At 43.9% G+C, this 71,347-nt stretch overlaps 1 protein-coding gene across 2 annotated transcripts; it reads left to right on the forward strand.

The window, feature by feature from the left end:
- The first annotated feature begins 14,827 nt into the window (after window positions 1-14,827).
- Window positions 14,828-45,029, forward strand: CAND1 (cullin associated and neddylation dissociated 1). 2 transcript variants are annotated; one of them, XM_054399965.1, is made up of 15 exons: window positions 14,828-14,895; window positions 19,064-19,207; window positions 29,907-30,061; window positions 31,716-31,839; window positions 32,271-32,527; window positions 32,630-32,735; window positions 33,221-33,366; window positions 34,866-35,158; window positions 36,186-36,327; window positions 37,013-38,506; window positions 40,351-40,446; window positions 41,907-42,076; window positions 42,176-42,340; window positions 43,029-43,136; window positions 44,462-45,029. In XM_054399965.1, exons 1-15 carry the CDS (start codon window positions 14,828-14,830, stop codon window positions 44,684-44,686), a joined length of 3,693 nt encoding a protein of 1,230 aa, XP_054255940.1. In that variant the 3' UTR covers window positions 44,687-45,029. The 2 variants fall into 2 exon arrangements, with proteins under 2 accessions (XP_054255940.1, XP_054255941.1); XM_054399966.1 differs by lacking the exons at window positions 29,907-30,061; window positions 31,716-31,839 and having other exon boundaries at window positions 41,979-42,076.
- Window positions 45,030-71,347: the final 26,318 nt, after the last annotated feature.

Genomic DNA, 71,347 nt, shown 5'->3' on the forward strand with positions numbered 1-71,347 from the left:
CCCTGTTCAAATCACTGCTTATTAAATAATCTTGCAGCACTTCCTTTCTAAAAATACCTTGCTGCATCAGTTGAGCACAGCTAAATTAAAGACTAGATCTGCTGCCTGATAGTATTCATTGATGGCAAGCAATGAAAAACCAATGACAGCTGAAACAGTAACTGTTTATAAAAATCTGATTTCAGCTGTTGAACTTGTTGAAGTGTAGCAAAAAAAATGAACTTTAATGGAGTATTTCTCACACTGCATCTTCCATCACTGCATTATATGTTATGATTGCTATATTCTTCTCCTTCTACTTTAAAAGATAACTCTTTGGAAAAAGAAGAGCTGATTACTCCCTTAGTTCTTGATATCATTCAGCACTTAGGGCAACATTAATTTATTTTATACTTTGTTTGCATTCCCTAATCATTAGAAATACCCTGGAAAATCTGATACCACTTGATGATCCAACCAGAGAATTTTTTTTTGTTGAAGTCATATTTTGCTCCCATTCCTAGAAGTACAGTCTTATTCTGCAGGCATTTATATTGAGCATAAATTATGAAGGTTTTTAAGATGAGACTTTCAAACTTCTTGCAACAGATTTTCATGAAAACCACTGGCAAACAAAACACACAGGAGACAGACAGCAAGTTTGGTGGATTTCAGTTGGAAGCAACTCTTAATGTATAACAAAACTGCAAGGTCTAACAACATATAAAATCAAATTATTAGTTCCATTTTGAGTCATCACCTGAATCTCTTTATATAGAAATTTTGCTCCCTGATGGAAAAAAGGATGAAAAGCTGGGGCTTGCTTGACTCTCTATGCCACCAATTGTTATGTGCCAAAAGACAGACAGCTTGAGTAAATGATCATCTCTAACCACATGGAAGACAAGAGGATTATCAGGAGTAGCCAATGTGGATTTACCAAGGGGAAATCTTGTGTAACTAACCTGACAGCCTTCTATGAAGTTATGACCAAGTGGGTAGATAAGGGCAGAGCAGTGGATGTCATGTATCTTGACTTCAGTAAAGCTGTTGATACAGTCTCCCATAACATCCTCACAGAAAAGCTCAAGAGATGTGGCATAGATGGTTGTTCAGTGAGGTGGATTGCAAACTGGCTCCACACAGAGTTCAGAGGGTCGTCAGCAATGGCACAGAGTCAGCTTGGAGGCCTGTGGCCAGAGGTGTCCCCCAGGGATCAGTACTGGGTCCAGTTTTGTTCAGTATCTTTATCAATGACCTGGATGAGGGCATTGAGAGTACCCTCAGCAAGTTCCTGAGGATAGCAAACAGGGGGGATTGGCTGACACCCCTCAGGCTGTGCACCATCCAGCAATGTGACCTGGACAGGCTGAGAGCTGGCTGCAGGCAAACCTCATGGAGTTCAATAAGGACAAGGGCAGGGTCCTGCATCTGGGGAGGAATAACAGCAGGCACCAGGACAGGTTAGAGGCTGCCCTGCTGGAAAGTAGCTCCACAGAGACAGACCTTGGAGTGCTGGTGGACAGCAAGTTCTGCATGGGACAGCAATGTGAGAGCCAATGGGATCCTGGGATGTATCCAGAAAGGTGTGTCCAGCAGGTCTAGGGAAGTTCTTCTACCTCTCTACTCCGCCCTGCTGAGACCACAGCTGCAATCCTGTGTCCAGTTTGGGGCTCCCCAGTTGAAGAGAGACAGAGACCTGCTGGAGAGAGTCCAAGGGAGAGCCAGGAGGATGCTTAGGGGACTTGAGCATCTCCCCTGGGAAGAGAGACTGAGAGCCCTGGGGCTGTTTAGCCTGGAGAAGAGAAGGCTGAGAGGGGATCTGATCAATGTCTCTCAATAGCTGAGGGGTGGGGGTCAAGTGGAGGGGGCCAGGCTCTTTTGGGTGGTGCACAGTGATAAGCCAAGGAACAATGGAGACAAACTAGAACATAGAAGATTTCAGCTCAACATGAGGAGAAACTTCTTTGCAGTGAAGGTGACAGAGCCCTGGAACAGGCTGCCCAGGGAGGTTGTGGAGTCTCCTTCTCTGGAGACTTTCCAATCCCACCTGGATGCATTCCTGTGCAGACTACCCTAAGTGATGCTGCTTTGGTAGGGGGGTTGGACCTGATGATCTCTGCAGGTCCCTTCCAACCTCTGATATACTGTGAGACTGTGATCTTGGCAAAACAACAACTATCACTAAGGAGGCAACAATGCTGGTTGGATGACTCGGCACAGAGAGTGGTTGTGAATGGTGCCACATCCGCTTGGTGCCTGCTGACCAGTGGTGTCCCCCAGGGATGAGTACTGGGCCCAGTTCTATTCAACATCTTTATTGATGACTCAGATGAGGGGATGGAGTCTACCCTTAGTAAACTGGCAGATGACACCAAACTGGGCAGAGAGTTGATCTGCTGGAAGGTAGGAAGACACTTCAGAGAGACCTGGCCAGGCTGGGTTGAAGGGCTGAGGCCAACAGGATGAGGTATGACAAGGGCAAGGGCAAGCTCCTACACCTTGGCCACGATGAGCCCATGCAGGCTACAGACTGGGGGTGAGTGGCTGGAGAGCAGCCTGGCACAGAGGCACCTGGCAGTGCTGGGGGACAACAGCTGAACAGGAGCCAGCAGTGTGCCCAGGGGCCATGGAAGGGCAAAGGCATCTTGGCTTGGATCAGGAATAGTGTGTCCAGCAGCACCAGGGATGGAATTCTGCCCCAGTGCTTTCTGCAAATATTCTAAAAGATGTATGTTGGGGAACACCTCCATGTATAAACCTTATTTCTGAGAAGTGGCCACTGTTCTTACTGTCTTATTGCTCTTGTGCTAGATTCTGCACTCACCAAAAGGATGCTGAATTTGTGCTTCATGTAAACATTACTTAACAATGACATTAAAAGGGGTGAGGGTCGCAGGGAGTAAAGTAACAATGACAGTGAAAGGATCAAGTATTTAACAGTGAGAATCTCTAACTACTTGGGGTACATAAGTGGCTTTTGGGTGAATATAGAATTTTTTACGTGCCTGAAATATGAATAGTACAAATATATTATTGTAAAGAAATCTAGGTAAAAAATCATGCTGCTTTTTCTCCTGCTGTAAAACTTAAAACCTCAGCATTTTCAATGTTTCTAAAAAAAAAAAAATTATGCTATGATGTGCAGAGCAAAGCTCAAAATGAAGAGAAAGATTCCTACTTCAGTAGCCCTAGCTGCTCAAACAAACAAACAAACAAACAAACAAAATGTCAGTTGATAACATATGTGACCCCAAGTGGCAGTTTCTTTTCAACAGATGTAATTTAATCTTAGAGCAGCAGGTGAAAACTTATCTTGAGGCACAAGCTGCAAAGACAGCAATTTTACAGGAGCTGTTTTATTTGGTGGGAAAAGTAGGAATAATTGCAACATGCAGCTCCTTTCCTTCTGTCTTCCAACAGCAGATCATGCATGACCCAATGCTTAATCTTGAAATATATATATATATTTTTTTTTCCTATCCCCCAGGTTAAAACATGGTTCAGCATAATATTTGTTCCTTTAGTCAGTGTTTAGCATTTGGTGTGAAAAATGGATTTTCCTTACAGTTATTTCTAATCACTCAAAGGGAAACATTTGTTCTGAATTCTCTATCTGGACAGCCAGGTATCTGCAACTCAAAGAGAAGCAAATGGATTTAATGCCACATTCCAGAAGTTGCTGTGGTTCTGGAAATGCATTCACCAGCCCAGGCTTCACTTGATTTTGCACATTTGTCAGTATTTCATCCTGCCTGATGCTGAGAACAGCATTTATGTTGTACAGTGTTCATTTGAGCTAAGACCTTCGACGAATGGGGCCCTCATTAAGGAAACTTCAACAAGGCCAAATGCCAGGACCTGCACTGCAATGCTACATGCTTGGGGCAGTGTGGCTGGAAAGCTCTCTGGCAGAAAGCAACCTGACCTGGGGGTTCTAATCAACAGGCAGCTGAAGAGGAGCCAGCAGTGTGCCCAGGTGACCAAGAAAGCCAAAGGCATCCTGGATGGGATTAGAAATGCTGTGCCCAGCAGGAGCAGGGAGGGGATTGTCCCCTGGGACTCAGCTCTGGGGAGGCCACACCTGGAGTGTTGTGTCCAGTTTTGGACACCTGAATCCAAGAGAGATGTGGAGGTGCTGGAGCCAGGGCAGAGGAGGGCAAGGAAGCTGGGAAGGGCCTGGAGAAGAAATCTGATGAAGAGAGATTGAAGGAGCTGGGGATGGTTAGTTTGGAAAAGAGGAGGCTGAGGGGAGACCTCCTGGCTCTGTACAGCTACCTGAAAGGAGGTTGTGGAGAGGTTGGTGCTGGTCTCTTCTCCCAGGTCATTAGTGATAGAACAAGAGGGAATGGCCTCAAGCTATGACTGGGTAGGTTTAGACTGGACATTAGGAACCCTTTTTTCAGGGCAAGAGTGGTCAGGGATTGGAACGTGTTGCCCAGGGAGGAGTTTGAGTCTTGAAGCCTGGATGCATTTAAAGGTGGCTTGGATGTGGTGCTGTGGTTTAGGGGTGAGCCTTGTAGAGTAGGGTTCTGGGTTGGCCTTGGTGCTCCTGAGGGGCTTTTCCAACCTGAATGTTTCTGTGATTCTGTGAAACTGAAAAATGACTTTTTTTTCCCCCCATGACCTCTGAAGCAAATTAAAAAAAAAAAACCACTAAAGAAAGATCTGATCCTCAGACCTCATATAGTAAACAGTGGTACAGAAATTTCTTCCTGCTTGATACACCTGCAATACACAATAACATCTTTTGCCAGTGAAGCAGGCAAGCACACACTTAAGGTGAAGCCATAAGGATGCTCAAATTTGCTAAAATTAAGCAATGTACTTAAGTGCTTTATTGTATTTAAGCCAGCCTTGAATCAACCAATATGGCTCACACAACTCAACCACATTTCACAATTCATTGCTGTCCCAGAAGTCTGAACTACCACTGACTAACCATCCTTTGACTGCCCTACAGGTACTATGCTACTTGCTGAGTCACTTCAAGGAAAGGTAATTTCTGGAACTGGCTTCTTGAAACAAAAACTCTTGGCATCTCTCTGTGTACAAAGAATTCTGAACAGAAATAAATTACTCCAGTGGGTATTCTTGCCCTTCTGGTAATGTCCTGGTCCTGAATGCTGACTGAAATGGGGTATTTCCATTGGAAGAATATTTACAAGTTGACCTTGAAGCATGTAGGTGTGTCCAGCAGGTCTAGGGAAGTTCTTCTACCTCTCCACTCCGCCCTGCTGAGACCACAGCTGCAATCCTGTGTCCAGTTTGGGGCTCCCCAGTTGAAGAGAGACAGAGACCTGCTGGAGAGAGTCCAAGGGAGAGCCAGGAGGATGCTTAGGGGACTTGAGCATCTCCCCTGGGAAGAGAGACTGAGAGCCCTGGGGCTGTTTAGTGTGGAGAAAAGAATAATGAGAGGGGATCTGATCCATGGCTATCAACCTGTGAGGGGTGGGGGTCAAGTGGAGGGGGCCAGGCTCTTTTGGGTGGTTCAAAGCCAAGGAACAATGGGTTCAAACTTGAACAGGGAAGATTTCAGCTCAACATGAGGAGAAACTTCTTTCCAGTGAGGGTGACAGAGCCCTGGAACAGGCTGCCCTGGGGGGTTATGGAGTCTCCCTCTCTGGAGACTTTCCAAACCCACGTGGATGCATTCCTGTGCAGACTTCCCTAAGTGATCCTGCTCTGGCAGGGGGGTTGATGATCTCTTGAGGTCCCTTCCAACCTCTGATATACTGTGAGACTGTGATGCACAAACTATTCCTCCAAGATGGCATCACAGCTTCTCAGCTAGATACCTCAGACTATAGACTGCTAAGGGATAATGAAAACTCTCTCTCAGCCTCATCTGCTGATGCTGTGTAAATTTAACACAACACAAACCTCATGCTGTTCTTGGCCTTTGCTGCATTTCCATAATGGCCATGTTAACACCACACAGGAAGGCAGAGCAGACAAGAACAACGAATGGAAGCAACATGAGAAAAAACACCTGAGAGCCATGAGCCCCTATGGTTTATTCACAACTGCACTGGTGGAAGGGATAACATCCTCTCCATGCACGAGGCTGTCACATTGCACTAGATGCTTTTTCATCTGTTTCTCTGCTCCTTGGCAGCACAGGTTTCAAGAGACAGTGAAGGGACACTATGTCCTGCTCTCACAGCTGTCTGGGCAGCACACTTTGATGACCTCCTGATGGAAGACAGGGCTGCAGAACTGCAGAACTGCATCTTCCTCCTGTCCAAACCAATTGCAGCTGCAGGCAGTGCCACTATTCACGTCAGGACAAAGCAACTGGAAAATCCCATCAGATCAGCTTTTTCACACTAAGGAGAGGCTGGCATAAAGGATGAAGTTAGGTACAAGAAAACAAAGAAACAAGCTTATTTCTCTTGCTAGAGAAAGCACTGCCTCCAGAAACACTGTAGGAATGCACTTTGAGGACATTCTTAGAAACTGTTGAGAGACAATCATCTTTATCTTGCTGTATGTGAGCAGACAATTGTCTCCCTCTATCTCATCCCTCCAAATGACATTGCTTCTACAATGTATTTGTTCCAGACTCTCTGAAGCACTGGCTAGTAATGCAAAAATCTTATCAAAATTACTACTTTTAGTCTCTGCAAGATGGTAACAGAACCATATAGATGATAACAGTACCATTGTAGCTCAATATAGAGATAAAATTATGCCCTTAAACCAGCAGATAACACTTAAAAAACTTAAAAATCATGTAAGTTGCCTTGAGTGTGCCAAGCAGAATATGTGTGGCCATTGAGAGAGACTTAGACTGAGAGCTGGGCACAGAGGAACACAGTGAGGTTCAACAAGGGTCAGTGCAGAGTCCTGCACCTGGGAAGGAAGAATAAACTGCAGCAGGACAGGTTGGGAGGGGATCTGCTGGAGAGCAGCCCCAAGGAGAAGGACCTGGGAGTGTGGTGGACAACAAGTTCTGCATGGGACAGCAATGTGCCCTGGTGGCCAAGAAGGCCAATGGGGTCCTAGGGTGCATTCAGAGGAGTGTGTCCAGCAGATCCAGGGAGGTTCTCCTCCCCCTCTACTCTGCCCTGGTGAGACCTCACCTGGAATACTGCATCCAGTTCTGGGCTCCCCAGTTCAAGAGGGACAGGGATCAGCTGGAGAGAGTCCAACAGAGGGCTACAAGGATGACTGAGGGACTGGAGCACTGCCTGAAGAGGAGAGGCTGAGAAACCTGAGGCTGGTTAGTTTGGAGAGGAGAAGACTGAGAGGGGACCTAATCAGTGTCTGAGGGCTAGGTGTCAGGAAGGAAGGGACAGGCTCTGCTCACTTGTGCCCTGGGATAGGACAAGGATAGCAACTACAGCACAGGAGGTTCCACCTCAACATGAGGAGGAACTTCACTATGAGGGTGACAGAGCACTGGAACAGGCTGCCCAGAGAGGTTGTGGAGTCTCCTTCTCTGGAGCCTTTCCAGCCCTCTCTGGATGTGTTCCTGTGTGACCTGTGCTGGATTCTATGGTCCTGCTCTGGCAGGGGGCTTGGACTTGTAGATCTCCAAAGATCCCTTCCAACCCCTAACATCCTGTGAGCCTGTGAAAGTACATTCCAACACAATGACGAGGTTAAGGTTTTGGAGAATTATTTTTGTTTTGGAAATTTCCTCTGCATCAGATTGTAGCAGCATGGGTTGACTTTTGTTCTAGAAGTCACTAAAAAATGCCAGTTTGCTCAGTGAGAGCTGCTGGTATCATTAGCCCCCCCAAGAGGTAACAAAACAACATGAGGCATTTCAGATTATTTTGAAATTTAAACATACTCTTTTTGAACAAATTTTTTTAAATGAGCAGACTGTGATCTTGGCAGGCAGCAGACTTTGTCCATCGTTCCAGTGAGTAGACTGCAATGGGCATCATCTGGTCCAAGAGGAGAGTCATTGAGTCACTTTACCTTGGACAGTTCTGTGGATGAGTTAGTTTTGCTCCAAGTAACCAGATTCTGCAAAGTTACACTCTGCTTCATAGATTCATTCATTCCAATTTAGTTTGGCCTTCTCTGTTCACTTTGACTCATGGAAGAGTATTTTTTTTTTTTATCTTTGCTGTTAATGACAGTCTCATAAATGAGGGAGACAGACATCCTAATGGCTTGGAATGAAGTATTCTTAAATAAGAATCAACAAAACAACAGCAGTGCTTTAAAATGTTATGAAACAGATCAGCCCTTGCTTTGACAAACATTGACTCATATTGTAATAAGCCAATGCACTAATGCTGAAATTTCTAAATTACTGGAATATTGCATCCAGTTCTGGGCTCCCCAGTTCAAGAGGAACAGGGATCTACCTGAGAGAATCCAATAGTGGGCTACAGGCCTGATGAAGGGACTGGAGCACTGCCTTTTGAGGAAAGGCTGAGAGCCCTGGGGCTGTTTAGTCTGGAGAAGACTGAGAGGGGATCTAATCAATGTATATGAATACGTAAGGGCTGGGGGGAACACACATGACACAGCCCCTGCTCAGTTGCACTCTGTGATAGCACACAAAGTACAGCACAGAAAGTTCCACCTCAAAATGAGGAAGAGCTTCTTGACTGTAAGGGCACAGGAACAGGCTATCCAGAGAGGTTGTGGAGTCTCCTTCTCTGGAGCCTTTCAAGCCCTGTCTGGATGTGTTCCTGTGTGACCTGTGCTGGATTCTCTGGTCCTGCTCTGGCAGGGGGTTGGACTCGCAGGTGTCCAGAAGTCCTTTCCAACCCCTAACATCCTGTGATCCTGTGATTGGTATTGTCAAGGCTTTCCTGAAATATGGGAACCAGATAAACTTGAAATAACTTGTATTTTTACAACTTCTGAAACACAAATAGTATTATTCAAATAGCATTGTTCAGTATCAGAAGTCCCAATTAAAGAAGCTCTTTTAAGTTTACTGGAGACGAGTGTCTTTAGTATAAGCAATGCTGAGATCGTTATCTGAAGAAAGCTGGGGCTGCTGACACAAAAGGAAACAGAATTGGCTCTGAAGGAATTACAAACTTAGAGTTGTGATAAAGAACGAAAATGCAAATGGTTAAGTAAGAAAAAAACCCCACCGACCTGGACTGATTTTCCAAAGAGGTATGAAGGAAGAAAAAAAATCTTTTATTATGTGAACAGAGTACATTTGGCATGAAAATAATACAATGATAGAGAAAATCTTTGAATCTAAATTTCTGGCTCATATTTCAAATAAGAGTTCATTTGAAAACTTAATTTTTTATTTTTTTGGGTGGCTGTAGTATGAATTTGAAAAGCTTTGATCACAGATGCTGCAGATGTTTATCATCCAGAATGGAGATTTTCATCAAGCTTTTTGTTTGTTTTATTGGATTGGTTTTGTTTTGTATGAAGATACTTATATTTTGTTTTCTTAAAGACAGTGGTTTCTTGAAACTGGTATTTATGATGAGGGTGCTATGTGACCTCTGTCCTTTCGGACAGGCAGTTTCACTATTTCACAATTGCCTGAGTCCATACTTAACCAGATGCATACCTTTCCTCACTTTTTCTGATCTTTCTCTTTAAAGCTCATGGAATCAGACACTTTGCTCTGGTTTATAGAAGTGGATTGGTTGGGTTAGGAAGGAAAGGCCAGACACTTTACAGCTGTAGATAGTATTCAGTCTTCTTGGTTAAGTGTGCAGAAATCTCCCCTAAATGAGACCAACACTACATTCTATCATCCAGAAATGAAACAGTCATGAGAATCAGCACTGTAGCACCATCTGCTTTTGAAAAGATGCTTTGAGATGCTTATTGAAGTTGTATGTGATTCAATTTTCAGCTTATAAGAATAAAGACAAACTTAATTAAAACTTTGGCATATGAGGTGAAAGGCAGCTGATGATTTATTTAGTTCCAAACGTGCCCTAATTTATTATGGAGTGCCATCTAACTTTAAAATGAAGGAAAACAGAAAATAGAGGAGAAAACACCCCCCAGTGTTAAATGAGTGTTATTATGATTCATATTTCAAAGACAAGGTATCAGTTCCACAGTGAACTCATCTACATTGCTTGGAACATAAGGTTTTATACACTTCAATACAGTGATAACCTTAATGCCTTGAAACACACACTCACCTCTGTGACTGTTCTGCTCTATGCTAGGCTGTTTTCTCAATTTGTTTGCTTTAAGTTACAAGATTGCCACATCATTCCTTCCTGTTTCTTTCCTATTTAGATCATTTCTTTGACACCATCTGTGGTTTCTTAATATAATCAGCCAATAGATCTGTAAAGACTTCTTTCCAAACATCTTTTTAAGAATTCAAAGCTCAGATGTACAAAGCCAATCATATATCTGTACGATAAACGACGACTGTAAGGTTCCCGGCTCAAATATCTGCTTGCAGTGGTAAGCAGCTTTAGACTTAGAGCAGCAATTTTCCTTTTATTTCCCCCAAACCAGCTGTAAAAAATGATAACCAGCTTTAAACTTGTCATCCTAAAGGATTCCCTTTATGCTGAGCAAAGCTGTGAGGTATACCTCTTTCCACACTGATAGACGAAGATGCAGCACATTCTTGGTGTCCTCTGCTGATCTGTGGGCTCATAACTCCCATGTGAAGAGAAAGGGCAAACTGGTGAGGGTTCAGTTCTAACTCCACGCTTCTCTCATCTACAGCATTTGGGGAATATATTTGCAAGTATAAAGCAAGATAAATCCTTTCAGGCTCCAGCATTTAATTAAGCTTTCAGCTATCTTTGTGAATGAACCAAGAGCATCTAATATGCCTGTCTGCAGGGAACAGATCAGGAGAACCACTCCATCTGTGAAGTTGTTTGCTATCAGCTGGAAAAAATCTCTTCTCAATTAGCCTCTCTCTGTGTCTAACTTCCTCTGGAACACTGAATCTATCAGAGCTGAATCCCCATTGTAATAAATTCACTTCACAAAAAAAGTACTTTTACCTCCTTCATGATGGCCTGTGTTCCTGATTGTAATAGAATCATAGAATGGTCTGGGTTAGAAGGGACCTCTGAAGGTCATCCAGTCCAACCCCCTCTGCAGTCCATCAGGGACATTCTCAACTAGAACAGGTTGCCCAGAGCCCTGTTGAGCCTCACTTTGAATATCTCCAGGCATGGGGCCCCAATGACCTCCCTGGGCAACCTCTTCAAGTGTTCCACCACCCTCACAATAAAGAACTTGTTCTAAAACATCCAATCTAAATCTTCCCTTCTCTAGTTTGAAGCCATTGCCCCTCATCCTGTCATTGCAGGCCTTTGTAAACAGTCTCTCCATCCTTCTTGTAGGCCACCCGTTGGGGGCCTGGAATGCTGCTATTAGGTCTCCCTGGAGCCTCCTCTTCTCCAGGCTGAACAACCCGAGCTCCCTCAACCTGTCTTTGTAGCAGAGGTGCTCCACCCCCTGATCATTTGCAGGTTTAAGCAGTGGCACACTAAGCTGGCTAAAAGGTATAGAAACAAGCATGAGAAGGATGATGTTAAATGACTTTAAAATAATTTGAAGTGTTCAAGGTTGTGCAGCAGGTAAGAGCAGAATTGTTCTACAATTGTTCTGATCTTTTTTCTTCTCTCACACTCTAAGTAAATGCATGTACAATTCCCACAGTGGGAAATACCTTGGTTTAATGTCTAATTGGAAATGGCAAGGATTTATAAAGCTAAAACCCATCCTGAGTGTAACTGCTTACTGAGACCACTTGGAACAATTTACTTCACAAAAGCAAAAACCAAAAAGACCTTATGTACTACAGATAATTTTTTAACATCTGGTTCATCTAACATGTACATCCCATAGAATGCTTCGTGGTAACCATCTGGGTAAACCATTTTTGGAACAGATTATCTTTCACTACTCCATAACCACCGATCCCCATTCAGTACCAAAGTCACAAATGTAAAAAAAGAATAGGTTAGGATGACCTTATCCTGAAGTATGTGAGAATTGATGACACCAATATCTCTGAAACAAGTTGTTCCTAGGAACTGTAAGATGTCCAAGAGCCAAGGTCACCAAAATTATTTAGAATAGCAGGTTCACAGGGCAAAATACAAATCAATGTGCCAAATGTCAAACATCTGTACTTCAGCTTCTCATGTCTCAGTACTTCAAAGAAGAGCTACAGTTTTCCTGTGTTTTATATGATCACAATTCATTTTATATGATCACAAAACATTTTAAACTGTCACTGTCTATCTTTACCTGTATTGTCCAAGCTGGCTTCTTTGAATACCCAGCACAAGTCCTAGCCCAGACAATGGCTAAGCACCTGTGAATGTGCTAACCTGGGGGCCAGATGGTCAACGCAAATGTGCAGCACATGTGATTAACTTTGTAAGCACCTGTGACACTTCCTGGGGTCCAGATAAACATGTACCATGCGTAATTAACTTTGTGACACAGCTGTGAACTCTGTGCTTCCCTGGCCAAGTTTGAATATGCTCCATCCCATAGGTCCAGTTATCAGGGTTCTGTGTTACCAAAGAGCATTAATTGTCTTGGGACAGTATTTAAACCAGCCAAGAAGTCAGACACCTTGCCTTGTCCTCACCCAGACAGCAACAAGAGCCAAATGCTGCCCGAGTAGCAGCTGAAGGACCTGCTCTAGCAGACCACCAACTTCACCCAGGCCTTGTACCTGGACCAAGGCAGAAAGGGGAAAAGCTCCGAGGGAACTGAATCCCAGAAGAGGCTGTAGCCCAGCGAGGGAGTACGCAAGAGAGGCCCCCTAGCCCTCTCTGAGCCAAGGACTGCTCAAATTATAGCCACAGCATCTGGGAAGACACCAGACAGAGGAGCAAGTTGTCAGTATCTGGCTAATCTGCCACGGAATCCCACCTGTGGGAAACCCACAGATGACAGCACCTGTATGTCCAATTTGAATTGCTGTATTGGAAATGTTACAACTGTGCTTAAATCATTTAACTGTCTCTACAGGTGGAGTGTAAAACCCACCACCAAGTAATTGAACCTGTGAATACATTTGGTAAATAAGTGATGGTGGTGTTTGAAGATACCACCACCCAAGATATTCATTATAAAATATATAAAATATACAATTTTATTACAAAGTGTTCAAGCAAAATGAAGTAAAGAATTTCTCTTTCTAAGGGTAACCTTTAAATTAAGTATTCCTAAATCAAATAAGTGAATGGCCTATTTGAAGATCAGCCAGCATTGGACCAGTTCTGTGTTTCCCCTCACTGCAGGTGCTCTACTCATAAGATCATTCTCCCCATACCATCTGTCCAACTCCTGACTACTATTCCTATCTTCCTTATTCCACCCCATTCCATTGCAGTGCCATGAATGCAGCACCACACTGCCCACCTTTATCTTACTTTGTCTATCATTTTGCTGCACAGTGCTAATCTACCACTGAGATGATCTGGGGAATGAGAGCTGTAAATATTAAGCTCTCCCTCCAACACAGCTAACAGATAATTAACACCACAAGTATCTTCCAAAATAGCTGCTTGTACACTATGGCTGGGTAAGAGGCTATGGCAGTGACACAAGACCTCTCTACCAAATGAGTAACGAGCACACACTCTCCATCAACTCCTATGCAAGGCTACTTGCAAGCTGCATGTAGAAAAATAGTTTGAATATTCTTATTAAAAAAACAACCAACTAAAGAAACATAAAGGGATCAAAAAGCATTTCTTTAGTTTGCTGCACACAAATGCAGGTAAGTAGGATTAAGGGTATTTAACACACTTGTATTTTAATTTTACCTTTAAGGAAGAGGTAATACGTAAGTATTTCCTCAGTACTATTGCTATCACCGATCCAGGTAGAGACAGATCATGGGGCAGGCTCAGAAAAGTATTAAAATTGACACAAACAGTAATGAGGTATAACAAATTCTCTGAAAGGTGCCCTCTGGCTTCCAAGATCTCTGAAGGCACTCAGATTTGTTTACCTGATTACTGCAAATCATGACTGACGCCGTCATTTACCAAGAAAATACATTTTCACACCACGGTTTTTGGTTTCCATCAGACATTTCCCAGAGCACGCTGAGCTCTGATGTGAGTCATCGGACACATAGGGGAAGGCCTAGAACATAAGCTGCGGCCTGTAACACAAGAGTACGTTGTGGGTTTGGAACGTCCCGTGCAGAGCGCAGACAGGGAGGCAGAGCTCTGCTGAACCCTTATCATGTCCTCAGCATTTCTGCTAGAAAAGATGTATAGTCACAACAGTGTTTCAGACGGCTATACCTCCAGGCGAGGCGAACACGGCCGAACCTCGGCCTCCGAGAAGCCACAACTCCAGCCTGCCACCCAAATACGGCTCCGCCTCCCAGTGTGCACCGCGCCGCCGAGTCCCTGCCGTCCTCTCGAACTACACGTCCCGACGGGCACCGCCAACAGCTCTGGGTGCAACGCGAGCGCGATGCACGCTGGGAAACGTAGTACCCCTCAGCTTTTCCTCCGTCTCCCACCGACCCGCCCTGCCACCACTCTCCGACGGCGGCCTGAACTTCCCGCGCACGCTCTGCGCCACGTACGATCTGGCGTCACACGGCCGCGCGCACCTCCTGCCCGCTTGTAGGGCCAATCAGGGGTGCCGGCAGTGCGAGGGGGCCCCTCGCGACCTTTGACCTGGCGCTGAGCGCGAGCGGCCGCTCGTTCGCTCGCTTCCCCGCCCCTCCCGCCGTGTCAGCCGCAGCCGCAGAAGGCGGCGGATCGTCCGCCTGCCCCTGCTGCCCTCGCCGCCTTCGCCGCCGGCCTCGGCTCCGACTCGCCCCGCCGAGCGTCGTCCCCAGCACCGGGCGAAGTGGAGCCGGCAAGGCCAAGAAGACGCTGCCTCCTCCTACTCTCCTCTCCCTGCTCCCCCGGCCGGGTCCATCAACATGGCGAGCGCCTCGTACCACATTTCCAACCTGCTGGAGAAAATGACATCCAGTGACAAGGACTTCAGGTGGGAGCCGGCACCGTCGCGCCCCCTCCCCCGCGCCCTCCTTCGCCCGCCCCGCCCCCGCCTCGCCGCTCCCGCCGGACTCGCGCCCGCAGGCCCCGCGCCGCCCTGCCCCCATGGCCGCCTCCGCGCCGGCCCCAGTCCTGGCGCCGCCGCTGTCAGGGCGGAGGCAGGTGCTTGGCGGCGGGGAGGCCTGCAGGGCCCGGTGTCGCCAGCCGGGGCTGTTCCCGCCTCGCTGCCTCTCGTGGTGAGTAGGGAGTCACCCTCCCCGGCCGCCCCAGTGGGGCTAGGCGCCAATCTGCTGCTACCCCGGGCAGAAAGTTGCCGGGAGAGGGTCGCCTCTTCTCGTTGCCCGTGAAGGTCGGAACACGGCAGCTCTCAAAAATACTGCGGCCTCCACTCGTTGTGGGCAGAGATCCCAGGCAGCCAAGAGATGCTAAGCGGTCATCAGTTTTGCTGATGTTCTTGGGGATAAGCGAAGGAGGAGGTCAGGAGTTCGAATTTGAGACCTCGCAGATGGGTGAAGCCCGGAGCAACCAGCTGCCGCTGACTTTGCTTTAAGTACTGGAGGTTGAGTGAGATGACCTCCCTTGGGTCCCTTCCCAATCTCAAAAGATACGAATTATGTGAATCTGCGGATAGGAGCTGGGAGGGCTACTAAACAGCGTGGGCTTCCTGGATCGCATGCTTCCTGGATGCTACATCTTGTAGACAGAGGGGCTTTGTGCACCTCACATAGCTCAGTAATGCTTCCAGAGAGAGAAGTCCAGCTAAGTCTTGCGGGGACAGTACGTATTTTAGAGACTAAGATCTGTCATAAGAGCACTGGATCATTTGCTTGCTCTGCAATAAATTAATAGCAGATAAAATGCAAATATGCGACTACCTGAAATGGTATAAACAAGATATTGTAAAACAGCAGAGATGTTTAAAAACGTTAGGTTAAGAGGAATTACATTTCTTTGACTTTCATGCAAACCGAAATCTACATTTGAAGCCTCTTTATGTCAAAGCATACGTGAATACAGACAAGGGAATAGGCGTGAAATAAACTTGGCTTTTGCTGCTTTGCTGCAGCATTACAGTGCTTAGTTTAGAGTTTAAGAAGTTGTTGATAACCAAACAAGTTTCTTGTTAGCATACAAAAAATCTAAAAAACAAATGTGATGATTAAATAACACTAGAGTTGGTTTTTGACAAACTTGTAGCACTGGACACAAATGTGATTATGGGTTTTCTTTTAGATTTTGGTATCATGATAGTACTTGGAGAATTTAGATTATTTTTTTTTTAAGTAGAAAAGATACCGATTAGCCCAAGACAGTCTAAAATTGCTCGATTTACTTAAACTGTAGTAGCAAAAATAGATGCAGACAACTTTTCCCTTAAAGGTCACTGCAGATTTTTTCTTTTATCATGCTAATTTGTGTCTGCCATTAAGTGAGCTGTTCTATTTTGTGCTTAAGGGGAGGATGATTTGCAAAACAATCCAGTGGGATTTGCAAATAAATACCGATTTCGAGGAGTTTAAAACTTTCTGTATAAAAGGAGTAGGTCACTCCTGTCAAGTGGGGGGGGGGGGGCGCTAAAATTTGGCTTGTGTTTGCCTTAGGAGACCAGTTTAGAAATTACTTTTCCAAGGAGCTTTGCACGACTTCAACATTCTCTAATATTAAAAAAAAAATAAAATAAAATTGGTGGACTAAAATCTGACTTTAGAAGCAGTAAAAATGAGTGATGACCTTTACAAACTGTCTGTCATGCAATAACATGTTTTGTGAAACTTGATGTGTATCACCTATTTGCATAATGGAGGAAAAATAGCAGTTTTAAGTGCATTTATTCTTATGTATGTTTAAAGAGGGACAGTGTAGTTAACTTGTTGGTATCAGGCAGCTGAGTGTAAGCCACAGTTCAGTAACCACTTCCCTGTAAAATTTAATCCTCCCTTTTTTTTGCTAAACTGACTTGGCTGATGCAAATGATTGGGGTGTTTGTTGTCCAGAAATTCCAGACTTAAATTCTAAAATGGGCAGTAATGTGAGCTGGCAGTTTGCTGTATGGCAGTGGGAGAAGTAGAGTCCTTGTTGGAGAAGAATGACTACTCTTGAATGCAAGATATGAGGAACTGCTGACACGCTGCTGCTTTGTACCAGGTTGGGTTTGGTGTGCCTGAGGAGGAAGCAGTTGTGACTACAAGCCACATCAAACTACTGAAGACCATGTTTCTAAATACCAGCTAGTCTGAAATAGGGTTGCCAGGCCTGCCTACACTGTTGTTGGTTATTTTTTTAATGGAGGAGTCTACGAGTTGTAGTTGGGTGCAGAAGCTGCTAACGCACTGAGGATGTGCAAGCTTTGCTTGGTTTAGGAACTTGTCACAAGTGGGTGATGAATGCATGTGAACTCTTGAGGCTAGGAAGTGGGAACTGTTGACCAAGAAAGCATGGGGAGACTATTCAGATTCAAGGAGAGGAGGTAAATGTAGAAGTAACATGGAGACTGTTTTTGAATATTCAGCCGTGAAAATGATCAAAGGCATCTGCACAAAGGCAGGCTGAGGGAGCTGGGGGTGTTCAGCCTGGAGAAGAGGAGGCTCTGGGGAGACCTAATAATGACCTTCCAGTACCTGAAAGGGGCCTACAAGAAGGATGGAGAGAGACTCTTAACAAAGGCCTATAGTGATATGAGGGGCAATGGCTTCAAACTAGAGAAGAGCAAATTTAGATTGGGTGTTAGGAGCAAGCTCTTTACTATGAGGGTAGTGGAAGGCTGGAATGGGTTGCCCAGGAAGGTGGTTGGGGCCACATCCCTGGAGATAGTCAGTGAGGCTTGACAGGGCTCTGGGCAGCCTGATCTAATTGAGGATGTCCCTGCTGACTGCAGAGGGGGTTGGACTGGATGACCTTTGGAGGTCCATTACACTTACTTACCAAGTAATGTTTTTCCTTGCCCTGCTGATGCCATTCACGTTCATAATCTGTTCATGAAGTCATCTGGTTCCTGCCAGATTACAGGTTTGCCTCAGTGGGACTGCTGAAGTGAATGAAAAATGTGTGAGGTCTTATCTTAGAAACACCTTGAGACAGACTATATTAAAAGGCAGGGCATGTTAAGGTCCTTTGTGTCAGGCTCAGCATCTGGCACTTGTGATGCATGTTAACATTATGCAGAATATCCAGCAGGTCAGGCTGCAGAGAAAACCTTCCAAGTATGACCTGAGCTCAAGTGATGTCTGTTGAGGCTGATGTGCCTGAAGTCCACGTGTCAACTTTAACTGTTTAATTGCAAACCATCTTTGTCTGAGGCTTTGAATGTGGGTTGGGATTCGTACTGAAGCCCATGGGATTTCTAACTGAGTAATACATCCGTGTGTTAGAGAAGATACTTACAGAAGAACAGACTGGAAAACTGACTTCAAAAGGAAAAGAAACAAAAGGCACAAAAGCAATGTTTATGGAAAGTAATTTCTCAGTATGTTCTTGACAGTGCTGTTAAGTAATAATTAATTTATCTGCTTGATCTTTCAGTAATTAATTTTGGTCTTTAATGTGGCACCCCAAATTGATGGCTGAATAAATGTGATTGGCCATTGTCTAGACTGTAAACATATTAGTCTGTATAGGGCAAGAAAACTGAAAACACATAAAACTTAGCTTTGCTTTTATTTCTCCCTTCATTGAAGTTTGGCTTTTGTGAATTTGTTGGAAAATACTTAAAAACCAGGTTTTTTTCTTTTCACTTAGAAGTAATTTTAAAATAAACTCAGAGTAGAGAATTTTTTTTTAACAGTCTTTAAAAAAAAAAAAAGGCCTTTTTTATAACATCAGTATATCTAGTTAAAAGACTACTTAAAATCTGGGAAAATGTCAGCTTTTCTCTTTGGGGATCATTTGGCATATACGGTAAACAGATGAAGTAAAATAGGTAGCAGTTCTTAGCAGGAAAGGATGATGACCTAACTAAAATTATATTTTTTAAATACTTTTCTTCTCCTTTTTATTCTGTAAGTAAATTAAGTACTGCTTATATTACAAAACAAGTAACAACAATCCAACTCTGAATGTGATTTATTTGATAAAAAATGGTGGAAAACTGAGAATCTTGAATACTGAGCCCTGTGAATAACCTCTGTCCTTTTAGCAATAATTATCTGACTTTCTCTTGTCAGGTTTATGGCTACTAATGACTTGATGACAGAACTACAGAAAGATTCTATCAAGCTGGATGATGACAGTGAAAGAAAAGTAGTGAAGATGATTTTGAAATTACTGGAAGACAAAAATGGTGAGGTGCAAAACTTAGCTGTGAAATGGTAGGTATCCTTTTATATGGTGTAAAGAATTGTTTAATGACTGAACCAACATAAAGCACTTCTGAAAAATTTAATGAACTATTGCTATGCAAAATAATGATTGAATTGATGTCCACAGAGGAACCCTTGTACATGTAAGGTTACCTGCCTGTCTTTTGTTGATACTGCAGGTTAACATTTGGAGTTTCAGGTGAGAAATAGCCCATGCAGTCCTTGCTGAAAGTATATGAATTACATTCTTTTGTGATAATTCTTGAAAATATATTTAAAAAGAGCATAATTCGTTGGTGGTTGCCATGTTTATATTACACTGTGAGAAGGTAGATGATGTGTAGGGAAAGAATTCTGGTATTGGAGTAGTTTTCAAGCAGAGATGAAAGTATAAAAAGGTAAATATGTGGCCTTGGTTATCAAGCATGGAGCTTACCTCTTAACTAGTGTTCAGAATACTGTATTAATGGTTTTACATGCTTTAGAGAAACTGTAAATGTTTTATGGGGTCAAGTGCAGTTACTTGCAGTTCAGACATCTGTTGCTTCAGTAGCATCTATTCCTGACTGTATTTAACTTCACATGTGGTGTGGCTTTTCCAGAGCACCCTTTGAAGAAATGCTGTGTTTATGATGACTTCCTCTTTGTTCTTGACCCTTCTGACTTTTGTGCCTTTAAGAAGAGCCTCTCTCTTAAAAAGCTGCTAGTGTTCCTGAGAATGTTTCTTGTTCATGAGCTTAGTTTTTTGTTTAATATTCCATCTGTGCTACCTGTGTTCCATAAGAAATGGACTGAAGTAAACTTGCTACATAAGAGCTTGGGACAACTTGGAAGAGAAGTTTCTCAGTGAGATGAGCTGAGTTAGTAGGTTTCAGCTTGTTATTCTTTACAGTTTGCCCTATCTGACTAGCAAAGCAGAAAATGATAGCCTGTGCATACATCTGCTTTTGTACTTAGAAGCAGTGCTGCTTTAACTTCTGAAGTATTTTAAGTGATAGTAGCCAGAAACCTTGCATAGAGAAACTTCAGTAGGAACAGTCAGTTTCAAGCTAAAGTTCAGTATTAGCAGTATAGTAATTGTCACTACTTTTTCACTGCTCTCATCAGGCTTGTTGTGCAGTGTTGTTAAAATGCTTTTAGTAACAACACAAAATACTAAGTTTCTTTTTAATTCAGACAACTCTGAAATGTCTAAAATCCTTTTGGAGCAGCTTAAGTTCTATGGCTTTAGAACAGATTGCTTGTACTCAGTTGGAAGTGTAGGTCATGAAACTTGGCTGAGGCTTAGAATTGTCTGTGTGAAACAGCATTTTGTGGAATAGTTATGTTGCAGTGTACATGCAGTACTGATCTTTAATGTACTCTCTAAAGCTATTTTTAAGTTTGTATTAATGCAGAGCCCCAGGTTATATATGACAGTTTTTAATGGCAGTGTTAGAACTTTGGATCTGAGGTACTTAATTTTTACTACAACATAAATAAAAATTGCAAAGGAAAGAGAATGAGAAAATAGATGTGTATGTATGCATGTGTACATGTCCTGTTCTTTTTCTTATTAGCCATTCTTCTGTTTTTAAAGTTTACTTTGATATACTGATAACATATTACTTGGTTTAATAAAAATAACAGGATCTATTCAAAGTTTGGAGTCTTTTTGAGAAGTCCAAATAATGTTGAAGAACAGAGTTAAATTTACTGTAAGTGGGACAAGAAACACAGTGAAAAAGTTTTCAGGTAGACTGCACGTTCATCTAGAATGTACTCATTCTTGAATGTATCAGGGGGTGTTTTTTGGCATCACAGCCACTTCCACTTTCAGATATGCTTTGAAGGCCAAAAAAAGCCACCCTCTAAAGGAGTCTTCTCTTCTTAAGGCAGCTTATACTCATGGTATTGTTCCATGATAGCTTTAAGCCAGTCTAAGCTCATGCTGCTGCAGCTCTCCAGTTCTTGCCCACCTTGTCTCTTTTCTTGCACTACTGCTTACTTGATTTTGTTGTAGGCTGGTTTGGGGACTTCACCTTCTTCTACCTTTGTGCTCTCCTCCTGCAATCAGGCAAGCATTTGTAGAAACAGTATTGGGGATGAAGGATGGGAGAGGTGAACGCTATTAAGGTGTAGTTTTCTGTGACAATTCAAGATGATGTGAAGTCTTTCACCTACTTCATTACTGAGTGCAAGATCAATTCATTGGAAGGTTAATTTCAGACAGCATATTTTTCTTGACTATTTTTGGGTTTAAATGTTTTGTGTTGTTCTTGTGTATTTCTGTAACAGATTTGCTAGGATGTTTATTGGAGGAAAGCTTAAACTGTGTTTAAATATTTAGCAGGGGGTTGGGACTAAGATCTCTAGAGGTGACTTCCAACCCTTACCACTCTGTGATTCCGTGATCTTTATTAATTTAAATACTCTGGTGAACTTGGAGACTTTGCAACAGGAACTTCTATCAGGTTGGTCCTTGGAGATCCATTTAAGTATAGATTCCCTCTCTCAGAATAAGGATTTAAGGCAACCTTGTGTACCTTTGAATCTGTATTTGAGACACATTTTTCTGTGAGAGAGAAAGGAAAGATTTCCAGTTTGTTTGAGAAGCTTCCTGTGCAGCTAGAGCAATGGAAATGCTGAATGGCAAAAATATTGATCACTACTTGGATAGATAAGAATTACTTGCTGGAGGAGCGTGCTTTCCGGGTTTGATTCTTGAGATTACTGAACAGTTAAAACAACTCAGAACAGCATTAAAGCAGCATTTATTTTGAGGCAAGCATTAACAAGAAGCATTCCTGGTTTTGCCTCATCTGCTGCTTGCTTTCATGTTTGGGTAGGAAGGGCTGTATTGGTTAAAATGCTGATGAATTTGCTTCCTATTTCTTCAAAGCACTAGTGATTTTCTTCTTGATCCTTGCAATAAAATTGCACTGGTTTTGGACAGGATAAAACATGTTGCTCTTTAGTTAGCAAAAGTCTGGTTGAGAGTTCGTGGATATTTGGGTAGCTGCCTCACAAGATGATTATGGAGTTAATTTCTGAATAAAAATTTAAGTTGATAGACTACCTTAGTACCCTTGGAGTTAAAAAAAAAAAACAAACTGCTCTAAGCTTTGACCCTGCAGAAGGGAAAGGAGTGTATTTGTCAACCTTCTACTTTGGCATCTACTGCCTGCAATAGTAGCTTAGTAATTGCAGGTCGTTCACCTTGTTTTTCTTGAAAGCATGTACCATTTAAATGTATTCTAAATTTTTTCTGGAGGAGTTGTTTTTTCCTTCATCTCATAGTCATGGCAGTTTTACAGGCAACCAGTGTTTAAAAAAAAAAAAAAAGCTATTGGACAGTCTCAGATCATATTCTTAGTTTGAGGCTGTTAGTCTAAGTCCTGTGCACTTTATAGTGGGAGTTGCTAAACTGCCTGTGGCTCTGTCCAACATGATGTGCATCTGGATTAGTGTGGTGGGTTGAAATTATCTCCCCAAAATAAAATTGCCAGACCTGCTAAGTTGAAAGCAAATGAAGCTCTATTTACACGGAAAACTACAATCTGAAAATATGGAATGCAATGACTATATACAAAATATACAATATTTACATAGATTTACAATATATAAACAACACAAGAATCCCCTTGGACAAAACCAGGAAGTTACCAATAGCTTCCCCCTCCCTGCTCCATTCCCCCACCCTATACATGGTAAAGGAGAGAGAGTAGCTTGTTAGTACTTAGCCACAAGAAGAAGACAGCTAAGCAAAAGCTGCCAGCTGGTATCTGCTAGAGCAAAGAAGCCAAGAAAGAGCAAGAGTTAGTTTATACAACTAACTTGATGTTAGTTACCAGACCAATGGGATTATTTAGAATTTACCATTATTTTCCCTTTTGCATCCAAGGGTAATTTATTTATGTTCTACCATTTTTCTATTCAATCTAATGGAAAATTTTCCTAGGCATAGCCTAAAACTACCACAATTAGAGAAGCAGTATGATTTGTCTAAGTGAAAGTATTGTGTTGGATGGACTGTTTGTTTTTCCTTTCTGATAATTGTGGTAAGGTTCTGTTGGCCCAAAGTGCCCATCATTTCCTATGTTTGGTGTTACAGTTTAAGGTTGAAATGCTTCTCATTTCAAGCAGTTCATCTGTGCTTTGCCATTTCACCAGTCTGAACCTATACTGAGAAACTTTTTTATTGTTTTCATGTTCTAAAATGATTCCTAAAACCTAGAAAAACCCAAATGCATGCAGACATAGTTATGTGAGATCAAAGTAAGAGATAACTTTAAGTGATTCTTCCCTTGTGTTACCCTCCCTGGAGGTGTGTGGTGGGTTGAAAATTTCCCCCAGCATTAAATTGCCAGGCCAGCTAATTTGAAAGCAAATGAAGCTGCATTTACAAGCAAAACTACAATCTACAAGGAAATGCAATGAATATGGACAAAATACACAGTATTTATAATATTTACAAGTATTTATAAACAACACAAGAACCCCCCCCCGGCCAAAAAAACCAGGGGAGCTGCTAATAGCTTCCCACTCCCTGCCCCCCTCTTCACTCCCCTGGACAAAAAGGGACAAGAGAAAGAGCAGAGAATTGTTTGTTAGACTTAGCCAAAACAAAGCAATGCAGCCACAGTCGACAAAGAGCCAGCAGAAGCAAGTTAGTGTCTCCCAGAGTGAGGAAGCTGAAAAGAGAAAGTTAGTGTACACATCTAACTTTGTCTATTATCTGTCCAATAAGATTGTTTAGAACTTGGCATTATTTTCCTTTTTATACCCAGAGGTGATTTATTTACATTCTACAACCTTCTGTTCAAGATCTTTGGAAAATTTTAATGGTACAGCCGAAAACTACCACAAAGTGTTTTAAGCAAAGCCTGGATGAGGCACTTAGTGCCATGGTCTGGTTGATTAGTTAAGGCTGGGTGATGGGTTGGACTTGATGATCTTGGAGGTCTCTTCCAACCTGGTTGATTCTGTGTAGCTTCTCTGCATTTATGAGTGTGACTTCTGTGGGCAGCAGGTCAATATAGGAAATCCTGCCTTATGCTGTGAGCTTGAATCATTAATTTGAACAGGATGAAGCACATACTGGTTGTTGTGTGGCTGATCCAGTTCAGCAGCTTTAGTGTTTTGGATGCTGTGGTAATACCCTTGCTGCACGTCACGCTGTACTGCTGACTTGAATCATTATGTTTTTTTTTCCTCCCCATTTATCAATTTTAACTCTTCCCTTGTAATCAAATGTGCTTATTTGTTAGCCATTAGAATATGGCAGTTTTAGAGTATAACTGATGATGAGTTGGTCTCCCTCTTCCTAATAGGGAGCTACACTATGAACACTGTTGTTTTCTAATGTATGCAACCTAAAGGAGATAGTGTTGTTGTAGTCCATCTTTATAGGCAGCTGAATGACTGGACAAAAAATGTTGGCTGGTGAAAGGACACAGATGAAAGAACACTCCAAACACCAGAAACTGCTTTCAAGGGTGTAAAGTATATGCTTATGTGCAAAAGCTTTGTTTTCAGAACTGATGGTATAAAATAAGGTCATCATTTCTTTTCAACTTCTGATAAGCTTAGTTTGTAATTTGGGGCTAATAGTAAGGTCTGTAAGTGATATTTACTGATTTTTTTAAGGGCCAGGAAAGCTTGAGGCAATCTTTTTATAAGATTTGCTTCACAATTCATATGTCAGCTTTATTGAATTAGTAGGCCGAATAAATTGTGCTGAAGACACTAATTCAGGTAAAATCTGATTTAGCACTTTCTAGAAACTGTAATTTCAAGCATTTTGTGTGAATGACTTCCTCATTTCAGTGGCTTGATCATCTCTAAAACATCAGCAAAAATGTGTTTCCTGTACTTAATTGATGTGGTTTTAACTGGTCAGTCTTTGCTAGGATTATTTTAGTTACACTTGAAAACCAAACATATTTACATCAGAAGAACGTAGCAGTTGTTTGATAGTTCAGGCTTTAGTAAAAAAAATGCAAACTTTGGGGATTGCTATTCTGAGGGCTTGCCGTATTTTTCTAAGGATACTGTTACTCAGCTTTATATGAATACACCTCCATGATTCTTCATGTGCTTGTTCCTGCTTCCTAGTGCTTCTTTTTTTTCTTCTCGGGAGGCTCAGGGGTGACCTCATTCCTGTCTACAACTACCTGAATGGAGGTTTTAGCCAGGTGGGGGTTGGTCTCTTCTCCCAGGCAACCAGCAGCAGAATGAGGGGACACAGTCTCAAGGTGTGCCAGGGGAAGTATAGGCTGGATATTAGGAGGAAGTTCTTCCCAGCAAGGGTGATTGCCCATGGGAATGTGCTGCCCAGGGAGGTGGTGGAGTCGCTGTCCCTGGAGATGTTCAAGAAAAGCCTGGATGAGGCACTTAGTGCCATGGTCTGGTTGATTGGATAGGGCTGAGTGCTAGGTTGGACTGGATGATCTTGGAGGTCTCTTCCAACCTGCTTGATTCTGTGATTCTTTTTACAGCACCTCTGTTGGAACATGCAGCATCACAGGTGTGAAACGGTTTCTACAGGGTCTACCCCTGCTCCATTGTATACCATAGTCTGTTGACTGAAACTCACAGGGAATTTCTCTGAGTTACTCTGGGCAGTCATGGCACCTTGGAATTGTGATTGTTTCTGTTCCAGGTGATTTCTGCTTGCATTACTTGCAAAACAATTTACTGTGCACTGATGCTGTGAGTAGCTGCTGACTAACAGTGTTGTGCATTTGAAGAGAAAGTAGTGATGAAACACTATCAAGGGAAAGCTTGTCTGAAGAGTGAAATTGAGTTGTGGAGAAAGCTGTGAGCTGTTTTGAGCAACTGGACAACATGTTTCAACTTTTAGGAATGCAGTCAGGGATGGCTTGAGTCTGGGAGATAATTAGGTAATTCTTGGTAATACTTGTGTATTGGCAGATGCTCATGTACAAATTCATCAGGAGTTTGCCTGTCTGGTCTTTACCAGTATTTGTGTCCAGAAATTGTTTTAATAAGATTGCAGTATTAATTTAATAAGTCTGAATCAATAAAATGATGAGATTTAGATTGTGGATATTGTCCTGTAAACTCCAGGAGCTTTTAGTTATCTGTGGAGGTTGTTTAATGGAATCTAAAAATTCCAGTACAGTGCTTTTTTTCCAAATGAAAGGGCAGTGTCAGGGTAGGGCCCAAGGTTGGTCTGCATTTACAAAGATTGCTCTGTTAGAGGTGTTCATTTCTCCAGGCATTAGGTGTATCTGATGTGGCAAGTGAAAAAATATTCCATTATGTCTTTGTTTCTATGCACTGCAAGGGCTTCTTTTTAAGCCTTTCACCAGATACCAGTCAGTATCTCATTTAACAGTTCTCTTGGGATTATCTGTGTACTGCATCTTCTAGAAAAGTTGCACCACAGTTGTTTTTATATATTTTAAAAGTGTATTTATGTATTTCTGTAAAATACTCTGCAAAGGGAGTATATTGCAATCTGCCTGAATTTGTGGCATTGGGGTGTTACTATTGTATTCTAAATATAAATTTAATTTGTTCATATCCTTCTGTTTGCACATCTTCCTTACTGCCTTTTACTTCTGTTGGGCAATTTTTTAATGACAATTAGCTTTTGCTGCTGTGACTTCTTGGGACAAAAGATGTACCTTGTTATTGTCCAACTGTATAGAGCCTTGTTTGTGAGCTGTCTAGAAGTGAAGGTTGCAGGTTGTAGATCTGAGCCCTTTGACTCCAGCTGGAATTACTGACTTGCATTCTTCTGAATCTGAACCTAGTCTTCCCATCTGTCTCCTTTCAACAGCTCTGTCTAATGGTTTAATTTGGGCTGTTGGAACACTGTTTTTTTTTTTCAGCAATGGTCAAAATGGGTTACTGGATAGAGTGGGACAATGTTTTTTTTTTTTTTTTTTTGAGGGTCTACATTTGTCCTGTAGTGTCAGCTACATATTAGAGGGATAGCTTTGTAATAACTGAGAGGACTCTTAAGGCAGGAAGCCTTGAGTAGGGTTGTGACTATGATCCTAAATCAGTGCAGTCTCAAAAGTCTGACACCCTCCTAGTGAACAGTGGTATAGATTTGAAAATTTAAACTTTGCTGTCTTGATCTTAGTCTTACTTTGATAACAAAATAATTCTTCCTGTAGGGATTCAGTTTTAGTGTTTACCATCCTTATAGAGATCATTTTAGTCTCAGTTAGTTCTGCTAGAATCAAGCCTGATAAGAAACAGATTTATACAGTATTCATAGTGAAAAAAACCCAAAATTTATATGGGGGCATTACATACTAATGTTGTCCTTAACATAATCAGTTTGTGATTGCCTTTAAGAGGCTCCTTTTGTGGCATTTGTTCATTCATTGATTTCCACTTACTCCAGTTTTATAGTTCTGACTTGTAGAGTCATACATTGTGTACAGTGTTGAAAGGAAAATACAAAATTTGGACCCTCCCTCATTATAAGCTACATGTCTGATCTGTAATGCTGGACCCTTCCTTCTTAAGCCACAGAAACATCCATGCTGTCTGATCTGTAATGCTTGACTCTGTAAGTTGCACTGGGAGATACAGCCTCTTAGCTCAACACTTGAAACCACTTCAATGCTCTCCATCTGCACAGCACAAACCTACTGGAACCATTGCATTGGCTCAAAATCTTAACTGGATTGTTCTGATACAAAAGGCTTGCTTAAAATCCTCAATACCTTACTGCTCATTGAAGTTCACACTGAGAACACATGTGCAAAATGTCCTGAAAATCTGTGTTTTCTCAGTGTGGAAGCTGAATTTGATGGTGATGGGTTTAACTTGAAATACATTTCAAAGGAGATAAAAGCCACTGAGGTGCTGTTGAGAATCAGGCTGTAAGATTTCCTTGGTTGGACATCTGGAGCAGCTACAAATCAACTAAGTGATGGTCTGTGCACTAGACCAAGTCAGAATGCTATTCATTATACCTTTGATTCAGATGGAAGAGAAAATAGATGTATCTCTAGAAAACTACTACTTGTGTTTCTGTTAATTCTGCTGGAGGGCTACGCTTCTGGTTCGTGATTCCTGCATTTTCTGTAGATGGTCCTGACTACTGCTGTCTCCATTGTTGCTTCAAGCCTTTGCTTTTTTTTCTATGTGACTGTTGTACACAGCTCCTTGTCTTCCTGCCATTGCTTCTGTCAAGTCTAGTGCAGTCCCTAAGCTTGGTAGAACTTTAGTTCACAGGATGTTAGGGGTTGGAGATTAAATCCAACCCCCCTGCCAGAGCAGGACCTTCTTCTATGTTCAAGTTTGTATCTATTGTTCCTTGTCTTACTACTGTGCACCACTGAAAAGAGATTGGCCTCCTTCACTTGATACCCACCCATCAGATATTGATAGACATTGGTTAGATTCACTCTCACTCTTCTCTCCAGACTAAACGGCCCCAGGGCTCTCAGCCTTTCCTCATCAGGCAGTGCTCCAGTCCCTTCAGCATCCTTGTATACCTCCACTGGACTCTCTCAGGTAGATCCCTGTCTCTCTTGAACTGGGGAGCCCAAAGCTGATTGCAATATTCCAGGTGGGGCCTCAAAAGGGCAGAGTGGAGGGGGAGGAGAACCTCCCTGGATCTGCTGAACACACTCCTTTTAATGCACCCCAGGATCCCTTTGGCTTACTTGTATGTGAACTAAGCAGGCACTGATGGACAAGCACATGAACTGATGGCTCTGACTTTTGTTATAAATCTTGCCATTAAATGAGAAGGAAGAGGGACTCTGGGTTTGGGCCTGAAGCAGAACAGTCATGCAAAATCTGTTTCCACCACTAGACAGGTTAGGGGCTGCCCTACTGGAAAGCAGCTCCACAGAGAAAGACCTTGGAGTGCTGGTGGACAGCAAGTTCTGCATGGAACAGCAATGTGCCCTGGTGGCCAAGAGAGCCAATGGCATCCTGGGGTGCAGCAAGAAAAGTATGGCCAGCAGAGCTAGGGAATTTCTTCTAACTCTCTATTCTGCCTTGCTGAGACCACACCTGGAATACTGTGTCTAGCTTTGGGCTCCCCAGTTCAAGAGAGACAGAGAGCTGCTGGAGAGAGTCCAAGGGAGAGCCAGGAAGATGCTTAGGGGACTTGAGCATCTCCCCTGTGAAGAGAGCCTGAGAGCCCTGGGGCTGTTTAGTGTGGAGAAGAGAAGGCTGAGAGGGGATCTGATCAATGTCTATCAATATGTGAGGGGTGGGGGTCAAGTGGAGGGGGCCAGGCTCTTTTGGGTGGGGCACAGTGATAAGCCAAGGAACAATGGGTTCAAACTTGAACAGAGAAGATTTCAGCTCTACATGGGGAGAAACTTCTTTCCAGTGAGGGTGAGGGACCCCTGGAAGAGGCTTCCCAGAGAGGTTGTGGAGTCTCCTTCTCTGGAGACTTTCCAACCCCACCTGGATGCATTCCTGGATGCAGACTACCCTGGGTGAATCTTCTCTGGCAGGGGGGTTGGACTGGATGATCTCTGGAGGTCCTTTCCAACCTCTGATACACTGTGATACCAAAATACGTACTAACCAATGTTCTGTTATGAGATTGTGGAGTGAGGTTATCAACCCAACCAGTTAAAAGGTTTCCAGATTTTAAAATTATGCTTTATATTGCTTCCAAAAAGAACCTTAAATTTATGACTTGACTGCAAAATAGTGAAATAAAATGAGAGGTTTTCAAGGTTTGCAGATTTAATACTTTCTTCTGTTTATACAGCCTTGGTCCTTTGGTGAGTAAAGTGAAGGAGTATCAAGTGGAGACCATTGTAGATACCCTCTGTACAAACATGCTTTCAGATAAAGAACAGCTGCGTGACATTTCAAGCATTGGCCTTAAAACTGTGATTGGAGAACTCCCTCCAGCTTCCAGTGGTAAGGCATTTTATACTCAAAAGCACTTAATTTTACCATTTCAATTAAAAAAATGCAATAACTGGGTTCTTTAGGAAAAATAATTTGGTTCATTTAACACTGGAACTAACTTCTGTCAGAGGAAAAGCACAGATAATTCTTTCAGTTGCTTCTTTGTCTGAATTTCCAGTCAGATTTTTTTTTTTTGTTGCATTAATGTGAAAAACAAACTTGCAATATATGAGCTTTGGTATAATAAAATGACTGTAAAAGATCCTATTTTAATAATTGCCTGGTGGAACATTTCTAGGCTGTAGTAATAGCTAGCTCTCATCTTGCTTTTGATTGGTAGTGTGCTTTAAAATCGATTATTACTTGGGTATTTCTCTTTAATGATCTGATTTCTTCTCTCAGTTTCTGCTAAGTGTTGTGGAAGGCAACTCGTGTTTCTCACCATAGCCTGTTAAATTACTGAAATGCTTACCTGCACTTTGAAAGCATTTTTTCCTGTAAAAGAGATAGTAACGATGAAGTCTTCATATTTTTTATTATTTTTTTTTATTCAAGGGCTTTTCAGATATTGTAGGGTATGAATGAGAACAGAAAAGTGATTAAAAGCCTTTGGAAATGCAGTTTCTTTAAATCAAAAATTAAATTTGAAGAAAAAAGTTCAGATTTTAGCATCCTTTGTTGAAAGTCTACATGTAATTTTTGCTTTATCTAGCAATGGTGAGGTGTGTTAAGCTTTTATTCTTTTGTTTACCTAAGCAAAACAAAAGGAGATTCTGGGGTGGAGGTAAAGCTCAAGCAAATGTAGCAAAATCTTTCAGTATGATTAGTATTCCCAATACAAAAAGAATGTAGGTGTTATTTCTTCATCTCAAATCAACCACTGCTGTCTCTTTTTTTCTTAGCCCCTCTGGTAATGCATTTGTCTAATTATGTTTAGTTTTAGTTAAGAGTAAGCCATAAAATTACCTAAATGAGATTTCATATAGATTGGAATGTTATTAATTTCACAATAATATTCCCAAAGTGTGATTAAAAAAGCATGCAACTGAAGATGAGAGCTATCCATTGAGTGTTACCATGACAGGAGGTTTTTCTGATAATACCACAAAAATGTTAGGCAGTGGGGGAAGAGAAAACTATGGAGTTGTGGTAAAGATGTTTTTACTTGAAATTTGAGGTACTTTCGGTATACTTAATATATTTCAAGAGCATTTCATGTGCTTATTTAAGTAGCTTCTGCAAATTCTTTTTTCTTTTTCATTGTACGGCTGTTCTGTATAGTGTTCTGACTCTTGCTGCTCCTGTGCTTTGCCTTCTCTTTTATGTAATCCTTTATTTTTACCTATAGGAATTTCATTTATTGATCTTCACGTTGCTTTTTGATGCTTGCCCTGCTGAAAGCAGTGTCCTGTCTCTGTCTATCCTATGGGACAATTAAGAAGCCCTCCTTCTACATAGGTAGTCTTTCAGCTTCAACACAAAGCTCATGTTACATGAGCAAACAAAACTGGCTGTTCAAGCTTGTTTTGCTGAGTGGGAAAAGCTAGTCAGCTCAGGTTGCTTTCCATGATCACAGACAAAAAAAACCCTCCGATGTAAAAACTGTAATTTTTTTTTTTTTAATTTTGGTTATGAAAATGCTGAGGTTCTCTTGTACTTGCAGGTTCTGCATTAGCAGCTAATGTTTGCAAAAAGATCACAGGGCGTCTCACTAGTGCTATAGCCAAGCAGGAAGATGTGTCTGTTCAACTGGAGGCACTGGATATCATGGCTGATATGCTGAGCAGGTAAACATCCCTCTTCCAAAATGCTGCTGAATGCAGGTCAAATACTGAGAAAACTTTGTAAATTTTCCAAATGTCAAATTTAAACTACTTGAAGTTGTGTGAAATAGTGTGGTAAGGTCTTAAGTATAGGTAAAACTTGAGTTAGGAAAGAAACAAAAGTCAGTGTGTTGAAGATAATTGATCTATCAATCAACTTACTTCATTATTCATTCTTCTGAGATCTGTAATTTTATGCTTAACTTTAATGTTTATTGCTTTGAGGGTATATTTTAAACTGATTTCTTGTTTTAAAACTTCCAAAAGCTTAAATTTAAAGACTTAATTGGGATATTTCTGATGTGTTGAGAATATTTGAAGAAATTGTTATACAACTATATGAACAAAGTTACCTAGATGCAATTGGTTTGAGTTTGTGTTTTGTCTGTTTTAAGGCAAGGAGGACTGCTTGTTAACTTCCATCCTTCAATTCTGACCTGTCTGCTCCCCCAGCTGACTAGCCCCAGACTTGCTGTGAGGAAAAGAACCATCATTGCTCTTGGTCACCTGGTTATGAGTTGTGGCAATATGGTTTTTGTTGACCTCATTGAACATCTGTTGACAGAGCTGTCTAAAAATGATTCCATGTCAACAACTAGGACCTATATACAGTGTATTGCTGCTATCAGTAGGCAAGCAGGTCATAGAATAGGTAAGAAAAACATCATTTATCTGGAACTTTAAAAGTGTTGTGGGTTTTTTTTTTTTTTTTAAGATGAGAGTAATTACTTTGCTATTTTTTTTCTCTTCTCAGGTGAATATCTGGAGAAAATAATTCCTCTGGTTGTAAAGTTTTGTAATGTAGATGATGATGAGCTACGAGAGTATTGCATTCAAGCCTTTGAATCCTTTGTTAGGAGGTAAATCATTCTTCAGTTACCTATTTCAGGCTTTAAGATCTAACAGTGTGCCATTTGGTTGCAAGCTGTACAAAATATTTTTTGCAAGCTTTGAGCTTGAACTGTTCCTGTAAAATCTACTTGAACTGTTAAGCTGTGTGTTTTGTGTGTACTTCAGAAACTCTACTGTGCCATTATTACATAGACAAATGGGAGGGGGAAGCATCCTATTGCATTTGTTATCCAGTAGTGATGGGAAAAAATGGATATCTAAACACATATCTTGGTCCTCTGCATTCTTTCAGTCTAGCAGATCCAGTTGCATAGTAGAATTGCCTTTCCTTTTCTGAATTCTTTTCTGAATTTCTGTGTTTTGTGTGGATGCATTGATGGTGTCTGGTTTGGTTTAATGTCTCAAAAGTACAGCATGTGGCATGAAGTCTTTTAGAAATGTTTTAATTCTTCAAAGTGATTTGACATTGTTTTGCATTTTTGTATTACCATAGATGTCCTAAAGAAGTTTATCCTCATGTATCTACCATTATAAACATCTGTCTTAAATACCTTACCTATGATCCTAATTACAATTATGATGATGAAGATGAGGATGAAAATGCTATGGATGCTGATGGTGGTGATGATGATGATCAAGGTATTATTCTGTTTTTCATCTGAGGGAGAAGAAAAACTTGTGAGTCTGTACTCAACCTGAGAAAATGTATCTGGGGGGATACTGCTATCCAATTTGATACAAGTTGTAGACTTCTTTGTATTCATTTTTGGTACAGTTTTTAAACATGCCTGATGAACTCACTTCTTGTAATAAAAGCATAGATCAATAATTCCAAGGGTGAACATGAAATACAGGACAAATACCTTACTTGAGAGGTGGAAAAAGGAAGAAAAGCACATAGGATGATACAACTAAAGTGGGAAGAACATCAGCTATTGAATTGAAAAAAATGTATTCAGCATGGGAAAAGCTTCTCACTACTTTTTTTATGCTACATTACCTAATACACAAAATCAGAATAGCTTGAAAATTGCAAAATACTCAGTATTTTTCTGCAGGATAAAAAATTAGTTTAGACTGAGAGGCATAAGGTATTTATTGTTAGTATGATGGCAATACCTTGCTGTATGTAAGCATTACAAAACACCTCATACATGCAAGTAAGCTGAACCCAGAGCATAACATTCTCACTGCTTTAAGGAGTGAGTTGCATAGTTATTGCTTCAGCACTCAAAAAGTCACTTTGTGTTGCTTGTGCATATTTTTGTTGTCACTTTTAGAGGCAGAGTGTGGTTTGATGTACTCCTGGGGAAAAAAAAAACAAACAGAATAATTTGATGAATCTTAATTGGCTAGAAATTGTAGTTGCAATGTCTCTTTTATGCCACTAATAAAGAGGAATATGCTTTAAATAAGTAGTCAGACTGTAAATATGGTGAGAAATACCTTGTCCTGTGTACATTTTAAACCCCTACAACTGCAAGACCAGCATGAAAATATTGGCAGGGAAAATAATTAGCCTTACACTTTAGGCAGTTTAGAATGCTTTTTGTCTGTTTTTTAACATACTTCTTTAGAAGTTCTTCACCATAAGGGTGGTGAGACACTGGAACAGGCTGCCTAGGGGGTTGTTCAGTTGGGAGAAGAGAAGGTTCCCAGGAGACCTAATTGTGGCCTTCCAGAATCTGAAGGGCACCTACAAGAAACCTGGTGAGGGACTTTTTAGGGTGTCAGGGAGTGATAGGACTAGGAGCAATGAATCCAAGCTAGAGGAGGGGAGATTTGGATTAGATATTAGGAAGAAGTTCTTCGCCATGAGGGTGGTAAGACACTGGCACAGGTTGCCCAGGGAGGTGGTGGAAGCCTCATCCCTGGAGGTTTTTAAAGCCAGGCAACCTGCTCTAGTGTGAGGTGTCCCTGCCCACAGCAGTGGGGTTGGAACTGGATGAACTTTGAGGTTCCTTCCAACCTTGACAATTCTGTGATTCTGCTGAACATACTTCTTTTTGTGTGCCTTATGCAAATCCCTAGGTGTGTGAAAATAAAACCCAAGTGTGTTCATAATTGTTGAAAATAAAACCTGATGCTTTGATTTGTCAAGACTTGAACATGTGCATAATCAATTCTTCCTTTTGAAGGGAGTGATGATGAATACAGTGATGATGATGACATGAGCTGGAAAGTGAGGCGTGCAGCTGCTAAATGCCTTGATGCTGTGGTTAGCACACGACACGAAATGCTTCCAGAGTTCTACAAAACTGTCTCACCTGCTTTAATAGCCAGATTCAAAGAACGTGAAGAGAATGTGAAAGCAGACGTTTTCCATGCATATCTTTCTCTTTTAAAACAAACTCGACCTGTGCAAAGTTGGCTTTGTGATCCTGATGCAATGGAACAAGGAGAGACACCTTTGACAATGCTTCAGAGTCAGGTTATTTATTAACATTTTTCTTGGTTTTGAGAAGAGACACTGCAGTTATGCCTTGGTCATAAGGATAGTTCTTGAAGTGTGCCATATCATACTCTCTGATGGAGTGGGTCCAGAGGAGGGCCATGAAAATGATCAGGGGGTTGGAGCACCTCTGCTATGAGGACAGGCTGAGGGAGCTGGGGGTGTTCAGCCTGGAGGCTCTGGGGACACCTAATAGCAGCCTGCCAGTACTTGAAGGATGGAGAAAGAGACACTTTGCAAAGGCCTGCGGTGACAGGATGAGAGGAATGGCTTCAAACTAGAGCAGAGCAGATTTAGATTGGATGTTAGGAACAAGTTCTTTATTATGAGTGTGGTGGAACACTGGAACAGGTTGCCTGGAGAAGTGGTTGATGCCTCTTCCAAATGGGGCTTGACAGGGCACTGGGCAGCCTGATCTAGTTGAGAATTCCCCTACTGACTGCAGAGGGGGTTGGTCTAGATTACCTTCAGAGTTCTCTTCCAACCCAGACCATTCTATGATTCTTCATATGCAGACTTTATTACTGCAGTACTGACATAGAGAGCAAGTCAGGTAAACTGGCATAAGCTCTAATGATTGAGATAAAAGTTGATTTGCTATAAGATTTTTATTTGCAGAATAGAATAATATTTGTAGTAGGGGTTGGAAATAGATGATCCTTGAGGTCTCTTCGAACCCTGACAGTTCTCTGATTCTGTAACAAAAAGGATAATGCTGAGAGTTTTCTAAGTGAATAATTTGGGTGACTTCCCAATTTTTTCTCTATACTTTTATTAATGCAAATCTAGGATTGCTTCCTTTCAGCTCACCTTTTAAATTACTGTCTTTTTGGCTACTAGTTCTTTTGAGTCTTCATTTCCCAGTGTTTATCTAACTTGTCTAGCCCTTTTAGAGAAATCAGAAAGACAGAGGTGGGACAGATCTTTCTTTATATCCCCTCCCCTTGATCAGAGATGAAAGAAATGTCAGCTATTGAATTGGTTAACAGATGTGTGATGATTGCAGGTGCCCAACATAGTGAAAGCCTTGCACAAACAGATGAAGGAGAAAAGTGTGAAGACTCGTCAGTGTTGCTTTAACATGCTGACTGAGCTAGTTAATGTGTTACCTGGAGCCCTAACACAACATGTTCCTGTACTTGTACCAGGTATGAGAAGCATTATCAACTTAAAAGTTTCATTAGTAAATCAGATAAGAAGTTTTGGAATCTTTAAGTCTTGGCTGTGGTTTTTTTTTTTTGTAAAAGCTTTGGCATGTTGCTTCTATTCAGATAAGCTGGCAAAATAGTCAACTGGTGTGTGGATCCATATAAATATTTTAGTGGTGTATCTTGAGAACAAAGTTTGGCTCTGAGATTGAGGTTTGTTCTTTTTTTTTTTTTCCTTCTATGTAAAAAAAACCAAGAAAAAGGTAATTTGCTTCTTAATTGAAAGGTCAAACTGCCTTATTTCTCATTTCAGCAGAGCAAAATATTATGAATATTTATATATTTGTAATATATATATGAATATTTATATGTATTTATGAATATCTATTAATATGGGACCTAAAATGTTGAATTTTGAAACAAGAGTAAGCTTGGAAAAGTTAAAGGTTCAGAATGAGTTTTTAATTAAGAAAATACATCACAAACCATCAAATGGTGCATGTCCCCTCTGCAGAGGAAGCTTGAAAATGATTGATTAAATAAACTGGTGAAAAGGAGCTTGGAAGCATTCAGGAAAGGCTGGAGCAGGAAAAAAAAAAAGCTGCCTTCTTTCAGAAACTTGGAAGTGTTTTAACAGAATATAAATATCTTACTCTAAAAGGAAAATTTTTCTTGTTCCTTCCAGGAATTATTTTTTCACTGAATGACAAATCGAGTTCTTCTAATCTGAAGATAGATGCTTTGTCCTGTTTGTATGTGATCCTCTGCAATCATTCTCCCCAAGTCTTTCATCCTCATGTTCAAGCATTGGTACCTCCAGTTGTAGCTTGTGTTGGAGACCCCTTTTACAAGATCACATCAGAGGCACTTTTGGTTACCCAACAGCTGGTGAAGGTCATTCGGCCTCTGGACCAGCCTTCATCCTTTGATGCCACTCCTTACATCAAAGATTTGTTTACTTGTACAATCAAGAGATTAAAGGCTGCTGACATTGATCAGGAGGTGAAAGAAAGAGCAATATCTTGCATGGGTCAGATAATTTGTAGCCTGGGTGACAGCCTAGGCACAGACCTGCCTAGTACACTTCAGATCTTCTTAGAGAGACTGAAGAACGAGATCACTCGGTTAACGACAGTGAAGGCCATGACGCTGATCGCTGGTTCTCCTTTGAAGATTGATTTGAGGCCAATCCTTGGGGAAGGAGTTCCTATCCTTGCTTCTTTTTTGAGGAAGAACCAGCGAGCTTTGAAACTGGGCACTCTTTCTGCTCTAGATATTTTAATTAAAAATTACAGTGACAGCTTGACAGCTGCCATGATCGATGCTGTCCTGGACGAGCTTCCACCTCTGATTAGCGAAAGCGACATGCATGTGTCACAAATGGCCATCAGTTTTCTGACCACCCTGGCTAAAGTATATCCTTCTTCCCTCTCAAAGATTAGTGGGTCCATTCTCAATGAACTTATTGGGTTGGTGAGATCACCCCTGCTTCAGGGCGGAGCGCTCAGTGCCATGCTAGAGTTTTTCCAAGCTTTGGTTGTGACTGGGACAAATAATTTAGGCTACATGGATTTGCTGCGGATGTTGACGGGCCCGGTGTACTCGCAGAGCACAGCACTTACTCACAAGCAGTCTTACTATTCCATTGCCAAATGTGTTGCTGCCCTTACTCGAGCCTGCCCTAAGGAAGGACCTGCTGTTGTAGGCCAGTTCATTCAGGACGTAAAGAACTCCAGATCCACGGATTCCATTCGGCTCTTGGCTCTGCTTTCTCTCGGGGAAGTTGGGCATCACATTGACTTAAGCGGGCAAATTGAGCTGAAGTCTGTGATATTGGAAGCATTCTCTTCTCCTAGTGAAGAAGTCAAATCCGCAGCGTCCTACGCGCTAGGCAGCATCAGCGTTGGCAATCTTCCCGAGTATCTGCCCTTTGTCCTGCAAGAAATAACGAGTCAGCCCAAGAGGCAATACCTTCTCCTGCATTCCTTGAAAGAAATAATTAGCTCTGCCTCAGTGATGGGGCTCAAACCATACGTGGAGAACATCTGGGCCTTGCTCCTGAAGCACTGCGAATGTGCCGAAGAGGGCACAAGGAATGTGGTTGCTGAATGCTTGGGCAAGCTAACGTTAATAGACCCGGAGACTCTGCTTCCACGACTCAAGGGGTACTTGGCATCAGGTGAGTAGGTCATGCAGATGTTAGAGCAAATGGCCCTGTGTTACCCATTGTTTAATTGGTCTAGTTTTGCAAAGGATTTGCTTAAATTTTCAGAATCTCAGAATTAGCCAGGTTGGAAAAGACCTTCAAGATCATCGTGTCCGACCTATCACTCAACACCATCTGGTCAACCTAACCATGGCGCCAACTGCCTCATCCAGCCTTACTTTTAAACACCTCCAGGGATGGTGACTCCACCATCCCCCTGGGCAGCACATTCCATTGGCCAATCTCTCTGGGAAGAATTTCTTCCTAACATCCAGCCTAAACCTCGCCTGGCATATCTTGAGACTGTGTCCTTTCCTTCTGTCACTGGGTGCTTGGGAGAAGAGACCTACCCCTACCTGGCTACAACCTCCCTTCAGGGAGTTGTAGAGAGCAATGAGGTCTCCCCTGAGCCTCCTCTTCTCCAGGCTAAGCACCCCCAGCTCCCTCAGCCTCTCCTCACAGGGCTGTGCTCCAGACTCCTCCCCAGCTTTGTTGCCTTCTCTGGACACGTTCAAGCAGCTCAACATCTTTCTTGAACTTTTGTAGCACTCTTGAAATTTTGCTTCCTGCCCTCCTCCACCTTCCCAGCAATGTGAAGTTTAGTTCTGGTTTTACTAGAAGTTGTTAGTCATACAGAATATGAATTGCTTTTATATTCTGCTTTCAGACTGGTATTTAAATTAATGGTATTGCATTTTACAAAGAGCTATAAACGTAAAGGAAAGGAACACAGGCAACAAATGGACAAATTACAGAATGTTAGGGGTTGGAAGGGACTTCAAAAGCTCATCCAGTCCAACCCACCTGCCAAAACAGGAGCACCTAGGACAGATCACACAGGAACACATCCAGGCTGGTTTTGAATATCTCCAGAGAGGGAGACTCCATAACCCTCCTGGGCAGCCTGTTCCAGTGTTCTGTCACCCTCAGAGGGGAAAAAAATCACTCCTCATGTTTCCATGGAACCTCCTATGCCTCAACTTCCACCCATTGCCCCTTCTGCTGTCATTGGGCATCACCCAGCAGAGCCTGGCTCCATTCTCTTGGCACTGACCCTTTACATATGGATAAACATGATGAGGTCACCCCTTAGTCTCCTCCTCTCCAAGCAAAGAACCCTCAGCTCCCTCAGGCTCTCCTCGGAAGGAAGACGTTCCACTCTGTTTATCATCTTTGTGGCTCTGTGCTGGACTCCTCTCAAACGGTTCTCTGAGGCCCTTTTTGAACTGAGTGGCCCAGAACTGGACACAATATTCCAGATGCAGCCTCAGCAGGGCAGAGTAGAGAGGGAAGAGAACCTCTCTGGACCTACTAACCACAGCCCTTCTAATCTACCCCAGAATGGCTTTGGCCTTCTTGGCCACCAGAGCACATTGCTGGCTCATGGTCAACCTTCCATTCACCAGGACCCCCAGGTCCTTTTCCCCTGCTCTCCAGTGGTCAGTCCCCAACCTATCCTGCTCCATGGGGTTGTTCTTTCCCAGGTACAAAACTCTCCCCTTGCTCTTGTTTAATTTCATTCAATTTCTCCCTGTCCACCTCTCCAGCCTGAATGGCAGCACAACCCTCCCGTGTGTCAGTTACCCCACCCAGTAAACTTGCTGACAGTGCACTCTGTTCCAAACCAATTGCAACAGGTTGACCTTCTGGTGTGAATTACAGTATTTCTACTTACTAGCATTGCTACTGATAAATAACATTTCTTGCTTAGTCTTCTTAAGTCTGTTAGCAGTTTCAAAAGAATAACATTGAGCATGGTTTAAATTCTACAGTCAAACTGTTTCCATGTTAATATATTCACAATTGTTTCATCTTAGGGTCCTCATATGCTCGAAGTTCAGTGGTTACTGCTGTCAAGTTCACTATTTCTGATCATCCACAACCCATAGACCCTCTATTGAAGAACTGCATAGGTAAGTTCTTTACTTTTACTGAGGGCTTCTACGTTTCTCAGGCAGTAGAACTGCATTTAAAAGTGGTTGTGTTTTCAGAAGGAAGCATTTTGTGACTGCTAGGATTAGCTGCTAATGAGAACTGGTGAAACAGATAGAAAATATTTCCAGAATAGCCAGTTCTTAATCCTAGTTCATTTGAATTTGGAGCTGTAAAAGAGTGTGTTTTAAAATGGCATCTTGAAGCTGTGAAGGGAACGAGAAGCTAGGGGCTTTTAGGAAGATGGCACACAAAAGCTGATTGCCTGGCCCATGCCTTTGCCAAATTTCATCAGTTTGGTGGAGAAAGATGCTGGCTTGATCCAGAAGGATGGTCTTGAAAATACTTCACTTTCAATCACTTAAAATGTTTGCACATGGGAATACTGAGTCTTGCCAGGGGATGCCTCCATGGAGTCGTCCCTGCCTCCACGGAGTCGCCCCTGCCTCCCCAGAGCACCCCCCTCTCAAAAAAAAAAATACATAAGGAGCTCTATAATGCATAGGACCTTATGGTTCTATTATGTCCTGAAAACATTTGGAAGTGTCTATATTTTTGCAGGGAAAAGGTAATCAGATCTTTCAGTGTGACATCTGTATAATTTATCTTGAGAGCACTTTAGAGCTTTGCAGTGCTGTAGCTTTTTGATCTTTTCTCATTTGTGTGCCAGAGTATTAGAGATTTATTTCATATGCTATGGCAGATGTTTTTGTAGGGGCTTAATTGCAGGTTTAAAGATCTGTATAAAAAATGGTGTGTACTGCTAAACCTAACAGAGGAAAAAAAAAGTTAGTCTTTGAAAACATAACAGTTTTGTGTAAAGCAAAGTTTTTATTTATAGAGAAGTGAATATATTACTGCAGGAATTGATTTTCACAAGTCTGTGCTGTAGAACTGTAGGAATTCTGATTTGAAAAGGCCTGAGGGGGAGGTGGCATGAGAACAGCTGAGTAGGCTTGTTTTATCATAATTGAGGAATTCTCAATATGTGGAAATTTAGGGGTTAAAAATCACTATGTTCATAGTTTCTTTAAGAGTTGGTTTTTTTGATTCTCCAACTGCGGGTTTGGGTTTTGAATGCATATTCTCAGACTTGTAATTGAGAAAAGCAAAGATTAAATACAGTTGTCATTAATTTACTTGCTACCTTAGAGAAAAAAAAAAAGATGGTCTTTTATTTTGAGGATGGTATTTTTACTTCTGTTTCATTAAATCAAATGCTGTATATCAGTTTTGTGAATAGTTTGAACATGATTATAATGAATAGATTTATTTCTGCAGTTGTGCTAAAAGAGCAGGTATTGGTGTCTGTTCCATGAAAATTGCTCCTGCACATTAAAGATGTCCTTTTGAAAAGTTGAAACTAAGGAAAGATATTTTTGAAGCAGCAAATGAAAAAAGACCCTCCCAGACTGAATTATTTCTGTTGCCTGGATTGCAGGTGATTTTCTGAAAACTCTGGAGGACCCAGATCTCAACGTCAGGAGAGTAGCCCTAGTGACATTTAACTCAGCAGCACACAATAAACCATCACTAATAAGGGACCTCTTAGACACTGTGCTTCCTCACCTTTACAACGAAACAAAAGTCAGAAAGGAGTTAATCAGAGAGGTATGTGGAGTAAGAGAAACAGTGCTGAATATATGGAAGTAGAGTCTGTTGTTGTTCTGAACCTATTCCTTCTTAACTTTGTTTTTCATTTGCTGACAGGTGGAAATGGGACCATTTAAGCATACAGTTGATGATGGGTTGGACATAAGGAAAGCAGCTTTTGAGTGCATGTATACTCTTCTGGATAGCTGTTTGGATAGACTAGATATATTTGAATTCTTAAACCATGTTGAAGATGGCCTGAAGGATCACTATGATATTAAGGTTAGCTGTTATTTTACTCTGTGTAAAGCAATGACTTAGTGAAAACATTTTACAGAATCACAGCATTGTCAGGGTTGGAAGGGACCTCAAGGATCATCCAGTTCCAACCAGCCTGCCATGGGCAGGAACAGGTTCCTCAGAGCCCCAGCCAGTCTGGCCTTAAAAACTTCCAGGGATGGGGCTTCCACCACCTCCCTGGGCAACTTGTTCCAGTCTCTCACCACCCTTATGCTGAAGAACTTGTTCCTAATGTCTAATCTAAATCTCCCCTCCTCTAGCTTGGATCCATTCCCCCCAGTCCTATCACTCCCTGACACCCTCAAAAGTCCCTCCCCAGCTTTCTTGTAGCCCCCTTCAGATACTGGAAGGCCACAAGAAGGTCTCCTTGGAGCCTTCTTTTCTCCAGACTGAACAACCCCAACTGTCTCAGCCTGTCCTCATAGCAGAGGAGCTCCAGCCCTCTGATCATCCTCATGGCCCTTCTCTGGGCATATATTTTAAATAGTGGATAGACTGAAATGGTAAAAATACCAATACCAAAAAGTACTTCATATGCTTAAGTACTTCACTGAGTTTGCCCTTTCATGGTAGTGTTGCTGTTAAAAAGGCTGCACAGCATTGTAGGAAATGTATCTCAATGTATGTGCTGAACATAACTAACTGTTGATCTTTTTTTCTCAACCTCTAGATGTTAACCTTTTTAATGTTGGTCAGACTGTCTACCCTTTGTCCAAGTGCAGTGCTGCAGAGGCTGGACAGGCTGGTGGAACCTTTGCGTGCTACATGTACAACTAAGGTACCCAAAGTGAAATTTACTTCATTATTTTGTGTTCTCTTACAGAGATAGAAATGAAATCTTGTGAGGAATACTTCTGCACTACTCCAGCATTTCCTGAGTGGTGGTTGATAAGCTGCAGTAGGCAAAACAATCCAAATCTGTGGGCATTTTACATGTGTTAGATGTCTTTAAATTACAAATGGAGGGCTTGACTTGTTAACCTCTTCTATAAAATCCTCTGTTTCTTTGATGACATTTTTTTGTTCCTTAAAAAATTTATCTGCCACTTGGGCAACTTCCAAGTCTCACTTTGTTGTAAATACTGAAGCTGGAATAGTGAGACATTTTCTGACTTCTGGTGATTGTTTCAAAGAGGCATTTGGGTGATGAAAGGTAGAAGCAGTTTAAAGTAATCCTGTTTGGTGGTGGTGGTTTGGTTTTTGTTTGGTTGTTTTTTCCCTCTTCTTCATTTGTATTACAAGATTCTCTGGTCTTGGCAGAGTTAGCCTCTTGTCTTGCTCTACCATTGCTCTTGTCTTGATCCACCTGCATGTTCTGACAGTCACATAATGCCTGATTTACCTTACTTTTCCATTGCTGGAGTGTGATCCATTTAATAAAAAAAAAAAATCTGCTTTTAATAATAATTTATGTTTGTATCACTGAAACATCTTTGAAAATTTTAACAGAAGACTTAAGCAGTTATTCTAATGACTGCCAGCTTCTAAAAGTCCTCTTATCTGGAAGATGCAATTCACCATGATAACGTCAGCTTAATGTTGTTTACTGACCTGCCTAGCTGGAGGTTTGCAGCTTTAATTGTTTTGATTTGGTAATTGACTTGATAGTCTTCAACCTTTTCTTGCTTACCTTGCAGTATTCAGCTTTGAGTCCATTTGTAAACTGCTGGTAAAAAAAAAAAAAGAAAGAAAATGTAAAAAGTGGATATCTGGATTTTCTTGTTAGTGTTTGTTGTTGTTATTGTGTTTTTTTTTGTTTGTGGGGTTTGTTTTTGGGTTGGTTTTTTTTTTGTTTTGTTTTTTGTTTTTGGTTTGGTTTTGTTTTGGTTTTGTTTTGTTTTTGTTTTTGTTTTCGTTTTGTTTTAAGAGCTCAGGCCACTTGGAAAGCTCTGCAAAGTGGACTTATGGAAGGCAACAGGTCTTTGTAAGGAACATTTATTACAGACTTAACCAGGTTGGAAAAGACCTCTGAGATCATCAAGTCCAACCTACCACCCAACACCATCTCATCAATTAAACCATGGCACTGAGTTCCTTGTGTGTGTGTGTTAAAAGAGGTTTAAGCAAAAGGCTCAAACATATTTTGTTTTTTTTTTTCTCTAGGTAAAGGCCAATTCAGTGAAACAAGAGTTTGAAAAGCAAGATGAACTCAAACGATCTGCTATGAGGGCAGTAGCAGCGCTTTTAACCATTCCAGAAGCAGAGAAGAGTCCATTAATGAGTGAATTTCAGTCACAGATAAGCTCTAACCCTGAGCTGGCAGCCATCTTTGAAAGTATCCAAAAAGATTCATCATCCACTAATTTAGAATCAATGGACACTAGTTAGATGTTTGTCCAACATGGGGACCATTCTGTTGAACCATATGATGCACTGAATTGACAGGTTGGGAGTAAAGAAACAGGAGGAAAAAAGAAAAAAAAAAGGAAAAGTATCTAATCTACACATTGTTCCACTTTATTTAACTTTCATGGAGACAGTTGGCTTTTCCCATTGTTGCTTTTCTAGCATTTATTCCAGAAATGTATTTCCATAATCCAGAGTTTGTTAACCACTCTTGGGTTTAGTGGATTTGGCCACCTTTGGGAATTTAAAACTTTGACACATGGTATATGGAAAATAGGTTCCATGATCCATTTGCCCCTGTAATGTTTAGGATTAAAATGCTGAAATTTGGTGACCATGATTTTTTTTTTTCTTCTTTTATTCACTCTTTCTACTTGTAAACAAAAAAAAAAAAAAAAAGAAAGGAGGGGGAGGTGGGAATCAAGTGTCCAGATGCACCGTGGGTTTTTTTTTGTATGACTTTTTATTCTTTTTTGTTTGGGGTTTTTTTTTGTTTGTTTGTTTGTTTCAGCTTCATAAATTTGGTTTGGCCTGCAGATGAATCCTGTGTAAGATTTATTATGTTAAAAGAGAGGGATTTGGGTACAGTTAAAAAAAAAAAAAAAGGAAAAAAAATAAAAAGCAGACATAAATGTCATTTCTGAAAGTGTGGGGATTTGAAAACAGATATATCCCTGTTGTGCACACTAATTTTTGCATGAGCAAGTTTACAAATATATATTGTCTGTAAAACAGCATGTGCAGTTTCTTCCTAATACAAGTTACAAGAAGTTCTCCTGTATCAGTGCAGTTTTCAGGTAATTTTGACATGCAGACCATTCACACAGGAAAGGGATGAATGAAGCTTGGTTGTTCTTAACCTTCCTGGCTTCTTAAATGCCAGGAGTATGAGCCTGCAGATGTTCTTACAGTAAACATAACAACAGTTGCTGCAGTTTTCACGTTTCTTTATTCCCAAAGCCTGGATCTCCTGGAGTTGAGGTGTGGGCTAAACCAGAAGATCGGAGCAGAATAGGGTGAGATGGAGGTAAATTGAGCAGAGAAGACCAGTGGGATGCTCAGTGGTTCCTGAACTTTGGATTCAACTTTGCTTTTGTTAGGAAAGCTTGAAAGGAAGTTTTACTTCAGTTAGCTTCTACCTCCTATTCTTCATCCAACAACTTTTGTTAGGGCACTAGTATTTGTATGGTATTACCTGGACAAGTATTGCCAGATCTTCATTCCAGGGTAGGGACTGGTTGTAAGACTGCTAGAGAGCAACCAGGTACAAGAAAAAAAAACCTCTGCTGTGAATATGCTGAGGTAATCTAGAAGTGGAGCAGAAGGTGGTAGCTGGCAGTCCCACACTGAACTGCATTTGGGAATTGAACAGCAAAAGATGAGGAACCACTGCCTCAAACTGAGCCTTGTCCTTACTTGGTTAATGCAGTTGCTTAATTCTCTCTTTTTTTTTTGTTAGTTTGTTTTTTTTTGGGGGGGTGTTGTTTTTTTGTTTGTTTGGTTTTATGTCAGATCTGACTGATTTCTCTCTAGCTAATTAGGATGGTTTTAGCCTGGCACTTTGTACCCTCGTTACATGGATACGTGGCATAAACTGCTGTGTGATTAAACAACCCTCCATTTTTATGGCCCCCAGCACACTTTCCTGTGAGCATCAGGGGCAAGTTTTTCACCCCACATGCTTGCAGTTGAGGAGGAGCAGGGGAGATACTGGTGCATTTTATTTTTTTTTCTTTCAATAGAAGGATCTGAACAAAGAAATCTACCAACTCGTTCAGTAGTAACCATTTCAGTGCTGTAGAAGTTTTTTTCAGATTGTAGCTTTCTCTGTTTCCAAAGTCTTCATACTAATGTAACAGTTTGTCTTCTAGAAGTAGAAATAAAGGAGAATCCAAGTAACCAATATATCTAAATGTCATGACAAAGAATGGGATGATGCTACAGAGAAACCATATGGTAGAAGAGTGAATTAGGTGCATTTTTATCTTGCTGCATAAGGCATCTACTTCAATCACAGCAATATACAGGCCTCCTCCTAATGAAGAATTTGCTAATTATTTGTCAAATTGATCTTAGAACTTTTGTGTTGATTTTTTTTTCTTTTTTCAGAGAACCGTTAAAATGTTTTATAGACCTAAAATCAAGTGTGAGAATGGTATGGCACACATGGAATGTGAGGCTAAAATAATGTACATGGAGCAGGTGACAGTGGTGAGTAAACAGAATACTTGTAGCTGAGAGGTTGGTCTGTGTTCATGTCCAACCATAACACCTCATGTGGTGAATGCAAATGATCTCTTCCCTTAGGATTAAAGCACATTTTAGTGGAGCCCAGCTTAAGGACAGAAGAGAAGGTTGTTGAGCTGAGTTACATAGTGTGAATGGCTCTTGCAAGAGTAGTTTTGATGAGGGCCATGAGGATGGTCAGAGGGCTGGAGCAACTCTCCCATGGGGACAGGCTGAGAGAGTTGGGGTTGTTCAGTCTGGAGAAGGCTCCAAGGAGACCTTCTTGTGGCCTTCCAGGATCTGAAGGGGGCTACAAGAAAGCTGCTGTAGTGTGAGGTGTCCCTGCCCATGGTAGCAGGAGTGGAACTGGCTGATCCTTGAGGTCCCTTCCAACCCTGACAATTCTATGATTCTTTTTTTCCCCCCAGTATATATCCAAGTGTTTGGGTAAATCCCTTTAGTGCAATTAGATTCAGGTAATTCTCTTAAGGCTGATGTTAGGAATGCCTGCAGCTGTTCTTTTAAATGCTAAGTATTTTGAAACTAAAATGCAAAACTATTCTCACTAAAACAAGTCAGAATTCTGAAACGCTCTTAAACATTTTCTTTCTTTTTGTATAATTAAAACTCTGTAGGGTTTTTCCATCATTTTTCTGCACACAGTCAATTGAAACCAATTAATAAGCCTGCATATAATCCAGAAATGGTTGGCCAGTCCTTCACATTGTAGATTCTTGCTTTTAAATATTTTTTTTTTTTTGTATCTCAAAAGGACTTGATGCTTTGATTTTTTTTTTTTCCCATGGGGAAAAAAAAATCTTGCCATCTTTGGTCAAATTTTAAATGGAAAACTACAAGTACCTTAAGAATGCTGCACTTCAATCATGTAAATTTATTTTTTTAATGCAGTTTTCCCTCAAAATGTTAACATCTACCTACTCTAGCAGTTGACAAAATAAAAAAGAGCTGAACTACTTCCAGATTGCATTTTTATGAGTTGAACCAAGCAGTGTGTGTACAGGTAAGCAGCATTGCTCCCCTCAAAGGAAGGATTATTTTAACACTTGATCAAGTCAGATTAGAAATATGAATTAAAGGTCAATATCTGCTACTGTTGTATCTGATATCTGCTGCTGTTGTATCTGGCTTAACAGATTGGATGATCAGGGGGCTGGAGACCTCTCCTATGAGGACAGGCTGAGAGAGTTGGGGTGGTTCAGTCTGGAGAAGGCTCTGAGGAGACCTTCTTGTGACCTTCCAGTATCTGAAGAGGGCTACAAGAAAGCTGGGGAAGGACTTTTGAGGGTGTCAGGGAGTGATAGGACTGAGGGGCATGGATCCAAGCTAGAGGAGGGGAGATGTTAGGAAGAAATTCTTCCCCATGAGGGCAGTGAGACATTGGAACAGGTTGCCCAGGGAGGTGGTAGAATCCTCATCCCTGGAGGTTTTTGCAGCCAGGCTGGATGTGGCTGTGAGCAGACTGCTGTAGTGTGAGGTGTCCCTGCCCATGGCAGGGGGGTTGGAACTGGATGATCCTTGAGGTCCCTTCCAACCCTGACAATTCTGTGACATACTCAACCAGTGATGCTAGTACAAGTTCATCCAGCTCTGATGATCTGGTTAGTAGTTGTTTAGCAACTGTGCTTCACTGGTAGTTCCCCTTCCTTGCTTCTCCTTGATGACTTTATGAGCAAAGTACCATGTGGCCTGGGAAGCACTTGGAGTTTGGTTTGGTTTTGTTAATCCTGATAACCCAAATACAAAACAGTTAAGCCTGCATCCTCTGAGTTTTACTTCCCTGTTTGCTCTAAACTTGAGGTTAAAAATGACCTTATTTTTTTTCCCTCTAAATTCATCTTGAGGCAATGAAAAACACTACCTTTGTTTTCTCCTTGCTGTGTGATGGGAAGGTTTGCTTGCTGCACTATTGCACATGAACAGGCAGGTGTGACAGTGAGCACTGCCTGCTGCTCTGGAAGAGCTCCTCAGTGCAGAGTTGCAGCTCTTGCACTAAAACTGACCTTTTTATATCAGTATCCGCTTACAATTTTTCCTTGTGTCTGAATTTGAGGGAGGAGAAGGAAATGAGAGTTGTTGAGAATAATTAAGTGAATTTCTGTGAGCAGTGTTTGTGAAGTGGGGAGGGTTTCTGCAAGAAATGCTTTTCTGAGGACCAGGCACTTGTGTAGGGAGTAGGAGCTACTTCCAACCTCTGATACACTGTGAGACTGTGACACCCCCAGCTCCCTCAGCCTCTCCTCACAGGGCTGTGCTCCAGACCCCTCCCCAGCTTTGTTGCCCTTCTCTGGACACCTTCCAACATCTCAACATCTTTCTTGAACTGAGGGGCCCAGATCTGGACACAGTACTCAAGATGTGGCCTAACCAGTGCTGGGCACAGGGCAGGATGACTTCCCTGCTCCTGCTGGCCACACTATTGCTGATGCAGGCCAGGATGCCATTGGCCTTCTTGGCCACCTGGGCACCATTCAACCTACTGTCAACCAGAACAGTTTTAGCATGGGTTTCTAGATAAATATGATTTGAAATCAAGAGTGCTCATGTTTTGGGTTTTTTTTTTGTTTGTTTTAAATTATTTAATTTTTTAAAATACAATTATCTGCTGGCTTCAGCAACCTCTAGTTGAAATTCAACCCTCCAGAATAAAATTGCCAGACCATCTCAGTTGGAAAAACAAAATGAAACTCTATTTACAAGCACACTAAACTCTAGAAATATGGAATGCAATGAATGTGTACAAAAATTGCAATCTTTACGTGTAATTACAATTTATAAACAACACAAGAACCCCCCTGGACAAAACCAGGGGGTTACTAAACAGTTTCCCCTTCTCCCTGCTTCCTTCCCCCACCCTATATAAGGTAAAAGAGAGAAGAGCAGAGAGTAGCTTGTTAGTACTTAGCCATAACAAAGAAACACAGCCAGGGTCAGCAGCATCTAAGCAAAAGTACCCAGCTACTATCAGCTAGAGAGAGGAAGCTGAAAAAAAAGGAAGAGTGAGTTTATACAACTAACTTTATGTTAGTTATCAGACCCATGGGACTACTTAGACGTTATCATTATTTTCCCTTCTCCATCCAAGGGTAATTTATTTGCATTCTACCAATTTTCTACTCGATCTGTGGAAAATTTTCCTAGGCATTAGCCTAAGACTGCCACACATCCTCTTTAAATCAGCTTTGAAGGAGACCACTTCTCTCTTCTCAGAAAGTGACCTGCCACTGTTGTAGGCTGCACCTAACACTTGGACACATCCATGAATAATCCTTCTGAAGTGCTTTGAAAAGGCAAAGAATATAATACAATACTTAATTCTTCATGTGCAAAGTTAGCCTCAAATGTTCACCACCTTGTTTCTGTGCACCTGTGCTGTTTGTTTACAGGGGAAATGTCCCAACATAGGCACCTTAGGACTGTATACAGACCTTTCATGGTGAATCTTTGTTTGCTTTATGCCACTGCAGAGCCAAGTCTGGCTTGCCTTGGTTATATCTTGCATTACTCTCCTGTAGTTTTATGCAGAGCTCTGCCTATAGCAACAAAAAGAGAATTCATTTTTGACAAAGCTGATGTCACAGAAAGAGAGAAGTCCTAGGAAAATCTGAGCTCTGCATGCAGAATAGTCTGTTTTACTACAAAGATGTCATAGCTAATGCACTCCCTTTGGCAGCCCAGCTATTGCTTTGACAAAGCACTGGAAATCATAGAATCATAGAAGGGGGAGGGTTGGAAGGGACCTCAAGGATCAGCCAGGTCCTAGCCCACTGCCATGGGCAGGGATACCTCACACTACAGCAGGTTGCTCACAGCCACATCCAGCCTGGCTGCAAAAACCTCCAGGGATGAGGCTTCCACCACCTCCCTGGGCAACCTGTGCCAGGCTCTCACCACCCTCAAAGGGAAGAACTTCTTCCTAACATCCAATCTGAATCTACCCATTTGTATTAATTTTTTTCCCATTCCCCCCAGTCCTGTCACTCCCTGACACCCTCAAAAGTCCCTCCCCAGCTTTCTTGGAGCCCCCTTCAGATACTGGAAGGCCACAAGAAGGTCTCCTCAGAGCCTTCTCTTCTCCAGACTGAACAGCCCCAACACTTTCAGTCTGTCCTCATAGCTGAGCAGCTCCAGCCCTCTGATCATCCTCATGGCCCTTCCCTGGACATGTTTCAGCACCTCCAGATCTTTCCTGTAATAGGAGCTCCAGAACTGGACACAGTGCTCCAGGTGGGGTCTCACCAGAGTGGTGCAGAGGAGGAGAATCGCCTCCCTCGACCCAAACAGGTCTAGTATAAGCTTCTGAGCACAGCATCAGGAAACATCTTTGATGAATTTGTGCTTACAGCTCCTTCCTCGTGTGGCTGAAGAAGGATCTGGGCACAGTGAAGTCTGTCTTCATTGCTCATCAATGGCGTCTGCTAAAGGGAAGCACAAAACACTTCTGCCTGGCTTGCACCACCAAATATAGCAGTGGGTGGGGGTAAATACAGGACGGTGCTGAGGGTTAGTTTTGTGCTCTGGAGCAAGATGCTGGCTTTGTGCACAAGGTATTCCTGTAGCCCCAAGGTACCTGTGTGATGGGGTTATCAGCAGAGTTTTGGTGATTGCAGGCACTAGCGTATTTCCAGAGGGAGACAGGATTTTTCAGAACAAGCCTTAAAGAGAAAGCCCTGGAACTTTGTGATGAAAGAGAAGTTTTTGTTAGTTCTGGAGCCCCTGATACAAGAAAGCCAACCAGAGCCTGGGCTGCAGCAAGAGAAATGTGGCCAGCAGGGCAAGGGAGGTGATTCTGCCCCTCTGCTCTGCTCTGGTGAGACCCCACCTGGAGTACTGTGTCCAGTTCTGGAGCCTCTGTTACAAGAGGGATCTGAACATGCTGGAAGGTGTCCAGAGAAAGGCCACCAGGATGAGCAGAGGGCTGGAGCTGCTCTGCTATACAGACAAACAGAGTGTTGGGGTTGTTCAGTCTGGAGAAGAGAAGGCTCCAAGGAAACTTTCTTGTGGCCTTCCAGTATCTGAAGGGGGCTCCAAGAAAGCTGGGGAGGGAGTGTTTAGGGTGCCAGGGAGTGATAGGACTGGGGGGAATGGATCCAAGCTAGAGGAGGGGAGATTCAGATTGGATGTTAGGAAGAAATTCTTCTCCATGAGGGTGGTGAGACACTGGCACAGGTTGCCCAGGGAGGTGGTGGAAGCTTCATCCCTGGAGGTTTTTAAGGCCAGGCTGGATGTGGCTGTGAGCAACCTGCTGTAGTGTGAGGTGTCCCTGCCCATGGCAGGGGGTTGGAACTGGATGATCCCTGAGGTCCCTTCCAACCCTGACAGTTCTGTGATTCTATAACTGAAGTATTTTAATCCTTGTAGTTTTATTTTTCATTGTCCTCTGCCAACTGTGGAGTTGAATGTGGTAATAACCACCCTGGGTACAGTCTCCCTCAGTGGAATGATATATAAATATGGTTAATACTCTTGGAAACAATTTACTGTTTCTTTGTGATAGCTTTAGTAGTAACCCCTGATTATCAGGGACATTCTTTATGCCACACAACAGAGCATTCACAATGCACCACAAAGGCAATCAAGTGCCTTGGAGTGTTAACATCAGGCATAAGTGCAAGATTAAAATACCTGCTTGCCAGTGATTCTTGATTCACAGGCTCACAGGATGTTAGAGGTTGGAAGGGACCCAAGGAGATCATCGAGTCCAACCGCCCTGCCAGAGCAGGACCAGAGAATGCAGGGCAGGTCACAGAGGAGCACATCCAGACAGGCCTTGAAAGTCTCCAGAGACAGAGACTCCACAACCCCCCTGGGGAACCTGTTCCAGTGGTCTGTGACCCTTACAGTAATGAACTTCCCCCTCATGTTGAGGTGGAATCTCCTGTGCTGCACCTTACTTCCATTTCTCCTTGTCCTATCCCAGGGAGCAAGTGAGCAGAGCCTGTCCCCTCCCTCCTGACCCCCAGCCCTCAGATATGTATAAACATTTACTAAATCCCCTCTCAGTCTTCTCCACACTAACCAGCCCCAGGGCTCTCAGCCCCTCCTCACCAGGCAGTGCTCCAGTCCCTTCAGCATCCTTGTAGCTCTCCATTGGACTCTCTCCAGCAGATCCCTGTCCCTCTTGAACTGGGGAGCCCAGAACTGGATGCAATATTCCAGGTGAGGTCTCAGCAGGGCAGACTAGAGGGAGAGCAGAACCTCCCTGGCTCTGCTGGACACACTCCTCTGAATGCACCCCAGGACCCCATTGGCCTTGGCCACCAGGGCACATTGCTGTCCCATGGATAACTCGTTATCCACCACAATCCCAGGTCCTTCTCCTTGGGACTGCTCTCCAGCAGATCCCCTCCCAACCTGTCCTGCTGCAGTTTATTCTTCCTCCCCAGGTGCAGGACTCTGCACTTATCCTTGTTGATCCTCATTAGGTTTCTCTCTGCCCAGCTCTCAGTCTGTCCAAGTCTCACTGGATGGCCACACAGCCTTCAGGTGTCTCAGCCAAGCCTCCCAGTTTGGTGTCATCAGCAAACCTGCTGAGCAGACTCTGTCTGTCTGTCCCCTCATCAATGTCATTGATGAAGATGTTGAACAGCACCAGACCCAGCTGATCCCTGGGGGACCCCACTAGTTACAGCTCTCCAGCTGGACCTGGCACCATTGACCACCACTCTTTGAACTCTATCTTGTAACCAGATTCAAGTGTTCTGTTCTTTCCAGTGGCTCTCTAATTTAACCCAGTAAAATCTCCACTAGAGAATTTGTTCTTATATTTGTGCAAGAGTTTCAGAATGGCTGAGATTTCCTGGGTTGCTTTTTTTCCCCCCCAACCCTTTTAATTGTTTTAAAGTAGGGGTTTTTTTGTTTGTTTTGTTTTGTTTCATTTTGTTTTGTTTTAAGCTACCAGTTCCTTCTGGATGCAAGTAATCAATTTTGCATTTGTGGAAGTTCTTTTAGCCATCTGAAAAAAATAAAATAATGAGAATTCTTTGGTATTTTTTTTTTCCCAGTGCTAAGTGTTAAATAAAATCATAGAGTAATAGTTTAGAGTTTATATTAATAGAGTTTATTTTAGAGTTTATATTAACAGAGTTTATTTTGAAAAGCTAAAATTCATTCTGGCAGCATTCTCCTTTTTTACAGGAGAAGTGGTTTTGTTGTTACTGATGTGTCTCTTTCTGTAAAGAAATCAAACATAGATCTGAAATAATTTCTTGGTGGCATTTGAATTTCATTGTCCTGTTAGCCTTTTGGACCCCTGGTTTTCTGTTCTCTGTCTGGAACTAGAAACATTTTAATTGCGTCATAATGTTAGCCTTTCAGACCCTCTGACTTTATACTCTCTGACTTGAACTAGAAACATTTGAATTTCATCAGGTTAGTCTTTTGGACCTTCTGGTTTTATACTCTTTGTCTTGAAGTAGAAACACTCTGCTCTGGTGAGACCTCACCTGGGATACTGAATCCAGCTCTGGAGCCCTGAATATAGACCTCACTTGGGATACTGAGTCCAGCTCTGGAACCCTCAATACAGGAAGGACATGGAGCTGATGGAGCAGATCCAGAGGAGTGCCATGAAAATGATCAGAGGGTTGGAGCACCTCTGCTACAAGGACAGGCTGAGAGAGCTGGGGGTGTTCAGCCTGGAGAAGAGGAGGCTCTGGGGAGACCTAATAGCAGCCTGCCAGTACCTGAAGGGGGCTACAAGAAGGATGGAGAGAGACTGTTTGTAAAGGTCTGCAGGGACAGGATGAGGGACAATGGCTTCAAACTAGAGAAGGGCAGATTGAGATTGGTTGTTAGGAAGAAGTTCTTTACCATGAGGGTGGTGGAACACTGGAACAGGTTACTCAAGGGGGTGGTTGAGGTCCCTTCCCTGGAGATCTTCAAGGTGAGGCTGGACAGGGCTCTGGGCAACCTGATCTAGTTGAGGATGTCCCTGCTGACTGCAGAGGGGTCAGACTGGATGAGCTTTGGAGGTCCCTTCCAGCCTGGACCATTCTATGCTTCCAAGTTATTTTTTTCCCAGGAGGTGGCGCTGGAACCTCACTAACAAACACCAAACACCCTGGGGCAGGACAATCAGCCAGATTTCTCTGTGGTTGGGAACTCACAGGGATTTGAAGAACGGATTGGAAATTTTGTAGTTTGGGTTCTTCTTGACAAGATATGGAAGCTTTCTGTTATGATTATGAGGAGGGGTCAGCCTCTGCTCCTTGGTGTCAAGCAACAGGTCCAGAGGAAATGGTTTCAAGCTGTGCCAGGGGAGGTTCAGGGTGGATGCTAAGAAATATTTCTTCCCAGAGAGGGTTCTCAAACATTGGAATGGTCTGCCCAGGGCAGTGCTGGAGTTCCCATCCCTGGAGGTGTTTAAGCAGCCTGTGGAGCTGGTTTAGGATTGACCCTAAACTGGGTTGAAGGACTGGATGAGCTTTGAGGTCTCCTCCAACCAGATGTTTCCTGTGATTCTCTGACTAGGCAACTTCAAAATTCCTTTCCAGCCTTTCACAAGTCATTTTTAGGGGTGAGCCTTGTAGAGTAGGGTTCTGGGTTGGACTTGGTGATCCTGAGGGTCTTTTCCAACCTGAATGTTTCTGTGGTTCTGTGATCCCTAAGCTTCATTTCTGTGCTGTAAAGTTTGGCTAAGTTTATGGAGGTAGATGTTCACCACAGCAGTGCTCCTGCAGCCAGGTGTCTGGTTTTTAAGGCCAGGCTGGATGTGGCTGTGAGCAACCTGATCTAGTGTGAGGTGTCCCTGCCCATGGCAGGGGGGTTGGAACTGGATGATCCTTGTGGTCCCTTCCAACCCTGACAATTCTGTGATTCTATGTAGCAGACTGCTAGAAGGGATGTTTGTAAAAGCAGCAACAGAGCTTGGATACAGAGATCAGAAACTCTCAGCATTTAGCTGTTTTGAGGAAAACTACATGGAGAGAAGCCTGCTGGCCCACGGCCATTTATGTTTGAATCCATCCCTACCATTAAAACATCAAATAATGTTTCCATTTTCACAGGGTCACAGAATCAATAAGGTTGTAAAAGGCCTCAAGGATCACCAAAGTCCAACCTGTCACCCAAGACCTCATGGCCACTAAACCATGTCACCAAGTGCCACCTCCAATTCCCTCTTGAACACCTCCAGGGATGGTGACTCCTATTTTCCCTAAAAAAAGGGAGCACCCTTTCCCTTTTGACACAGGATTTTGTCTTGAATGGCTGCCCAAGATGCTTCTCCCTTCTAGACAACATTTAGTCCTTAGCAGTCTGTATGTTAAAATTCTATTTATTAGGAGTGGAAAGATGCACAATTTCCTTCAGAGCTGACTGGCAAATGTTAATAGAGGGATAAATGAAGACTTGATGGATCAGTCCTTCAGCAGCAAGCTGCTTTAGAAACACTCCATAAATTTTCCCCATTACCACATCAGAAAAAACATTGAAAGTAATTGCTGGAAGTCACTGAGTGCTGATAACTCTGCTTCATGAGTGTGGACTAATGGAGTAAAGTGATAATTATTTAGCTGATGTTGCATCTTAATTCAATCATGCCAGGGCTGTTACAGTACACTGTGGCCCTTTGCCTTTTTATTTTCTGTGGGCAAATAAAATCTGCTTGGTGTTGCTGGGTAAGAGACCTTGCAGGACCTCACTGGGTTGGGTGAGGGCAGGCAGAAACAGTGCTAAAGGCTGTAGGCACTTCTGTGATAGGAAACATCCCTGCAGAGCACTTCAGCAGAGTCTGATTTACTCAGGTGGTGTCACTGTCAAAAGGGATCAGACTGTGACTGTCATCAGAGCCACCCATCACAGAACCACAGAATGTCACAGGTTGGAAGGGACCTCCAGAGATCATCCAGTCCAACCCCCCTGCCAGAGCAGCATCACCCAGGGTAGTCTGCACAGGAATGCATCCAGGTGGGGTTGGAAAGTCTCCAGAGAAGGAGACTCCACAACCTCTCTAGGCAGCCTGTTCCAGGGCTCTGTCACCCTCACTGGAAAGAAGTTTCTCCTCATCTTGAGCTGAAACCTTCTCTGTTCAAGTTTGTCTCCATTGTTCCTTGGCTTATTGCTGTGCCCCACCCAAAAGAGCCTGGCCCCCTCCACTTGCCCCCCACCCCTCAGCTCTTGAGAGACATTGATCAGATCCCCTCTCAGCCTTCTCTTCTCCAGACTGAACAGCCCCAGGGCTCTCAGGCTCTCTTCACAGGGGAGATCCCAGAATCACAGAATCAATAATGTTGGAAAAGACCTCAAGGATCATCAAAGTCCAACCTGTCACCAAGACCTCATGATTACTAAACCATGTCACCAAGTGCCACATCCAATGCCCTCTTGAACACCTCCAGGGATGGTGACTCCACCACCGCCCTGGGCAGCACATTCCAATGTCTAACAACTCTCTCTGTGAAGAACTTTCTCCTCACCTTCAGCCTAAACTATGCTCAAGTCCCCTAATCATCCTTGTGGCTTTCCCTTGGACTCTCCAGCAGATCCATGCAGGGCTGGTGAATGTGAAGCTGGACCTATGGAAGCAGGGAAGGATCACAGGATCACCACAGAATCTAGTGCAGGTCACACGAAAACACATCCAGAGAGGTCTTGAATGTCTCCAGAGAAGGAGACTCCACATCCTCTCTGGGGAACCTTCTCCATAGAAGAGACCAATGCAGCCTTTTCTTTTACACCTCTGCCTATTTCAGCAGCACTGGGAGCTCCCTGTCATCCACAAGACCTCCTCAAACCTTGCCCCTCTGTCAGGCTTGCCCAAATTGGTCACTAAGTAAGAGAAGTATTAGAGAGAGAGCAGGAAGAGCAGACAATTAAAGCAGAGAAAATCCATGGATTGCCTTGGGCTATCTCAGAGCCTCTTTGGCCTCCTGTTGTCCCTGCAGCACATCTGTTAGCTCCCTGGTGCTATTTGGGACACCTCAGGGCACACCCAGCATCCCTTGCTGGTCACACATCAGCCATTGACCGCAGAGCTGGGGTTGTGGTTGCTTCCACTCCACAGCCTTTGCCAGTGAACTTTCTGTTGAGCTGGTTACCTGCTAGCAAGAACAATTTAAGTGAACTGAAATTTGCTTTAATCTCAGTATTTATTGCCTTTCAAAAAAAAAAAAGTTGAGCTAGCATAAGGTAGAATCACCTCTCACTTAGATGTGGATAAAAGCAATTGTGGCAGAACACAAAGGTAAAACCAGGGCAGCCAAACCCAGCCTCTGAAACCTGATGTCTACAAAGCATCTCTTCAGTAACTGGTACCAGGAATACAAATTAGGAAACAAACAAACAAACAAACAAACAAAAAACCCAAACTCCAAACATAACCACCACAAAAAAAAAAAAAAAAAAAAAAAAAGAAATAAAGAAAACCAAAAGAACAACAATAAACCAATAAAAACCAATAAACCAATAAAAAAACCCCACAAAGTTCTAGCTGTCTGGAGCCACATCAGCTTAGACACTTCCATTTTAGCAGCCAGGACTCAGTCTTTGGGTTGTTTACTGCATTTGGAACTCAAGAGAGGCTCTTTGGCACGTTCATGGTTGCTTGCTGAAGTGCTGTGGTGCCACCAAGCAGAGTCACACTGATTTGCCAGCTGCCTTCTCCACCCAGGGAGAGCAGAAATCTCTGTGGCAGTTCCCAGTTCCAGGACTGATGTGCTCAGAGGTGTGCTGGCAGCCAACCCCTTCACTGCTCAGGCAGGCTTCTGGTTTCCATTAGTTGTACTCAGACCTAGGACAGACAGGAAATAAGCTGAGATTCTACATCATTTCTGCCACACAAGGTGTTGGAGGTGGACTGTGGTTCACAGTGATAAGCCAAGGAACAATGGGTTCAAACTTGAACAGAGAAGATTTCAGCTCAACACGAGGAGAAACTTCTTTCCAGTGAGGGTGACAGAGGCCTGGAGCAGGCTGCCCAGAGAGGTTGTGGAGTCTCCTTCTCTGGAGACTTTCAACCCCACCTGGATGCATTCCTGTGTGGACTACCCTAAGTGATGCTGCTTTGGCAGGGGGGTTGGACCTGATGATCTCTGGAGGTCCCTTCCAACCTCTGATGTACTGTGAGACTGTAATTGGGGGGTGAATGGCTGGAGAGCAGCCTGGCACAGAGGGACCTGGCAGTGCTGGGGGACAACAGCTGAACAGGAGCCAGCAGTGTGCCCAGGGGGCATGGAAGGCCAAGGGCATCTTGGCTTGGATCAGGAATAGTGTGGCCAGCAGCACCAGGGATGGAATTCTGCCCTGTGCTGGGCACTGGGGAGGCCTCACCTCCAGCACTGTGTGCAGCTCTGGGCACTCACTGCAAGAGAGATCTTGAGGGGCTGGAGCAGGTCCAGAGGAGAGCAATGAGAGTGGGGAAGGGACTGGAGGGGAAGTGATGAGGAGAGGCTGAGGGAGCTGGGGATGTTCAGCCTGGAGAAGAGGAGACTCAGGGGGGATCTTAGCACACTCTACAAATACCTGAAGGGAAGCTGTAGTCAAGTGGGGGTCAGGCTCTGCTCCCAGGCAAGAAGAACTATTCCAGAGGTCCTTTCCAACCCCTAATATCCTGTGATGGTTATAAAGGTTTCATTATCCTCCAATGAAATCACTGCAATGCTTGGCTAGCTCTAAGTAGCAGTGTTTAAGAGTTGTCATAGCAATGTAAAATATAGTTTTCAGCCATTTAATGTGTAGCATTTTGAAGATTTTTCATGTCAGGGACTGCCCTGACCACTGCTGGAGCCTGTGATAGCAAACTGAGCCTGAAAATGGGATCTTTGAAATCATAGCACCATAGAATGGTCTGGGTTGGAAGGGACCTCCAAAGCTCATCCAGTCCAACCCCCTCTGCAGTCAGCAGGGACATCCCCAACTAGATCAGGTTGCCCAGAGCCCTGTCCAGCCTCACCTTGAGTATCTCCAAGGATGGGGCCACAACCACCTCCCTGGACAACCTGTTCCAGTGTTCCACCACCCTCACAGTAAAGAACTTGTTCCTAACATCCAATCCAAATCTCAATCTGCTCTGCTCTAGTTTGAAGCCATTTCCCCTCATCCTGTCCCTGCAGGCCTTTGCAAACAGTCTCTCTGCAGCCTTCCTGTAGCCCCCTTCAGGTACTGGCAGGCTGCTATTAGGTCTCCCCAGGGGCTCCTTTTTTCCAGGCTGATTGTCCTCACAGCTGCAATTCTGAGAGAATGTTCATCCAGTTTCATGCAAGATTTTACAGCAAGCTGAGTGTGTTGGAAAATTCCTGTCTTCCAGTGGTAAACTCATTAGTTAGCTTTGCATTTGCCTAGAGCAGCTGCAAGCCTCCTGCAGAAATGCTGATGCAACACCAGCATTTCAAGAGCTCAGGTCTGCCACCTCACCACTGAAAAGGGTTTCATGAATCAACATCACTCTGAATTTTAAGAGGACTTGGACAGAACAGCTAGGGTGAGGTTTTTTTTTTTTGTTGTTGCTGGTGTGCAAGAAATGACTTGTTTCTACAATGATAATGCTATTGATTTGGTCATTGTGGTTGCATTAGGGGGGGGAATTTTCAGAGGGGAAGGAGAATTTTGCAGAGGGAGGTGGCTAATGTTTGAGAAAGGAAGGTCAAAACTGAGAAATGAGAGCTCAGGGGTGAAAAACCAAATAAATCATAGATTCACAGAATTGTCAGGGTTGGAAGGGACCTCAAGGAACAGCCAGTTCCAATCCCTCTGCCATGGGCAGGGACACCTCACACTACAGCAGGTTGCTCACAGCCTCATCCAGCCTGGCTGCAAAAACCTCCAGGGATGAGGCTTCCACCACCTCCCTGGGCAACTTCCTAACAAAGACTGAAGGGTTATTGTGCAGGAATATTTTGTTGCTGTCTGTGAACACAGTTAAAGTGTCCTGATGAGCACTGTGCCAAGCCACTACGCAGTGACAGTGCTGTGGAGGTTGGATTCATGCAGTGGTCACAGGATCACACAGGGTGACAGGATGGTAGGGGTTGGAAGGGAACTCTGGAGATCACAGTGTATCAGAGGTTAGAAGGGACCTCAAGGCATCATCAGGTCCAACCTCCCTGCCACAGCAGATTCACCCAGAGTAGTCTGCATAGGAATGCATCCAGATGGGGTTGGAAAGTCTCCAGAGAAGGAGACTCCACAACCTCTCTGAGCAGCCTGCTCCAGGGCTCTGTCACCCTCACTGGAAAGAAGTTTCTCCTCATGTTCAGCTGAAACCTTCTCTGTTCAAGTTTGTCTCCATTGTTCCTTGGCTTATTGCTGTGCACCACCCAAAAGAGCCTGGCCCCCTCCACTTGACCCCCAGCCCTCAGCTATTGAGAGACATTGATCAGATCCCCTCTCAGCCTTCTCTTCTCCACACTAAACAGCCCCAGGGCTCTCAGGCTCTCTTCACAAGGAGATGCTCAAGTCCCCTAAGCATCCTCCTGGCTCTCTGTTGGACTTTCTCCAGCAGGTCTCTGTCTCTCTGGAACTAGGGAACCCAGAACTGGACACAGGATTGCAGCTGTGGTCTCAGCAGGGCAATCTTCAAGATCCAGGGAGATCTTCCAGTCCAACTCCCCTGCCAGAGCAGGATCCTTGAATCTAGCACAAGTCACTCAGGAACACATCCAGAGGGGGCCAGAAAGTCTCCAGAGAAGGAGACCAACCTCATCAATGCCATGTGATAGATACCCACTGGGAGCACCTCCTTGGGCCATGTACAAAACCCATAATGTGCCATTGGCAATTTAAAGAGCCCCCTGGGGCCATGCTCCCTTTTCCTGTCTGTGTGTGTGGGCTGCTTGTGTGGCCTGAGCTCTTGGAATGCTTCATCAGCACTAATTGCTGAGGATCTTTGTGTGCCACAAGCCTGGGGCTCACATGTGGCTGCTCTGCTGCCAGCTGGACTACTCCAAGCTATTTTTCCACCTGCTGCCAGTCCCAACTGGCATAGTCTTGGAGCATCCCTGAACCTCAGCATCCTTTGCTTTGAAGTCCTGCTGCTTTTTGACACTGACTTCAGCCAGCTGGGAGTGAAACCCTCTTGGGATTTGCATTTAAATCCTTCCCTTTTTCAGCTTTATTTTGCAGCTTGTTTGTGGTTGGGGTTTGGTTTTGGTTGGCAGTGTTGGGGGTTGGTTTGGTTTGTGTTGTTGGGGTTTGGGTTGTTGAGGTTTGTTTTTGTTTGGTTTGCATTGGGGGTTGGGTTGGGGTTGGGTTTTTGGTTTTCCATTTGTTTTTTTGGAGGAGACTGAAAATTTGCAAGAAAAAGGATCTGTTTCTGTTCAACACTCAAAAACCCTCAAGCAACCAACCCAACCCCCAAAACCCCCAGAGTTTTGTTGTTCCCTGGAAGCAATTTCTGAACTTTCTTTGCCTGCCACTGCCAGCAGATTTTCCCAGAGCCCAGAACCAGGAAATGTCAGTGTTGCTAAAAGGAGGGACAATAAATTTTCAAACAGTTCCATAACATGATTTCAGCAGACATGAAAAAGGTCAGGCATGTACTGTAAATAAATCCTCAACTTGCAGCTCTATTCCTCTTCAGTTAGAGAGTAAATTATCATGGAGATAAAGCAGTCAAGCAGGTACTTCTCTCTTTTGCCATGGCCCTCTCTTTTGCTGGGGAAATGGTTGGGCCCCCCTGGAAAGATAAGGAGGACCTGTTAGGTATGAAAGTTCCTCTGCTGTACAAAGGAGGGTGAAATATGTTTGCATCAAATGTAGGTAATGCAGTGAGGTGTGCTCTGTTCTGATGGCTTTCTGGCACTGCTTGGTATCATGTAAGTAGCTAGGGAGGGACTATTTAGGGTGTCAGGGAGTGATAGGACTAGGGGGAATGGATCCAAGCTAAAGGAGGGGAGATTCAGATTGGATGTTAGGAAGAAATTCTTCCCCATGAGGGTGGTGAGACACTGGAACAGGTTGCCCAGGGAGGTGGTGGAAGCCTCATCCCTGGAGGTTTTTGCAGCCAGGCTGGATGTGGCTGTGAGCAATCTGATGTAGTGTGAGGTGTCCCTGCTTGGGGCAGGGGGGTTGGAACTGGATGATCCTTGAGGTCTCTTCCAACCCTGACAATTCTGTGATTCCATAAAACAAAACAGTCCTAAGCAAAGGGATGAAGACCTGGGAGTGCTGGTGAACAAGTTCTGCATGGGACAGCAATGTGCCCTGGTGGCCAAGAGAGCCAATGGGAGCCTGGGCTGCATTCAGAGGAGTGTGTCCAGCAGAGCCAGGGAGGTTCTCCTCCCTCTCTACTCTGCCCTGGGGAGGGAACCTGCAATACTGCATCCAGTTCTGGGCTCCCCAGTTCAAGAGGGACAGGGACCTGCTGCAGAGAGTCCAACAGAGGGCTACAAGGATGCTGAAGGGACTGGGGCACTGCCTGGTGAGGAGAGACTGAGAGCCCTGGGACTGTTTAATCTGGAGAGGAGAAGACTGAGAGGGGATCTGATCAATGTCTATCAATAGCTGAGGGCTGGGGGTCAGGAAGGAAGGGACAGGGACAGCCTCTGCTCACTTGTGCCCTGGGATAGGACAAGGAGTAATGGATGGAAACTGCAGCAAGGGAGGTTCCACCTCAACATTTCTTCAGTGTGAGAGTCACCAAGCACTGGAACAAGCTTCCCAGAGAGGTTGTGGAGTCTCCTTCTCTGGAGCCTTTCCAGCCCTGTCTGGATGTGTTCCTGTGTGACCTGTGCTGGATTCTATGGCCCTGCTCTGGCAGGGGAATTGGACTGGAAGAGGTCCCTTCCACCTCCTAACATCCTGTGACCTTATGGTTTTGATCTGTTTGCATTTGCATTGTGCAGAGCATTTTCATCACCTTACAGGCAGAGGAATGTTCCAAGGCTGACTCTTTCAAAGCAAAACTTCTTGTGAGATGAAAAAAAAAAACAAAAACCACAAACCAAAAAGTGAGATGAAGGCTGAAGACTTAAGAGGCAGCTTGTCTTTGATGTAAATATATTTGCTTTGGTGGAGTAGAAAGTTGAGATAGAGGAATGAAAGCTTGGCCAAATATCAACATGGGGCACATGGTTGAAAGGTGACAAGAAAACAGAGATCAGGAAGTTTCTCAGCATTATTGGCCTAATTAAAAAAAGAAAAAAGGCATTTTAATTGGCCAAAATAGCTTGTCATTTCATTAACTGCTTAATCACCATGTTTGCATGAAGGAAAATACTCTGTACTGACTCCAGATGGGAAGGTGATGCTTTCATGGTGCTGGAGCTGCTTGTGCCCCAAAGCCCTGCTTACACACGTGAGACTCACAGAATGTTAGGGGCTGGAAGGGACCTCCAAAGCTCATCCAGTCCAACCCCCTGCCAGAGCAGGAGCACCTACAGCAGATCACACAGGAACACAGCCAGGCAGGTTTGGAATATCTCCAGAGAGGGAGACTGTTCCAGTGCTCTGGGACCCTCACAGTCAAGAAGTTCTTCCTCTTGTTGAGGTGGAACTTCCTCTGCTGGAGCTGACATCCATTACCACTTGTCCCATCACAGGGTGCAAGTGAGCAGAGCTTGTCCCTTCCTTCCCCTCATATATTGACAGACATTGATCAGATGCTGAGTCTTCTCCAAACTAAACAGCCCTCACAGGGAAAAAAATGTTTCCTCACATTATAAATGTCTGAGGGGTAGATGTCAAGTGGAGGGGGCCAAGCTCCTTTGGGTGGTGGACAGTGACAAGACAAGGAACAATGGAGACAAACTTGAACAGGGAAGGTTTCAAAGTCATAGAATTGTCAGGGTTGGAAGGGACCTCAAGGATCATCCAGTTCCAACCCCCCTGCCACGGGCAGGGACACCTCACACTACAGCAGGTTGCTCACAGCCACTTCCAGCCTGGCCTTAAAAACCTCCAGGGAGGAGGCTTCCACATGGATGGTGCCAGTCAGCTCTGCCCCAGAGTTGTTTCTTTCCTGGGGTGTCTGGTTCAGCTGTATAAGCTCCTGCTCAGCTGGTGATTACCTGCTCTGGGGAGCAGCCCAGCAAGCCAGCTGAGCCCTGCTGGGCCAAGAGCTGCAGCAGCATGGGGAAGCCTGTTGAAGTTGGGTTTCAATATATAAATAATAAATCTAGTGAGGAGCAACTGAAGGAGCTGGGGATGGTTAGTATGGAAAAGAGGAGGCTGAGGGGAGACCTCCTGGCTCTCTATCTGAAAGGAGGTTGTGGAGAGGTTGGTGCTGGCCCTACTCTTGGGTCACAACATCCCCAAGCAATGCTCCAGGCTTGGGGCAGTGTGGCTGGAAAGCTGCTGGCAGAAAGGGATCTGGGGGTGCTGATGGACAAGCAGCTGAAGAGGAGCCAGCAGTGTGCCCAGGTGGCCAAGAAAGCCAAAGGCATCCTGGCTGGGATTAGAAATGCTGTGTCCAGCAGGAGCAGGGAGGGGATTGTCCCCTGGGACTCAGCTCTGGGGAGACCACACCTGGAGTGTTGTGTTCAGTTTTGGGCACCTGAATCCAAGAGAGATGTGGAGGTGCTGGAGCCAGGGCAGAGGAGGGCAAGGAAGCTGTGAAGGGCCTGGAGAAGAAATGTGATGAAGAGAGACTGAAGGAGCTGGGGATGGTTAGTGTGAAAGAGAGGAGGCTGAGGGGAGACCTCCTGGCTCTCTACAACTCCCTGAAAGGAGGTTGTGGAGAGGTTGGTGCTGGTCTCTTCTCCCAGGTCATTAGTGATAGAAGAAGAGGGAATGGCCTCAAGCTGCCACTGGGTAGGTTTAGACTGGACATTAGGAAACCTTTTTTCAGGGCAAGAGTGGTGAGGGACTGGAATGTGCTGGGCAGGGAGGTGGTGGAGTGCCCAAGCCTGGCTGTGTTTGAAGGTGGTTTGGCTGTGGTGCTTGGGGCTGTGGTTTAGGGGTGAGCCTTGTAGAGTAGGGTTCTGGGATGGCCTTGGTGCTCCTTAGGCTCTTTTCCAGCCTGAATGTTTCTGTGATTTTGTTTGATTCAAACTGCTGGTTTGGAAACTCAAATTTTAACCACTGATTCATCTGAGCCAGGGCAAAAGTGCTTCTGACATCTCCCAGAATCCTGTCACAGAAACATCACACACTCCCCTTCTTTGCAGAGCCCTTCTGCCAGTGTGTTTGCACATCAACACCAGCCCTGCCCTTTGGTAAAGATGAAAGCTTGGCTGATGTCCTGCCCAAGTGCCATGCTTGGCAAACCCCTGCACAGAAATAGCTTTCCCAAAGGCAACTGCCTCCCTCTACAGGGAAGATTTATTTCTGCCAAATGTTTGAGTGTGCTGATGTTGCATCTGACATAAATGCCCCACCTGGAGTAAGTGGACAGTTGGTTGCTCAATTAATGCTGGCTGCTCTCCAGGCTATTGTTTAAAAGGGATCAGGTAATGGATTGTTCATATGCTCCACACATGATATAAATAATTCAGTTTATATCTAGGAAAATCCTGGGAGGCAGGGAACTGCTATCTGTGTGGCTCAGAGCTGGCTCTAGCCCCTTCCAGTCAAGCATAATAAATTAGGATATGGAGAAAGTTTTCTTTTTCCTTACCATCACTGCTGTTGGATCCAGGTGCTGCAAAGCTCTGAGTGGAATCCCTGTGGCTGTAGGGAGATTCCCACATAAGTTCTAGAGGGAGATGCAAAGAAATTAGGTGAGATCCAAAGCTGCAGAGGCACTGGAGAGCAGCTGTGTGGAAAAAAATTCTAGGAAAGCTGGTGGACAACAAGTTCTGCATGGGACAGCAATGTGCCCTGGTGGCCAAGAAGGCCAATGGGAGCCTGGGGTGCATTCAGAGGAGTGTGTCCAGCAGAGCCAGGGAGGTTCTCCTTCCCCTCTACTCTGCATTCATTTCTGAGCTCCCCAGTTCAAGAGGAAGCTCCAGGCCCTTCTCCAGCCTCATTGCCCTTCTCTGGACATGCTTCAACCTCTCAAAGTCCTTCTTGTAGTGAGGGACTCAGAACTGAGCACAGCACTCGAGGTGTGGCCTCAGCAGTGCTGAGCACAGGGGGATGATGCCCTCCCTGTCCCTGCTGGCCACCAGGTTTCTAACACAAGCCAGGATGCCATTGGCTTTCCTGGCCACCTGGCCACTGCTCATGCCTATTTAGTGCCCTCATATCTGAGGGCTGGGTGCCAGGAAGGAAGGGACAGGCTCTGCTCAGTTGCACCCTGGGACAGGACAAGGGGCAATAGATAGAAACAGGAGGTTCCACCTCAACATGAGGAAGAACTTCTTGACTGTAAGGGTGACAGAGGTTGTGGGGTTGGCACCTCCAAAAGCCATCCAGTCCAGCCTCCCCACAGTCAGCAGGGACATCCTCAACTAGATCTGGCTGCCCAGAGCCCTGTCCAGCCTCACCTTGAATATCTCCAGGGATGGAGCCCCTGTTCCAATGCCTCACCACCCTTATGATGAACTCCTTCCTAGCATCCAATTTTAATCTACCCACTCCCAGTTTTGCTTCATTCCTCCTAGTCCTACCTCCCTCAAAAGTCCCTCCCCAGCTTTCCTGTAGCCCCTTTAGATACTGGAAGGCCACAAGAAGGTCTCCTTGGAGCCTTCTCTTCTCCAGACTGAACAATCCCAACTCTCTCAGCCTGTCCTCAGAGGAGAGGAGCTCCAGCCCTCTGACCACCCCTTCTTTATATACCCATTTATACCCATAAAGGAATAGCACTCTCCATGGGGGACATTCACAAAGCTAACAAATTTGATGGTTATTTGTTTTCTTTTCTTTTTGTTTAACTATACTGATCCAAATAATTTACAGCTGTGTTGTTTATCTAACTCCACAATGAAACTGGCAGATGAAGTGTTTGCTTTTGAGGTGGTACAGGCAATTCTGCAGGAAGCCAGGACACCATTGCAGCCCAGTGCACTAGGGAATTGAGAGAAGAGCTCAAACTGATCCTCAGCTAATTACCATTCCCATTTGCTTCACCCCCTCTCTGAAAAAGTCTCTTAATTAGAAGGGGGCAGGTAGAGCATGGCACTGGCAATGCAGTGTCTCACAATCACAGAATCAGCCAGCTTGGAACAGACCTCCAAGAGCATCAAGTCCAGCTGAGCACCCCCCTGCCCCTCTTCCTTCAAACAAAGGACACAAACCCCTCCATTTCTTGCCTTTTCAGATCATTCTGAGTTTTCTTTCCAAGCTGGTTGCCTGGCCTGACATCCTGAATAATGAAGTGGGAGTGCAGCAGTTACTGGTGTGGATAAGTGTACTCTGAGGTTACACAAGGTGTATGGTGAGAGGGAAAGGCCAATCAATCAATAGAAATGAATCCCTTTTTTCCCCATTGGATAAATGCTCTCTTCCTCAGTCCCTGGAAGGGGAATGGGAAAGGTTTGGAGAGTTCAGATCTGTTCAAAGTTTAGATCTGTCCAGCTGAGAGCAGCTCACACAGCCTGGTGAGCACCAGTGGCCTTCACCCATGGCTGTGGGAGTTTGGGGCTATGCCTTTAAAATTTCTCACAGATCTTGAGCAGAAAGCAGCAAAGATGTAAACAAATCACTATTGGGGGTGAAAAGGAAAATAATGATTATTCTAACCAGTTCCACCGGAGGGAAACCTCCCATAAGATTTAGTTCCCCAAACAATTCCTCACTTCCCTTCTTGCTTTTTCCACTGGGGAGTTACTCCCAGGCTCTGCTGACCTCAGCTGCATCACTTTCCTTTAGGCTAAGTCTACTACAGCTCTGCTTTTCTCTCTCCCCTTGTGGCAACCTGCCCATGGGAAAAGGATGATTGCCATGAGCATAACTGCTGCTGGAAGCATGGAAGCACAGAATGGACCTGGTTGGAAAAGACCTCCCAGGATGCTGTAAACAGCTCCTGCTCCACCACCACCATTTCTGCACCCATCCCAGAACCAGGAGCAAGACCCTCAACCAGCCAAGAGAGCACACAGAGGAGCTCAGCCCCAGCAAGGAGACCCAGCCAGCACCCATGGATGCTATGGGAATGGTCACCAATTCTCTTCCTAACTAAGCAGGGGGCCACCAGGCCCCCCCGGCCTTTGTCCACCATCACCGAGAGGGAGAGGAAGAGGGAGAGGATCCTCAGCCCAGATGGGCTCAGCTTGGGGCTTCTGCCTTTCCTGTGGGGATTATAAAGGGGAGTGGGTGGGGAGGGCAAAGTGGCCACACCTGGGGGGGGAGGAGACTCCAACAGAGCCCAGGTGCTGTGGGATTTGAGGGGAAAAAGGGGGAAATGGGTTGGGTGCGGTGGGAAAGGGGAGGTGGTGGGGAAAGAAGAGGAGTTTAGAATTACTTTATTTTCCATAAATCTTTCACAATGCACAGCTGCAGTTGATGGTTTGCTTTGCCTGCAGTGCAAAAAGAGCAAATCCAGGACAAAGCATGATGGGGGCTGTGACAATGAAGCCTTTCCATCAGGATCACAGTCTCACAGTCTCACAGTGTATCAGAGGCTGGAAGGGATCTCCAGAGATCATCAGGTCCAACCCCCCTGCCAGAGCAGCATCACCCAGGGGAGTCTGCACAGGAATGCATCCAGGTGGGTTTGCAAAGTCTCCAGAGAAGGAGACTCCACAACCTCTCTGGGCAGCCTGTTCCAGTGCTCTGTGACCCTCATAAATCAAGATGTTCTTCCTCATGTTGAGGTGGAACCTCCTGTGCTGGAGTTTCCATCCATGGCCCCTTGTCCTATCCCAGGGCACAAGTGAGCAGAGGCTGTCCCCTCCCTCTTGACCCCCCAGCCCTCAGCTATCTAAGACATTGATTTGATCCCTCTCAGTCTTCTCTTCTCCAGACTAAACATCTCCAAGGCTCTCACCCTCTCCTCATAGGGGAGATGCTCCAGTCCCTTAATCATCCTGGTAGCTCTCCATTGGACTCTCTCCAGCAGATCCCTGTCCCTCTTGAACTGGGGAGCCCAGAACTGGATGCAGTATTCCAGGTGAGATCTCACTAGTAGAGGGGGAGGAGAACCTCCCTGCATCTGCTGGACACACTCCTCTGAATGCACCCCAGGAGTCCATAATCCCAGGCACTCTCTTGCACTTCCTTGCTCCTGCTCAGCCCTGGGGAGATGATGGCACATGGCGCTGAACCACACTGAAAGCTTTGCCAATGGAAGTGGAAACAGCTCCTAGGCAGCCAGCAGCTGTGCCCTGGTTTTTTTGGGTGGTTTTGAGGCTCTCCATTGAATATTCCTGCTCTCTCTGCATGTCTGCAGAAATGGCCAAAATCTGCAGTTTCTTCCTTGGCAAAAGCAAAATCGGATTCAAATGAAAGAATGTAATTTCCAGCACATCTTCCACCCACCCAGCTCAGGAATCAGTGACCCTCTTTGGTCTGAGTGGGAAGCCTTGGGAAGGAAAACAGATATTTGATGGGTGGAGGGGCTGGAATTCCCACAGCCTGCAAGAAAAAAGAAGCAAATCATCCAAAAATAGCTGACTGTCCTGAATGGCATTTCCAAAGCCACTAATCCAGCCCCAGCACTGCTAAAAATCCTGTGCTGTTGCAGGACAATAGGAGCAGCTGGGCATGCACCCTGCTGTCAAAGCAGAGTGCAGCAGACAGTTCCTGTATCCCATCCAGCACCAGGCTGTGTGCAGGGCTGGGGAGGTGCAGCAGACCCCAGGCAAAGCCTGGGTTATTTCCCCAGCTGCTTCTGGGAAGGTGAAGGGGGACAAAGAGATCTGCAATATGGAAAGATAGCTGAGGGAGATGAAGAGGAGCAAGGAGCATGCTTGGGGCAGTGTGGCTGGAGAGCTGTCTGGCAGAAAGGGAGCTGGGGGTGTCAATGGACAAGCAGCTGAAGAGGAGCCAGCAGTGTGCCCAGGTGGCCAAGAAAGCCAAAGGCATCCTGGCTGGGATTAGAAATGCTGTGTCCAGCAGGAGCAGGGAGGGGATTGTCCCCTGGCACTCAGCTCTGGGGAGGCCACACCTGGAGTGTTGTGTTCAGTTTTGGGCACCTGAATCCAAGAGAGATGTGGAGGTGCTGGAGCCAGTGCAGAGGAGGGCAAGGAAGCTGGGAAGGGCCTGGAGAAGAAATCTGATGAAGAGAGACTGAAGGAGCTGGGGATGGTTAGTGTGAAAGAGAGGAGGCTGAGGGGAGACCTCCTGGCTCTCTACAGCTCCCTGAAAGGAGGTTGTGCAGAGGTTGGTGCTGGTCTCTTCTCCCAGGTAGTGATAGAACAAGAGGGAATGGCCTCAAGCTGCCACTGGGTAGGTTTAGACTGGACATTAGGAAGAAGTTTTTCACAGCAAGAGTGTTCAGGCATTGGAATGTGCTGCCCAGGGAGGTGGCTGAGTCCCCAAGCCTGGCTGTGTTTGAAGGTGGTTTGGCTGTGGTGCTTGGGGCTGTGGTTTAGGGGTGAGCCTTGTAGAGTAGGGTTCTGGGTTGTGCTTGGTGATCCTGAGGGGCTTTTCCAACCTGCATATTTCTGTGATTCTGGAGTGCACTTATTGTTATTGTCTTCA

Source organism: Indicator indicator, chromosome 3, assembly GCF_027791375.1.
Source record: "Indicator indicator isolate 239-I01 chromosome 3, UM_Iind_1.1, whole genome shotgun sequence".
NCBI lineage: Eukaryota > Metazoa > Chordata > Aves > Piciformes > Indicatoridae > Indicator > Indicator indicator.

Coding starts and splice junctions, on each gene's coding strand:
- CAND1 (XM_054399965.1), top strand. CDS start 14,828: ATGGCGAGCGCCTCGTACCACATTTCCAACCTGCTGGAGAAAATGACA. Junction 35,159..36,185: donor TGACAATGCTTCAGAGTCAG/GTTATTTATTAA, acceptor TGATGATTGCAG/GTGCCCAACATAGTGAAAGC. Junction 43,137..44,461: donor GTGCTACATGTACAACTAAG/GTACCCAAAGTG, acceptor TTTTTTCTCTAG/GTAAAGGCCAATTCAGTGAA.